Source organism: Sciurus vulgaris (genome assembly GCF_902686455.1).
Source record: "Sciurus vulgaris genome assembly, chromosome: 9".
NCBI lineage: Eukaryota > Metazoa > Chordata > Mammalia > Rodentia > Sciuridae > Sciurus > Sciurus vulgaris.
Window position 1 is genome coordinate 85,175,042 of NC_136469.1, and position 72,089 is coordinate 85,247,130.

At 37.5% G+C, this 72,089-nt stretch overlaps 1 protein-coding gene across 1 annotated transcript; it reads left to right on the forward strand.

Annotated features, from left to right (window-relative positions):
- The first annotated feature begins 5,577 nt into the window (after positions 1 to 5,577).
- BTC (betacellulin) lies at positions 5,578 to 55,820 on the forward strand. Its single transcript, XM_079153096.1, has 6 exons — positions 5,578 to 5,912; positions 29,759 to 29,857; positions 46,490 to 46,607; positions 51,306 to 51,452; positions 52,958 to 53,068; positions 54,363 to 55,820. The coding sequence occupies exons 1-5, from the start codon at positions 5,849 to 5,851 to the stop codon at positions 53,064 to 53,066; spliced, it is 537 nt and encodes a 178-aa protein (XP_079009222.1). The 5' UTR covers positions 5,578 to 5,848; the 3' UTR covers positions 53,067 to 53,068; positions 54,363 to 55,820.
- Positions 55,821 to 72,089: the final 16,269 nt, after the last annotated feature.

A 72,089-nucleotide genomic window follows, 5' to 3' on the forward strand; every position in this document is an offset into this window, starting at 1 on the left:
AATCAATGGGAGATAGGCTTGGAAGGCATTTCAGAGATCTTCAAGGCTGTCCCTCCCATCATGGGTGGGAAAATTAAGTGGGTAAAATGGTTTCAGGGCATATATCTGGGGCACCCTCCATGGATTCATTGCCCAGGGTAATCCCAAGTCTCTCCTTCCCCAATTCTGACACAGTGCTCCTGACTGCTCCAGCTATAGCTCAAGCAGTCTCAGGTGAGGCTCAGCCTCCTACTCTGTAATGCAGCATCTGCATCTGCACGGTGTTAGTTCTGCAGGTCCAAAGAATGCAAGAGCTGTGGGGCATGCCTTCCTCCACCTAGACTTCAAAGGATGTTACAGGATATTATAGATGGTCTGGGGGCACACTCAGAAACTTTTCACAGGGATGGAACCATTACAGAAAGCTCAATGCCTGGGGGACCATGAAAATGGGACTGCCCCTGAGACCCCAGAACTGTAGAGCTAACCACAAGAAATGATAGTCTGGGAGAATCACAGATGCAAGCGTCCAACCTGGGACAGTTGATACAGAGCTGTCTGAATCCCTGGGGTCCAACCCTTATACAAATATGCACAGATACAGGAAACAGACTCAAAGAGCATTGTTCTGCTTTAAAACTTAATGTTGTTTTCCATGTTGGGTATTAGACTTACTTGGGGTATGTTACTCTTTTCTTCTTGTCTATTTCTCTCTTTCAAAATGGGAATATCTGTCCTATTCCTGTCCCTCTAGTGCATTTTGGAAGTTGACCCATGTTGATTTCACTGGCTCATAACTGAAGGGATTGGGTCTAAGATGAATCTTGCCCTGTTTTGGTTTTCATCACTGTGACAAAAAGAACTGACAAAAACAACGTAGAGGAGGAAAAGTTTATTTGGGGCTTTTGGTTTCAGAGGTCTCAGTCCATGGACAGCTGACTCCATATCTCTGGACCTGAGGTGAGGCAGAACATCATGGTGGAAGTGTGTGACAGAAGAAAGCAGCTCAGAATATGGTGCCAGGAAGCAGAAAGAGCTATACTCACCAAGGACAAAATATATATTTGAAAGGCATGCCTCCAGTGATCTATCTCCTTCAGCCACACCCTATTTGCCTACGATTACCACCAAATTAATCTATCAGTGGATTGATCCACTGATTAGGATAAAACTTTTACAATCTAATCATTTCACATTTAAACTCTGTTGCATTTGTCTTACACATTAGCTTTTGGGGAACACCACATATTCAAACTATAACATGACTTGAGTATCAAATCTGGTTTAGATGAGACTCTGGACTTTGGACTTTTGAGTTGCTGCTGGACTGTTAAGACTTTAGATCTACTGAGAGAGAATGAATGTATTTTTCATGTGAGATTGACATGAATTTTGGCACCAGGGGCAAAATAATATGGTTTGGATGTGATCAACAAAAAGTTCATGTGTTGGAGAATTAACTCCCAAATTTATGTGTTAATTTGGAGGTGGGGCCTTTGGGGAGGTAATTGGTATTAGATGAGGACATGCGGGGAGGACTCTGATGATGGCATTTGTGGTTTTATAAGAAGAGGATGATATACCTGAACTAGCACACTTACTCTGTCTTTCCACATTACACCCACCCTCTACCAGTTTATGGTGCAGACAGTAAGACCCTCATCAGGTGCCTCCAAAGCTATGAGCCAAATAAACCTCTGTTCTTTATAAATCATCCAGTCTGTGGTATTTACTTATGATATTCAGCAACAGAAAATGGACCAAAACATTGTTCAATAAATTATTGTATCCTGGGTTGTACACTATCTTGATCTCCAAAGGACCTTGAGGAAGGAAGAATGGAAAGGTTAGAGGAGAAGGTCAGAGGGGTCTAAGGAGTCACAAATAGTGCCCAAATTCATAGAGTTTTAGCTTTCTCAATATAGTTGCTTTCTCAATATAGTCTTACTATGTGCTATTTCTTTCCCTTCACCTCAGCTATTGGTAATTGAGGGTTAGTAAGGAAACCAGTTAATCTTGGTTTTTCTATGTACCCTGTAAATTTTAATAATATAACAACAGTAGTTCACTGAAGAATTTCTAATATGTCATATTTTTGCCTTGGAGATATCTATCCATATGAGTCATAAAGATTGGGCAATTCATTACTATAATTTTATAGATGAGGAAACTGAGGCTCATAGAAATGAGTAATTTGTGATTCAACCATTCATTGACACAGAACCAATGTGAACAGACTGAAAAGACTCCTGAACCAATTGTGTATAATATGCCACCTATGTTGTCCCACCCAGCAGAGTGTCTACACTGCTGGGAATCTAGGTCCAGGTAGGAGGGTATGAAGCTACTGTAGCAAGTGTATTAGGGAGGATGTTTGGGGCCTTGATATAGTCCAGCATGTAAATTATGTTGCTTAGGTTCTTTCTTCATTGGCATACAATTTAAGCATGTACAAAAGCCCAGGTTTATTTTTTAGATCAGAAGCTTATTTTTGAAGTTTGTATGAGTATGGTAAAAAATCATAATGGTTAACTGGAACCATCAGACATACTATCACAGAGAAAATGATGTTTGAGATTATATTAACCTGTATTAAGTTGCCATTTTAAAAAGATAGGAAGTCAAACAGATTAAAGTATACATGTAAAAAAGTATATTCCAAATATAACTGAAGAGGAAGGTACCATGAAGTGGGCAAGAGAGAGAAAGAGAGAGGAAAAAAGACAAAACAATAACCCCTCTGCTCCAGAAAATAAGATTTTTAAAGTAGATTCAAGTGAATATAGATGTTGAATACTGCTTTTTCACTGGTATTTCAATGCCTTCATTAGAATTTAAAAAAAAATTTAAAATTTTATTTGTTCTAATTAGTTGTACATGATAGTAGAAAGCATTTATACAATTTGGTCATACATAAATAGAGTATAATCTCATTTTTCTGATTATACATATTACAGGATCACATCTGTCATATAGTGATACGTGAGGTCATAATGTCTATTTCACTCTAGAATTTTTAAAGTTCTCCATATGTACTATACTTTTGATTTGTAACTATGTAATAATATGCTTTAAATGATATTTATCATTACTTTAACCTTATGTTTTTTAAAAGTCATCATTTTCATTCACTCACTCTTATTGAATTAAGTAATGTCAAGAAGTAGTAGGCAACCTTTGTATACTACTGAACTTTTGTCCTATAGTCATAATATGGAGAATATGTTGACCTAGAATGAATGTATTCCAAAAACTTCCTTTCTATTACCCTGTGTGTGTGTGTCTGTTTATGTGTTGTGCTCCACAAAAAATTATCAGCTTATTTTGTTCTATCCAGAAGAGGGGGAGGAATGTTCTTGCTGGAGGCTGCTCTGTGTGGGAAGAGAACAAGGCTGATGCTTAAGGGCGCTCTGATGGAATCTACTTGAACCTCATACCAGAATGGGTAGGGCTGGTTATACCTGCCTAATGCTGGCACAGGAAAGTCACCATTCCAGCAATTTCCAGCTTGGGGATACCATGGATACAAGTTCTGCCTGATGACTCTGGTGTAACTTTGATCTATTCTCCTTTTGGAAGTCCAGTTTATAATCTAAAACATTAAGACTTAGCTTTGCCACATGAATGTGGATCCAGAAAGGTCAAATCTGACCTTCAGCCTTTCCAAAGTTAATGGTTGGATTTGAGAATTACCTTCTCCTATAAGCAAGGGAAGACAGAAGATGGGGAAGGAAGAGGAGAAGGGGAAAGAGAAGAAGAAGAGGAGAAGAAGAGGAGGAAGAAGGAAAGAAAGAAAGAAAAGCAGAAAGGAAGAAAGGGAAGGGGGAGGGGGAGAAGAATAAGAAAGAGAAGGAGAGAAAAGGAAAAGAAATACAGGAAAGGAAAAGTCTTTTGACCTTGAAGAGTTTGGATCTATGGTACTAGGAAACTTTGAAGGATGTGTTTGGGAGTGCTTATTTTATTTCTGGCAGTAAATAAAACCCTCAGGGAAGGTTATTAATTTATCTGGCCTATTTAGTATATTAAATTACACTATTTCATACTCTAGTGGCTTGAAAAAGTTAATTTGCCATTTGAATGGTGTGAATGATGAATGTTTACATCAGGTACTGGCACTTTACAATATTCAACAAACATTTAGTACTTTTTGCTTAGGTGTGCTTTACTTTTTGGTTAGTATCTCTGGGAAAGAACTGAGGACTATAACACTCTGTAGGGGATAACAGGAGACTTTTTGACTAGGGTACCAATTTCAGAATGAGAGATGCCCTAACAAAGAGCCCTGATAGAGGTAGAGAGAATATCAGAAACAAATAGGAAGGGTGGGAGTGTTGAAAGGGAGAAAAATGATCCCCAAATACCTTGGTTTCCTATGTTTCTGTTCTTTTTATCTAGGGCACAGTGACCTTCTGGCCCCCATGTATTCCTCTTGTGTTTCTTCGAACCCCATGCCAGCCCTCTCTACCAGTGTTTTATGAGCTATCATGTGGGGCTAGAATGGAATTTGGAAAATTAAGAGCTGATTTTTATTCCTCTGATATCTTGGTTGCCTTGAGCAACCAAGATATCAGAATTGGTTTTCAAATGAAATGTCACTTATGGAGTAAAACTGTCTAATAATTTGCCTAATTTAAACAATGATTGGAGAGAAAGCAGCAGACACTTGATTTGCATTTCATACATAAAACAATGTTTATCAGATGTTTGGAGGCAATAGATATACAACTTCTGAACTGACAGGGCATGGTTATTCCTTTTGCAATAGGAACATAGAACATAGCACAGAAACACCTTTACCCTTTGGTTATTTTTGAAGGCAAACAATTTAATAATGAAGAAAATTGGATTCTCCTTTCTGTCTTTGAAAGCTGTATTCCAGAATTATTGAAAGCTGTGTTCCAGAATTATTTGGTGCACGACCACCAGATTCTACCTTTTCTTCTAACGAGGTGTGATAAAGTAGGGATAGGGCTTGACGAGCCAGAAGCAAAAATCATTCTACTCATTTTCATAGATCCAACCAAAAATTAAGAGAATAATAGAGTAAATAAATAAAATTTAAAAATGCAAAAAAATGAACAAATGAATGAAGGGATAAATAAAATACAAATGAAATTTCTAAAGTAGATTTTGATTAGCCAAAATGACAATAAATTATTGAAGACAATGCTTGCTGAAACCTAAGACACTAGCTTTAGGACTTTGATAGACAATCAGGACTCTTGAAATTGCTTGCATATGTAATGGAGAGGCTTGTTAATTGTCAAATGCCTGAGGTTTTACTCAGTGATCCTTGGCTCTGGTCTCCCCATGACACTAGCAACTGAAATGAGGGAAGTTAGAGTTCCATAACACGTTTGAGTCTCCATCAGAGGGTTTGAGGGCTGCGCACAGGCGGTCAGCGCCTTACACCCCTCCACGTGGTCTCTCACATCTCCCTACCTACATTGTTTACTCCTCCAGGGGAGGGAAATGAACAGTCAGGTGCGACCCAGCAGGGGGAGTGGGTGAGCTGGCCTGAGGGCCGCCGAGTGTCCTTGGGTGTGGGTATGGGTGTGGGGCAATTTGGGTGGGAGCATCGTGGACGCTACCACCACCAAGTTCTGCGCCTTTTTGGTGGGGTGTGTGCAGGAGTGAGGATAAATAGGAGGCTCCCTCCTCTCCCGACAGTCACAGAGCCGGCCGGCCTTCCTCCCTGGGTGTTTCCTTGCCCTGTAGCCAGGGTGCCAGCCAGAGGAGTAGTTTCGTTTCCTCCTGCCTCCAGGATTAGTTTCCAAGCACCCACTTGGGCGCCCGGGTCCTGGGAAGGGGGCGAAGAAGGAGGAGGGAGACTCGTCTAGGGGCTGCCCGGCCCCGCAGAGCGGGGTTGATGGACCGGGCCGCCCCGGGCAGCGGCGCCAGCTCCCTGCCACTGCTCCTGGCCCTTACCCTGGGTAAGTGGCCACGCCGGGCACTGGAGTCCAGGAGGAAAGACCGGGGCTGGAGTTGCGGGGAGGGCGAACCCTGAATCGCGCAGGCATCTGGGCACGAGGGCGCTCTCGGGCTGGCAGTCACGGGTTAGAGAACTTTAATGACTGGGTTGAGGATTCGGCAATTGGGCACTTAGGGTTGCACCTGTTGGAGGCTGTCCCTAGGCGTGGAGGGAGGCCCGAAGACGGAAGGGATCCCGCGGGCCGCGCTGCTGGTGGTGCTACGCTCAGGTCACCAACTGGAGCAATGCTTAGAACAGGGCCCTGCGGCGCCGGGGTGGGGGGTGCCCTAGGGACTCCGGGGACGCAGTGCCCGCGAGTGCGGAGCGGTGGGAGGAAGTCTCACTAAAGAAGGAGAATGGGCGTCTGGACCCAGAAGGGTACCCGCAGGAGACCCAAGAAGGAAATTCAGTGACCTAGGATGCTGGCGGGTAACGTGGAGCAACGTGGTGGAGAACAATTTCTCTGTCTCTGTGCCTCCCCCAACCGTGTGTGTGTGTGTGTGTGTGTGTGTGTGTGTGTGTGTGTGTGTGTGTGTGTGTGTGTGTGTGTGTGTGTGTGTGTGTGTGTGGCCCTGTGAGAAAGAAAGGGGACGTGTGTGTGTGTGTGTGTGTGTGGCCCTGTGTGTGTGTGTGTGTGTGTGTGTGTGTGGCCCTGTGAGAAAGAAAGGGGACGTGTGTGTGTGTGTGTGTGTGTGTGTGGCCCTGTGAGAAAGAAAGGGGACGGCTCCTGGAGAAACTGGTCATGATCTAAGAATTAATTAATCTGCCTATTTTTGCCGGGGCAGCTGGAAGGAGCTAGGAAAGAAAAGACACCTTCTGGGACCTGACTCTCCTGTTGCTGATAGGGAAGAAAGGAAAGGGAAATGACATATTTTATTGAGGAAACTTTCGATGAAATACACAAACACTTCGCTTGTAATCTGCTATTTCCTATTTTAAGGCGAAATTGCCGGAGGGAAAACTTTTCTTCATTTGGAAAAAAAGTTGTTACTTTAAAGCCCACTGAATATAAATCACCTGGGTGAGGGAAGAGGACAGGTGGGAGGAACAGGTGCCTGGAACCCTCTGGAACCATCCCTGCTGCCTTAGAAGTCAGTGCCTAGAGGGAGAGCTGGAACTTCAAATGGCTGGAAGCAAGGCTGTCCTGGCCTCTAGAGTAGAAGAGGAGGACATCATTTAGGTGGAAAGAGTCTACCTCCCGGAAACGATTCCCTTGCATTGTGGTTATTTTGGGTGCAGAAGGGAAGAGACCCTAGTGATATTTTCTAGTCTTCGTGGAGTGTATGGACATCTGGGGTGGGGCATGGGGAGAAGTTCCCATATTCACCCCTGGAAAGGGACACCACATGTGAAAAAAAAAAAAAAAAAAGGTGGAATTTTTTCTTACGGAGGAGAAAGAGATGGAATCTAAGTGAAAGTTTTCATTTTGCATTGTCCTTGGAGTGAGAAGGGTGGCTAAAAGGGGGCCATGAACTTGGTTGGAGGTGGATCAGACATAGGTTCATGGTTTGAGAGAAGGGATGGAATTAATAAACCCTGCAGAGGGAGAAGTGTGTATTAATGTAGTGCAGAGTGATGTGGAGCATCAAGAAAAGTGATGCACCTGAGATTTAGGATATTGGCTAGTATCACTGGGATGTAGCTGGCACTGTCCTCCTCTGCCTTGTCTGCACAGTCCAACAGTCTAGGTACTCACTCAGTATCTGCTATAGTTAGTAAGATGCTAAAGTATGTAGGAATGGGGATGAGAAGAGTATTAGAGAGATTCCTAAGCCACAGTTCTTGCCCTAAAAAGAACACTGGGGAATGCAAGGCTGCCAATACAAAACATTTAGAGAAAAACTTATGAAATCAAAGAAGGGAGAGCTCTGTAGTGAGAGATGGAGTAGTGGGGAGAAACTGTTCAGCGACCTGATTAGGTAATGGGTAGGATTTCAAATGGCAGAGAAGGAAGTGGGAAATAGATAAGGGATAAAGCATTTAATAGAGGTTGGTAATGGGATTGAGAATGCTCTACTAGAAAAACAAGCAACAGCTTGTCAGACAGTAAAATTTATAAAATGAAGACAGATTATGAAGAATTGAAAAAAGCTTAAAATATTTGGACACAAATATGGAGTTAAATGCTCTCCATCAGAAGTCTTGGATGAAGGAGATATATGGTGTGAACAATGATTTAGGAGATGAATCTGGCAGTGGGTGCACTGTTGGAAGAGAGGAGAAAGACTGCAGTCAGAGGGTTTGATGGTTTTATAAGCATGATCCAGACACGAGCTAATTAGAGCCCAAATTAGGGTGCTGGGCCATCAGAAATGCCAGGGTAGAAATAACTGTTCAGTGTTGATGGACATTCTCCCCATTTTACTGTCACACGGTGCTTTGACCTTTTTCTCAAAACTTGTCAAAACAGTCAGACTTTTTACACTCAGAGTAACCTAACCGTACAATCACCTTGCTGAATAATTGACTTAGGAAATTGAATTCTGCCCGTAGATCCCCTAAGAACTCTCTTTTTTTGCAAAATGCCAAAAGATGTAATTTGTTGGCATCACTGTTTCCATTAAGTGTTCCTATTTATATCATATACACTTTACTTTTAAGTCCCATTCCTAATTTAAGACACATGTTATTTTATTTACTGTTTGAAAAGAATGTGAGAAATGTGTATTTGGGGTGGGGGCAATGGAAAGACCAGAGAGCGGGCGTTGAGCAAACATGAGACCTGGATCTTGCTCTGCTGTTCTGTGACTGAGATATCTGTAAGTCACAACTTTTCTGGCATTGTTTTCTTCATTTGTAAAATGAAGGGGTTTCATCAGATGATGATACACTTTCTTCTGTCATATGCTTTAAAAAAAATAAAATAACGTGACAAATTATAGATGACTTATATGTATTATAAGTGTAGATGCTCCTTGAATACACCTGGGACTTAGCAGATGGATCTAGGCAAGGGAGTTTTTATTCTAACACATGCAAATTATATACTATTCCCTTTGGGAAATTTAATGAACAGAAAAATAAGGTTGGAGATAGAAAAGAGTCATACCATAGGAAAACTGAATTAATATGGTACATATAAATTTAAATTAACATAGATATAGATTTCTATTTATATATAAAATTATGAATATACTTACATATGTGAATCTGTATATATTTTTATAGGTAATTAATATTCTTTATACATATTATTGGTTTTATTTTACTAAAGCTAAAGGCATTTTCATAGAAATCTCAAACAACTTAATTTTTCAAAAATAGAATTTCTGGAAAGCGCTTCTGTTTCTCAACTGTATGCTCTTATTTGTTAACAAATCCAGTTATTAATAGGACACTAATTCCATTGATTCAGAGGGTACTACTGAAGAAGAGATATTGAATACTATGTTTTTAGCTTTGTTATTGTATAGAAGAAATAATCCCATTAAGATTATTTTCATCCTAAGCATTATGGGTGATGGGAAGTAGTCTTAATTTGTGCTAGTTATGATTCTTTAAATGACGAAGATGCCAATCCATAACTTCTTCCTTGCCAAAAGAAGGGAACACCCTGTAGTGACTTCATTCTGAGCCATATTTGCATTTGCTGGCTTTTTAAAGACATGCCATGAAAATTGGAGTCTGGTTTCAGTAACTCTTACATTTTGCCAGTTTCAGTAAGGGCAGTTTCTGACTTCCCAGTGATCTGTGTTTTTAAAGTTAGTGTTAATGTTAGATAATTTGAATCTCAAATTATTACAAAACATCCTATCCAAACAATGATTGGGATTACCTTCCCAGGTCAGTTGATAAAACACTTTGAATTAAGAGGATACTTAAAGGATAGAACTAATTGTAATAATCTTATATTAAAGTCTATAGTAAACATTAAGTTAGCATAAGATGTGTCTGGTCTTATTATCATATCTTCATAGCAATGGGTTTCTCTTCATCTGAAAGGGCTTTAGAGGGTGGAAGTGCGATAATGTTTGTACTGCACCTTTTATCATTCATTCAACAGATATTTTTTATCTGTTATAAGCAAAGGCTCTCTCTCTTTGTCTTGAATACATTTGCATAAAAAGTCATCTTCCAATTTAGGGTATTTAGTCTTCAAAAAGAAATTGCTATGGTTTGACTTGCAATGTTCCCAAAAGGCTCATGTGCTTAAAAGCTTCATCCCCAATGCAGCAATTTCCAGAGGTAAATCTTTTAGGAAATGATGGGACAATGAGGGTTGTAATCTCATCAGTGGATTAATTTATTGATGAATTACTAATTTGAATGGATTATTCAAAGGTAGTCCCTAGTCAAAGGAAAAGGTCCCTGGGGGCTCGCCCTGGAAATATTTATCTTGTTCCTGGTCTCTTCCTCTCTGTCTCTGTTAATACTCCTGGCTGTCATGAGCTGAGCAGCTTTCCTCTTCCATGAACTTCCTCCAAGATGTTCTGCCTCACCTCGGGACCAAAGCAATGAAGCCAGAGGGTCATGGACTGAAATAATGAGCCAAAGTAAACTTTTCCTCCTTATGTTGTTTATGTCAGGTATTATGGTCACAGAGATTAAAAAAAACTAACACCTGGGAAAAAAGGCAAGAACCTTTTTTGTAATATTATAAGTTTTGACTTATACCTCTAAGATTTGCAAGTCAGACACTGGTCTGGAAAGTATTTAATACCACCATTCATTTACACAAGTTAAAATTATTCTAAAGTTACCCATTTAGGCAAGTGCTGAATCTTCAAATGGAGTAGTCCCCAACATCCTTTAAATGAGCAACTGTCCATGTTTCTTATGGAATGCACAACCAAGTTGTGGAGTGCTAAAGTTCTACAGTGATTAAACATCACACAGTGAGTTGATTTCCTCATTCTTTCATACTGTCCCCACAGCTAAACTCACCCTGTATGTAATAATAACAGTCATGCTTTTAGTGTTTGCAATATACCAGGTGTTGAGCCTTTAAGGCTTTCTCAGTCTGGGGTTCACGAGATTTTTAAACCATATACTTATTTTGAGTGAGTCTTAGTTGTCCCAAGGAGGATACATAGCTAATCTTAGTCTAGATGCACAGGAAAGAAGTTAAATCATCAGATACAATGAATGCTTTAGAACATTCAGAATTAATTCTCTCTCAGAGAGCTGGGTAGAGGAAGGTCAGATTTTCTCTAACACTCACTACATCTCTAGAAGGTAGATGCTATTACCAAAGACCCAACTTTACAGATGTGGAAACTAACACTCTGAGAAATTAAGTGATTTTCTAAAATATATCATAATGCTGGAACTCAAATTCTGTTCTATATGATTTTAAGCTTTGAATTCTCAGCCCTGCCCTCTGCTACCTTGAAGTTTAATGCACATATTAGTGCTTCTTAAGCTAAGATCCCAGTTTATACTAGACCTGCAAAGAATTCATAGGCTAGTTGGTCAGGAATAGTCTCAAGTCAAATTTAAGGGGAAAGCAATCTGATTAAAATAGGTGTTCTTTTTACAGATAAATATGCTAACATTCACAGGCAAATTTGTGTCTTAACAAAACAGGAATCTCAGTAGCTCAAATGAATCAGTAATTGTGAGCATATAAAGGAAGAGGAGAGACTGTTTTGGATGGTTGGGGAGAGATAGGGTATTTAATCTTAACTCAATCAATTAAGCCATTGCCTACTTTGATTATCAGCAAAGTTAAGTAACCATGAAATACTTTCCTTCATTCCTTACATTATTTTCCGGAAGATATAGGGTATATTATAGGCTAGTCATTATTTATAAAAGGGGATGTCAGGTATGACAACATTCATATTCGGTCTTGTTTCAAAGTGCTAAGTTAGCTATATAACAGAAAGAATTATTAACATAACATTTTCCTCTTTGCGAAAAAGGCATGCATTCGTTCATTTGTTTGGACATATTTACTTTGGAGAGATTTTATAAAGAGTATCTGGCAGATAGTAAAAGCACAAAACATGTTAGTTAAATGAATGAATGAATGAATTCAAGTGGCTGTTGGTGAATGTGCCCATCCATTTAAAAGGCAGCAAATAAAACATTTCTATTATGCATTGGCCAAACACTGGCCCATGGTTCAGAGATGTTGTAGAAAGCCATGTTTCTTCATCTCTTGTTACATGGACCTTCCTGCTGGCAGTGCTAGTGATCCATTCACAAAAGGACTTTTTTTTTTTTTTTGCAAGAAGTAAGATTATTTCTTCCATTTCTTACATTCCATATGCTACATACCTCTCACATGTTTGGTTCAAGGGCATACTTTGTTGGCAAAAATGCAGGCTTTTAAAATGAGTGTTTGGGGGTTGAGGATACAGCTCAGTGTTTAACATATGAAAGGTCCTGAGTTCAATCCGAGACCCAATAATTACTTCATTAAAATAAATAAATAAGACAAAATAAGTATTTAAGTGAAGAAGAGAAGGACAGTGGACTCAGGGTACTTTTCAATGGTTTGTTAAAAATGTTCTATGAATTCTGTGAGATGTCAGGTGATTTTCTCTCTTGCTTGATTAGGACTTTTTAGACACATGTTTTTCATTAGTGGTGAGTAATCAAGTTGTTATATTCATAGATTTATGTTTAGTATTAAATAGAAAAGAACTTTTGGTGGTTCCTGTAGAAGTTGAGTTAGATATGCTTTGGAGACCAACTTGATGTGTGATTTTTCAGTGTTGAATTTCTAACTTATTTTACGTTGTATATTAAGTTTTCATATCCATCAATTGTCTGGGTTTCCTCATGGTTAGATGTAAGCACATGCCATACAAATCCTTGTTCTCTACTCTTTGGAGTGAGCTGCATGGTCCAGGCCTCTCTAGACTAGGAAATGACCACTTGCCTTTGCCCTCTAGTGCAGAAAGCTCAATAGCAAGGCCAGGAAAATGCCATCAGAGCTGAATGAATCACTTTTAGGAGATCTGCACCTGTCTTGTTCGTGACCACCTTCCTATTGCAGTGTCACTTGGGTTCTGGCATCTCCTAGGAAGACTGACACAGGATGTTGCTCTTCACTTAGATATGTACTTGAACTTCACTATGAAATCCCAACATTACATTCTGGGGGACATTTAGAATTGAAAAAAAAATGTTTTAACCCTATTATCTCACTTGATCTGAATAACAAAAATAATAGCACAGCTGTTATGTACTGTGTGGGCTAGGCATTGTTCTAAGATCTTAATAGTCCATTTCATTCACATAATAATGATATTATGCAAGATGGATAAAGTTGTCCACAGGAACTAAATATCATTATTATTCCTATTCATATAGGAAGATATGAGGCAAGGGGGTTATGTAAATAGTACAAGGTTCTGGCTTGATGATTATTAACTCTAAGTGCGAGATGAGTGCCTGGATCATAATAGATAAACATTCATTGCTGAATATGGTAGATAGGGAGAGATTGGCCACTAAAATTCAGGGATATTACATTGTATTTAAGTGGAAAACCCAACACTGGAAACCAGTTCTCTGACTTATTTAAAAGCCATTTTAAGTACATCCTAGCTGTTGCCTACACCCTTTTCTTTCCTACTGCCCACTGTATATCTGGGGCTTCCCTGGCTCTGGTTCTCTCATATATTTGGACCCCTGGCTCTTCATTCCACCTAAGAAATACTCCCTGCTCATGACCCTGACCTGGGACACCCTGTTGATAATATTTACTTGGTATTGAGCAGACCAGGTATTTTACTTCATTCTGACCCGTCACTCTGGGTAGCCAACTCTGACTGTGTTCTTAGATAAACCTGAACTTGTGTGGCAACTACTGCGCCTTCCTGATCTGCTTCACCATCACAACACCTGGGGAATGCTCCTGTGGGCAGATGGAGCAGGGTGATATTAGTTTATATTCTTCTGGAATGTATATAATGCCTGTTACTGAGAATGGGTAAAAGGAGCCTATCCAGAGGCAGGGCAGCATGATAGTTAAGAGGTAGACTCTAAGCTAGACCATGGACATTTGTCAGTGCAGGGACTTGCCAGCTATGAAATCTTGGGTAAGTAACTTAAACCGTCTAGACCTCAGTTCCTCCACCTATGAAAGCCGACAATAATAAAACCAAGGCTATTATGTGGATTAAATGTATTACTGTATAAAGCATTTAAAATGTGCCTGGAACAGAGCAAGCTTCAGATAACCAAGGACTATTATAGTAGAAAACAAGAAAGTGCAGTAGAAATCATTAATTATGATAAATATTTTAAATTTTTTGATATTTTGATTATGGGCTTTTCCTCAATGTAATCTGAGTCTACTCATGGGTGGACAAAGTTTCTCTTACTTTATGTCTAGAATTTCTACTCCTACTAGTTATGAAATAGGAAATAGATAAAAATTCTCGAGTCTCATTTTAACTGGTTTTGTTAAAAAGGAACAGATATGAAAAATAAAACTACAAAATTAAAATGCATATCTATTTTCTAAAAATTAATATCTTTATAGATTCTTCATCACTTGAAAATTTTGATCCTAATTTTATGCAACAAAGAGTTTTATGCTACTTTCCTGACATGAATATTGAACACAAAAGTCAGATTATAGTGGCAGAGTAAAATGAAATATTTAAAAGGTGATTTTAATATTTGAGGTAATCCCATCAAAGTGGGGTTGTCTCATTTATTTTATAGAAATAATTACCTCAATTAAAAAGAAATGAAACCAATGTTTGGAAAGAATGGATGATGATGCAATGTAAAAATCAGAAAAATGTAAAATATATTATTTTAGATATTTTTTGGGACAAAATGATTTTTCAAATTTTTAAGAGCAAACTGCCATGTGTCAATATTAAATTGTTTCACAATATTGACTTGTAACATGGAGATAGTTACTTAACCTTTCTATGCCTCATTCTCTTACCTATAGAATAATAATAATGGTAAATGTCATCTAGAGACTTAGAATTGTCTTGAGGGTAAAATGAGATAATGCAGGAAAAGATTTCAGTACCACAATTGGCAATTAAATACTCAGCATAATATTAATATTTTTGAACTTGTGAATATTAAATTTTGAATATGCATATAATGTTTAAATTATTTCATAGGTAGGATCCAAAAAGAAGAAATAGAAATGCTGTATTCATTAAGCCAATTGGAGTATTAGAGTTTGTACTTTGATCAAAGAAAAATATTCACTGCCAGAGGCAAGCAAAGATAAAATAGCAGGAATCTGCTTCCCATGACCATATTTTCAGAATTGCTTTGAACCTTCTGTTAGAATAGCAGCTCCATCATGGCAGGGGTGTTGTCTGTTCTGTTTAGTTACATCTCAGTACCCAGAGCACTGCCCACATATAGCAGACACTCAATAACTATTAGTTGAATGAATAAATCTGAGTGGGAATAGTGCAGGAAGTCCTCCTAGACAAGTAGCTTCTCATAGTGTACCACAAAGAGCTTGATGTACTTTTTGCAGTTTACACACATACACACACACACAACATCCTAGCTTCAATAACCAAACAACTGAGAACTCATAACCTTCTCCCACATCTCTGTATTCCGTCGTTTATGTCTTCAGATTAGTTAATGATGACTTATTTTTGTTAGATAGTTCTTTACCAAGATGGCAGCTGAATGTGGGTTGCCCAGTAGACCAGATAGAATAAGATTTGTTCATGAAATTTAAGTGTTGACTACCAGCATCATGAAAACATTAACTCATCCAAAAATGTGACTTTCTTGATCATGGCGTAGTAGAGTTGGGCATAGTATTATTGTTATTTCTAAAACATGGAAAAAATCTAAATATTTTTATTCTCTAAGTTTTTAATTTTAAAGTGTACATAACACTATTTTGAAGTATGTCTAAAACAGTAAAGAAGTAATCAAAATAGTCTAATTATAAACCATTGTCTTTCTAAAAAAAGAATTGGTCTTACACTGGGTAAAAATATTCATCACAAAAGAAACATTGTAGAATGTTTCAATCCTTAGCAAAGTTTAAATTATATAGCACAAATTAAATATGATCTCATAGAAGGAAAATTTATTAAGGGCTGGGGTGATTGGGAAAATTCACTAATAAAGTAGTGACTTGAGTTAATTCTTCCATGTTAGTAGTGGAAGAAAACATGGGAGAAGGATTAGAAGGTGGAAAAATTAATAGTTATTATTCTGGTGTTGCAGAAAGTGAGGAAATCCAAAAGCCTAGAACAAAGAATCACCTTTTTGTGGTGCTAAGGGAAATACTGACAGATAAGGACAAGGTTCCCAAAATAAAGGCATTTGTAAGGATCCTAAATTCTTGATACAATTGGTGCCAACTCTAGGATATCCTTGGAATCAGAGTCAATGATTTGGTAATAAATTCATACTTTCCATGATGAATTAAGACTTTATCTTGAAATATTCTATGGTTTATTGCCTGAGAAATTTGTTCAAATATTGTGGAAATATCCAGACTACCTTTGACTTTATTCTCTGTAATGTAGAGAAAAGCTGACCCCATCTTTTGCCTAATGTCCAGATGCCTCATGGTCCTTTTTTCTAGTCCCTAACCATGCATTTTCAAGGCTTTCTAAGATCCAGAGCAGGATGTAGCTCTGGATCTATCTTAGAATAGAATAGAGCCTATAAAAGAGACAAACTCTTTTTGTCATTTTTAGTGACAAAAATAAAAATGATTAAAATTTGTAATGATTAAAACAGTAATAACCAATTAAGAGAACTGACTCATGGCCAAACAACATTTAGAGGAAACCAGAACAGAAGGCACTTATTTCTTACCCCCCACCCCAAACTCTACCATATTCTGTGCAAGCTCCATTCTATAACATTAGGTACACATTTTTGTCACTCGCTCATATCAGAGACCCTCCTTGGGAATGGAATATTAATAATAATGGGTAGTTATTTTGATATTTTCAAGTAAAATTGCTTTTGAGACAAATACCTTATAACTTTTGGAAATATGGAAGTTGACTTCAAGTGGAAGCCAAATGTGTTAATTTTCCCAAGGAATATAAAAAGTAGAGATTATCATGGCTCTTCCCAGATCTATGGTTTAATATGACCCTAGGACTATACATTTTAAAATGAAGAAGAAACAAATTTTCTTATGGAATAATTATACATACTTTATGTAGATACTCCTCCCTCTAGGAGATGGAGCTTAGTTTCTTGACCCATTTGATTATAGGTTGTAGTTAGAGTCCTGCTTTCAAAGTATGGAGGATGATGTCACAAATAACATAGTTTCTTTTTTTTTTAAAGTCTAAATAATATTCCTTTGTATGCATACATTTCTTTATTCATATGTGTGTTGATGGACATTTACCTTGTCTCTACCTTTGCTATTATAAATAAAAGCTGCAATGAACATAGGAGATCCTGATCTCAGCAGTACTTATACTGTACTTATAGGAAGACCCTCAAATAGTCAAACTCAGAGAAGCAGAGGACAGAATGGTGATTTTACAAGACTGAGGAGAAAGGAAAGTAATGAAATATTGGTGAAAGGATATAAAGATTCAGTTATGAAAGAGGAATAAATTTTAGAGATCTACTATATTGCCTATGCTTGATAATATTTCATTTTAGATTTAAAATTTTGCTTAGGAAGTAGATCTTATGTTAAATGTTCTTACACACACACACACACACATACACACACACACATAGACACAAACACACACACAAAATAATGAGAGGGGAAATATGGTAATGTTAGAGTGGAGAAATCTTTCAATCACTACTTTAATCAAGTGATCAAGGTTAACATCACCAATGATGTTGTGAAGATATCATGTATCCCCTCCCTTATATAATGAGAATATTTCATCATGGTATTCTTTCTAAAAATCCATAATCCCAGTCCAATTATTAGAAATACATCAAGCAAACTAAAAGGACAATCTATGAAATACCTGAATAGTAGTCATCAAATATCAACGAGGTCATGAAAATCAAGGAAAAACTAAGAAATTGTCAAAGACCAGAGAAGATTAAAGGCTTTGACACAGAAAAAGGAGATTAGTGGAAAAACTGGTGAAATTAGAATAAAGTCTTGAGTTTAGTAAATAGTAATGTACCCATGTTATTTTCTTAGTTTTGATAAATGTACCACAGTGATGTAAGTTGATAACATTAGAGGAAGTTGAAAATGAGTAGATAGGAATGCTATGTATTTGCATTTTTTATGAATATGAAATTACTCTGAGATAAAAAAATATTCATTTCCAAAAAAGACTCTAGGGGAAATTCTAATTACTAGCCAGTTTGAATAATCACCTGTTTAGAAAGTAGAGCTATAAATATAAATGAATTGGTCAGTTTATTATAATTTCTGGACCTGGCACAGTTCCTGGAACACAATAAATCCTCAGTAAATATTTATTCAAATATTAATTCCCTGGGCATTTTGTTTAACATTGTAAAAAAGAAGATCAATTACAAGCATTGAGGCAGAAGGTAGTATGAGTGTGGCCAGGGGCTGGGCAGAGTCGTCTATGGGGAGTGAATGTTTGATGTGTGTGGTTTTCACCTTCCAAATTGAAAATCATTCTGGAGACAGATGGTAGTGATGGTTGCACTACCGTGTGAATGTACTTAACAGCACTGAACTGTAGACTTTAAAATTGATAAGATAGTAAATTTTCTATTATGTTTATTTTTCCAAAACTTTAAAAATTGGGAGAAAGGAAGCCTGAAGTGAAGTATTGGTAGCACTTGTATTTATGGTGTGGGAGTCAGAAAGACCTGGCAGAGATGAGTGAAAGGGAACTCAGGAAACCAAGAGTGGGGCAGATTTTGGATGGAAAGTTTGGAAGGGTCAACCATATTGAATACTGCAGATGTGGAGGAGACTGAGGCTCAAGAAGACGTTGCTGGTGAGTGGGTTATGAAGAAATCACTGGTGCCCTTGAAAGATAAGGGACGAGAGACTGGTGATAACTGAAGAAACCAAACACACACACATGTAACAGAAAGGAAAGAGAGTTTAGGGTGGTGGGTGGAAAAGATAAATTTTAGTTAATGAGATCCAACTATATACATTTGAAAAGTTGTTTCAATAAATATTTCTCTGTATAATTCAGAGAGCACAACTTGTGTTAATCAACAAAAGTTCCAGGAAAACAGGCAGCTCTCACATTAATTTGGGAGGAAGTTTTTCCCAAATGAAAATTTGAAGGCAATAGGCTCAGCTGCCTTCCCATGAGATATAGTGAGCTTTCCATGCCTGGTCTTTATGCGGATTATGTAGAGGGAATTCCTAGGTGAGGCAGGAGGTAGACAAAATGACTTTTAATTTTGTTATGTCTTCAGGAATGTAGCATGATATTATTGCACTTCGAGATGTTTTGGAAGTTGGACAATAGAGTTTCAATAAAACTGTTGGTAGACTTCACTGAAAGAACAGAATAAGCAGGATCCTTGGAAATATAGAAGGCAAATAATGAAGAGATTTGAAAAAAAAAAGTGACTTGATTGTTTCTCCTACCAGTCCTCATCTTGGAATATAGTATAGATTGCATCCCCCAGTCTTGATTTTTACCTTGAAGACACTGCATACTTTATATTTTACCATCCATTTGGATAATACTTATCAACAGGATCTTATCATGAAGGAAAAATAATACAATTATAATTAATAAATTACGTTGACAAAAATTTCAGATATTTTAATATCAGAAGATAAATATTTCTAACATTGTCATCCAGTGGTAGAATACTTTTGTGAGAAAAATCTCTAGTCATTTTTTAGGTAAATGACAAACATTCTGTAATGGGGGATAAGAAGAGTGAGTAATTTTGATCTAAATGTGAGATGAGACCACATGCACAATAATAAACTTCACTTCCTGTTTGACTTTGCAGAAACCCAACAAAAGAGAGGTGCCTTGTTCTTTCTCATTGGTTTCTATCCAACAGTAGTCACCACTATTAAGTACTTATTGAGTGGTTTTCTAGCCTAGTCAGATTCTTAATTGGGAATCTGTCTTTCAGATGTGGTGAGCAGGCTTATGAAGCTTCAACTGGAAATATGTGCTGTGACTCTTTCTTAATGAGTCTTATTTTTGTAGGTCACACAAGAAAATCAATTGAATTATTTCACAGTCACACCATAGACATCAAGAAGGCCTTCTTAATTCTTCCTTGTATAATTCTTTGCTCCAGCTGGATATCTTTGCTTATTGTCTCTCAAGCATACCAAGATCATTTCAATGGCAATGCCTTTGGTCCAGTTCAGTTTCCTACTTTTTGATGGAAGTTTTCTTTATGATTTCTCCAGCTTAACACATTGCTTCTCTTGAAATTCCAGTAGAATTTATTTTCTATGCATCTGTCACTTAAAATATACTGTCTAGTATTCTTTATATTTTTGTCTTTGCAAATAGTTTTATTGATTAATGGATTAATGTTAAATTGGGTTGGGTTACTCTAATTCAATTAAAGGGCATAAATTCTGGGGCCTTTTCAGGTTGGGTAAGCAACCATCCTGAAACCCTGTCTTTTTTTCTTTACCATTATTAAAGTTTGATGACTGTTTCCTCATGGGTCAGAGACTGTGTTATCACAGGATCCAGAGGCCAACTCCACAATTCCTTCTCACTTTGCACATGGATAATCCCCCTTAAAAACAAATCATCCTCTTTCCTTGGTTCCTTTGCCTCCTCTCTTTGAACTATTGTGAAAATTCAGTGAGCTCAGAGCTTTTTATTTAAAGTGCTACAATGTCTAACTTGTCTAGTCTTACCATAAAGAAATGGGAATCAAAGTCAGTTATCGGTTCTGATAAAATGATGATTTCCAAGAAACTAATTCTAGGTTATTATGGGATTCCCATTCAATTTAGTCATTCTCGTCTTGCATTTAATAATGGTAATGCTAGAACAAAAAAAATTAGGTTGATTAACTGATAAAGGCATGCTTGCAGTGTTGACAGTTTTCAGATGTCCAAGTTAGTTCATATGTAACAGATTGCTAAATTATTTCCCTGTCTGGATTTAAAAACACAAGATTGTAGAGTAATTTTTTAAGTTGAATAACAGTGTTATCTATCATTCTTAACCTCTATTAAACATCAGGGCATTGTTTTTTTCCATTTGGGGTAGAGTTTAATGTTGGAAAACAGAGTTTGAAATTTTCTTTTCTCCTTTTGAATGAACAGAAAACTATTTTGCCAAGACAAATTATTTTTTTCACTGCCTTTTTCTCTCCTACCCCAGGTGGCCCTGATAATTCCAAAAGCTGTCTTTTAGTATGATAGAACAGGAAATTCTCTGGGTGATGTGACTTGAGAGAACTTGGAAAATCCCTCTTTGTCCTGGAACTTTTTTCTGATGCCCCAATTCCACATTGTATTGGGACACAAAAAATGTGGCCTTCGACTTCTCCTTAGCCTGTTGGTCAGCCCTCTGCCCACACCCTATGGGCCCTGGATAAAGCACCACATCCCAAGGCATGAGTTCTGGCCTCCCATTCACCAAAGAGACAGAATTAAGGAAGCTGGCATCCTGAGGGATTGATTTTGTCTAGTGAGAAATTCTTGACGATAGTGACTGGATTGGGTGCATTTCTCCTTTTTTCTGTAACTATTCAAGACGAAGTTCCTTTTTAAACCCATTTATGTGACCCATACATGAATGAACAACAGGCCATCTGGGCACATTTCAGTGTCACTGTGGCTCACTTTGGAGTTGTGCCTGGCATGAGAAGTCCGTACATTTTATTGCTTTGCCCCTCTCTTTGCTTCATTTTCTTTTCTCTTTTTTTTTTTTTTCTCAAGCCCTGAGATTGTACCTCTCAAATACAGTGAAAACCTATTCATCTATGTCTCAGTCTCTACTTCCCAAAAGGCCCAGGTTGAGACACTCTAGATGCTAGAATAGTTCTTTTGAGTGGAGTAATTTCTCTCCTTGTGACTCTGCTTTAAATACATTAAAAAAGGAAAAGGTCTTAAAGAATAATGTTTGCTTCTAGCACTATTAGAGCAGAATGAGGATATTGGTTTATCAGAGGGCAAAGAACAACAAAATGGTATAAAAGGAAATAACAAACAAGAACACTGATGTCAAACTTCAGCCACTTCACTTTTTAAATTTTTTTTTAGTCTCAGCCAACCACAAGCCACAAATAATTAAATATCATTTCCACACCCTATTTTCTTTTCCCAGTTCCACATTACATGTGTCCTCTTTTGGGACTTGGAAAATACTGCCATGGAGTGTGTACACTTGGGATTGTTTTCCTTTTGACAATGAGTATGCAATGGGAAATCTCCAAATGCTTATAATTTTTCATCCTAGCATCGATTTTAAATTCAAAAATTCAATTAACTATTTTTTGGAAATGAGATGACTTAATAATCCACTTGGTTGTTAGGTAGTATGGTCTCAGGTCTGACTTTATCAACTATATTTATATCATTGAATCACTTAACCAACCAACTGCATCACCAAGCCCAAATGACATGAATGGCTTGCTGAATCACAGACAGAACTGTACTGAGAATACAAAGAGCCACACATGGATTATTTCCATTAATCAGCTGAGAAATTTTAACCTCTTTATAAACCACTAGGGAGAAACAGCTTGTGGAGAGACCAAAATACAGTTTTGTCTCATTCAGTACATTCATATATTCATAAAAGCACACTGCAGAAATGTAGTGGGGTATATATATATGTGTGCACAAACATTTAGCTTTTGTAGTTTATGTCACAACCATATACACAAGTCAAACTTTACTCTAAATGTAGATATTTGTCAATATTTATTTATGAGTGAGGACCTAGTTTTTACCAGAATAATTATAATTCCCCTTCTTTTACTTCCTCAGCAAAATATTACCTATGAAGGTCAAAAATTCTTAATTTCCTTCCCCTGCTTGCCTGTCTTTAGGCACATAGTTAAATCTTTACCACTTCCATGTGGGTATGATGGGCCTCAGTTTACAGAAGGAAACTCTGAAACTCTGGAGGATTTAATAACCATCAAAATCATAAATCTAACAATTAAAATGCATACCTAAGATTCAAATCCAGCTCTGTTGAACTCCAAAGCTGTTCATTTCCTGTTCCTCACCTCCACTTCCTTTTAATATAAATGAAATTCTAGGGATTTGACTGTGTAATATTCTTTCAACTTCTGTTTGAACTAATAGATTGATTAATTCTCCTTTGGGCTCCTTTGGTCTACAACTGACTTTTCCAATAGATCCTGGGGTGTGATTCAAATAGTGAAATTGATATGGTGACAAGAAATCATTGGATTTGGTATACATGAGTAGAAGTTTTTAATGTACCTAAGATGTCCTAAATCATGAAAATAGAAATGAATGCACATTTTTTGATCCTGTTACACTTATTTTTAAAATACAAAATGTACTTGGCTTTAAACATGGAAAATTCAGCTCAGGGATGAGGCAAATACAACGTACATGACTGTTTAAGTTGGTCACATATGATCTTTTTAAATAGTTGACCCAGCTGGTGCACTACTTACCTCAGCATTAGCAGTGGCTTTGAGACTGCATGTCATGTGCCTTGTCAGGCTGCCCTGTTTGAATGCTTGTATTGTTCCCACTGACTTCATGCCCCATGCTGACTGACGGGGATAATACTTTTAATACACTCTGTAATTTTTAACTTGAAAATCTCACAGTGCATAAAAGTAAATGGAGCTTTGACTCACTGGAGTAGAGGTGGATTTCTTTCTCATTTTTCTTTAATTTTACGAGTGGAGTTGATATTTTAAAACTAGTCCTAGAAATAAGGACTCAACTTGTAGTCACTTAGCCAGCATAGCTAATAATATTATTTTGTCTAATCTTAGTTTTATTGCTTTAATACATTTGAGAAATTCTGCAGACCATGGGAAGCAGGGAGGTATGGATGAAAGCAGAGAAGTATAAAATCATTGGCTCAGGTGAAAACCAAACATGAAAAAAGCACAGCAACAAAGAAGACAAATCGATACATTATTTACCAGCAGAACAAGAAATTTAAAAGCTTCATTTTATGATAAGCAGAATAAATCCTAATATTTAAAGTGACAGCATGAAGGGCTGATGCACTCTGGGGCTACCTTACTGCATGTGTGTGGCTGAGAGCTCCACTTCATTCTGTCTTTGCTGGACCACGTGGGAGGCACTTTATTTCAGAGCAGCATTTAAGGAGGATGGAGGAGCTTTTGAGGGGTCTTGGTGATGTCCAGCAAAATACAGCTGAAGAACCACCATGTTTAACCTGAAGAAGGGAAATCCATTTATGGAAACTTGATAGCTGTCTTCTAATAAATGAGGGTCTGTTATGGGAAAGAGAGGTCAGACTTATTTTAGGTGATTTCAAACAGGAAAACCCTAGCTCAACATACAGAAACACTGACAGAGCTTTGGAAATAGGTGCTTAATATATTTTTGAAAGAATGAGTGGGTGTGATTGAAAGCATGGACAAATGATCTCCCTGAAGTGGCATGCTGTGGAAGTGACTGAAGTCTCTTTATTGAAATTTAAATGTGGAATTGATGAATTCTTCCACGGAGGTGAATTTCTAGGGAGGTGAGAGTTGGTTTGTGGGATATTTGAAAATTCCTAGTCTTACTAATGCTGAAGTTGAATATAATTTGTGACTCTCTTTATTAGAAATCTTGTATTTTCCATAGAAAAGCACATTTTCCCTAGAACACAATTTATGTTTTCCCTGATAAAGATAATAATATTAATAAAGCATGGTCTTTTAAAAAATTCTTGTTTCATTGATTTTCATAAACCAGATTATGGGATGGGCAAGGAACCTGTGATCTTAGGTTTTCTTTAGGAAAAAAGGTCAAGATAGTTTGTTGAGTACTTCAAAGTCATATAGTAGATTAATAATTATTGAGTCTGGTTGATGATCTTTCTATAAGATAGTGGTATTTTTTCCTAAAAAATTTTTTTAAAATTTATTTATTTATTTATTTTTATTGTAAACAAATGGGGTACAACTTGTTTCTCTGGTTGTACATTCAAGCATTTGAAGTCTGCACAATTGATTCAGAATAAAGGGATATAGCTATTTCTCTTCTGTACCACTGACTTCTTGTCAAGTATCTCTCACATTAGAAAACAAAACTAAAACTCTTTCTTGGGTACATGTTGACTAATCTCTATCTCTCTTTAAGTCCAATGTATTTGAATGATAGTCTACAATTATTTACACATTCTTCATGCTACTGAGATTTCTCTAGCAATGTATTACTAGCGCAAATCTAGTGCATGCTTTTCATTTCTTATATTTAATTCTTTGTCAATTTATATTTTGTTCAATTTCTTCTGAAGAAGTTCTTTTCTTAGCTCTGTGTCTTCTTCTCAGTCTCTGAAGGTCCTTCTCTTTCTGCCACCCTATCTTATTGATCTTCTTCAGGATTCTGTCCTTAATTAGCTTACTCTTTTCACAGTGCTCTTTCTGAGAGATCCATTCCCATAGAATTTAGTACCCGGGGAATGAATCTCCAGGACTCCCAAATACAGAACCTGTAGTTATGACTTCATTCCAGAGTTATGGATCTACATATCCATATATTGACCCCTGAATGACCTACAGATATCTCAAATTTCATGTCCCAAACTGGATTGCTCTCCAGGTCCAAACTTCCTATATAGTGGAATCTGCTAACCAATAAACCAGTTACTTAAGTTGCAAACTCTGGGTCATCTCAGACTTCTTTATCATCAATTCCCACCAAGTGTTTCAGCTTTTACTTTGTGAGTCTCATATTCATTTATTCTTCTCCATAACCAACGCTACCATCTTGGTTTAGGTATGCCTGAATCATCAAATATTGACATTAAATAATTTTTTTTCAGATTGGAAAGTAAAGGATGATTATGTCTTTTGCTTCAAACTTTTCACAGGCCACATCTTAGCTGCATCATAGAATTCAAACTACCATGGTTTTTTGTTACCCACTTTCTTCTCAACCTCCTCTTCCTTCACAATCCCCATCCTGAAAACAAACCTCACAAGTCACATTATTTCATGCCATGTCTTTTAACAAGTTGTCCTTTTTGTTTAGGATGCCCTAATTAAATAAAAATTTATTCATTATCTTTAAAAATTAGTTTTAGTATTAATAAAGAAGTAAATAGATTTCTAAAAAACCAAAAGCAGCAGATCTTTGTACCATACCTTCTTATCTTTCCACCTCCCCAGAGGCAGTACCTGTTGACTCTTTTAGGAGTTTCTTCTGGTATTCACCTCCATATTACTTTGCTTTTGATGTTGCTTCTTGACTTGTGAGATTTAGATGTTTGCCACTGAGTTCTTTCTTTTTCATAATTCCAGTACCATTAACTACAGGCCGATACTCAAGAACTGCCACAGCACAGGACTGACTGATTACTCCCAGTTTCCCCAGGTGGTGTACGTGGGCTAGCAATTGGCCCTAATTTAATGATAATCTTTTGTTTGATTATCAATATTGGCATTATTATAACTGCAGAAATATCATCCATTGCTGAAACAAATAATATACTGTGACTATTCTGCTGACATATTTTTATTTTCCACAAGCTAATAATTGATGCTTTAAAAATCATTTATTCCTCATTAAAAATTCATCATAAACCTCAATCTTTCTGTGAAGTCTATGCCACTGAGTCGAGTTGATTCTTCATCTGGTGTTACTTCTGCGTTACCTTTGTTATGCTAATTGCACTATACCTGGATGATTTGTGTGGCTATTTTACCAGAATATAATCTCCTTCAGGTCAGTGATAATGTCTTTGAACCTTCAGTGTCTTGCACCAGTGTCAAATACATAGTGCTTAATAAATATCTGTTAAGAGGATGGAACAGGAGTGCCCTTTTTTAGCAGCCTTTACTATTTGGTAGATGGGTTTGAGAGCATTTTTCTGATTTTTGCAACCCTTCTTACAGATCACAAACTCAAATGCCTGTTAGGATTCTGACTGTTAAAATAAGCGAAAGCAGTAAGCCTCACATAGTCTGTAGCACTTAAAGGAATTGCCTATTTCTTAGTCCCAGCCAGTTAGGAGGAAAGCCTTCATTGCTAGACTTCCTGCTATATTGATGGAAGCAGAAAATTTAGGTTTAATATGAACTGCCTTAACTAAATCTTGAAAAACTGGTGCAGGTCAAGAAAATGATTCTTCAGAATAGATCTAGTTCATGGCCATCAGTTTATGAACTGAAGAATGTGGGTGGGCAGTGGGAGGGACAGTGCCTATTGTTCCAGGTCCTCTGCTTCCTTTGGGTGCTGGTTTGGCTGAAGATGCCTCCTCCCCAGGGGCTCTGTCACCTCCTGACAATGATCACCTCTTTTTGCCAAGTGAAGCCAGCTTGTGGAGTGAGGCCCAGCAGAAGGGGCCTGGGCAGGGTTTCTGTGGGATCGGGGTCCCCTCTGTTAGAGGGAGGTAGAGAATAATGGTTAAATGATGAATGATAGTGAAAGGAGTTCAACTAGACTACAAATTGTATAAGATGTGCCAATTCATGTACTTTTTCTTACAAAACTTAATTTTGCAAACCCTGAGGAGTTATTGCCATGCCCAGTTTGTAGATGTTGAGATTTACCTTTCTTTTGAATTCCTTATTAGAGCAGAGTAACTGTAAAGTTAAGGTGTCCTTATTTTGCCCTATAAAGAAAATCCATGTATGGAATTTTAGAAATGAATTAAAAGTGTTTTATTGTTTGCCACTAGAAATTGCTACTGTGTTTTTTGATCTTGAAGTTTTTGTTTGTTTACAGATCAATTGACTTTTTCTTTATCCTTTATGTTCTGTATTATTTGCTGTGATTATGAAGATGAGTGATGCAGTTTCTATGTTTTGAGAAGCCCTAAGTGATTGTTTGCTTCTGTTTGTTCTAAGTGTGAAGGGAGGAACAAATGTTGGGGCAAAAAAAGGTGGAAATAATTGAGAAATTTGGTGGCCAAATTGTGAGAAAAAAAGTGAGTCATTCCTTTTTCTCTTATTGCAGCAAACAAAATGTGCTGGTAAAAACTTGGAAAGCACAATTAAGCAAAATAAAGAAAAAAAAAAAAATCCCCTCTTAACCAGGGTGAGAAACTCTGTATTTATTTACTAAATGACTATGGACACAAATTATTTTTTTACACTTTACACACAAAGAAACTATGCACACAAATCAAACTAAATGGTTATCTTATACTCTGCTTTCTTGTTTAGAGATACATTAAAATGTTCTATTGGTGTTCAAACATCATTTTTAATAATTGAAAACTTAAATTGCATAAAGATAAATCAAATGTATTTAATCAATCCTCTATTGTTAGCTATTTAGGTAATTTCTATTTTTTATGACTTATATACTATATAGAAAACTTCTAAAGCTAGCTAAATCTTTTTTATGTATTCTAAATTATTTCCTTGGGGGAAAAATATTAGCAATGTAGCGATTAGATTTAAGGATTTGTACATTTTTTGAGTTTTTTTTTTTTTAAGTTCTGTATAGTGCTACATTGTCCTCCAGGTAAGCAGTATGAGTTTATTCATCACCAGTGAATTTGAATTTCCATTTCTCTTTACTTTTTCCAACACCAAGTAGCATATCTTTCTTTTAAAAAGAACATCTTTTCTGATTTGATAAATGGAAAAAAGTCTCTATAAAGACACTTTTGAATACTCTTGACATTTGAACTTGCTGCCTACTGCTGTTTTCTGCTGTAGGACTATCATTTTGTGTTGTGAAGAATTGATTGACTGATTATCTGCCTTAGTTCTCTGCTTTAGAGCAAGTTGAGGATCAGGCATATCCTATTTACCTGTGTCCTGGATGCTCATGAATGTTTGTTGAATTGAAATGAATTGGAGAAGATGTGCTGTTAAGAAATTGTTAGCTAAATGTACAGTTTTCACTACAACCAGTGAAAGGTTGTTATATCACTTGAATAATAACAAGTAATTTTTTTGAGCACTAATTATATGCCAGCACAATTTTTAGTGCTTTGCACACTTAACACATTGCTATGGTTTAAATATAAGCTATCTCCCAAAAGCTTATGTGTGAGACAATACAAAAATGTTCAGAGGTGAAATGATTCGAGTATGAGAGTCTTAATCTAATCAGTGGATTAATACATTATTTGGACTAACTGGGTGGAATTGTAGGCTGGTAGGGTGCTGGTTGGAGGAGGCCTTTCCTGGAGGTATTCTTTGGGGTTTATATTTTATCCCTGGTGAGTGGAGCGCTCTCTCTCTCTCTCTCTCTCTCTCTCTCTCTCTCTCTCTCTCTCTCTCTCTCTCTCTCTCTTTCTCTCTCCATCCTTTTTGTCATGTCTTGAGCAATTCTTGGCCATGCCCTTCCACCATGATGTTCTGCCTCACCTTAAGCCCAGAGCTATGGAGTTAGCTAATCATGGACTGAACTTTTGAAACCATGAGCTAAAAATAAACGTTTCCACCTTTATGTTGTTCTTGTCAGGTCTTTTGGTCACAGCAGCGAAATACACACAATTAACATAATGCTGATAAACAGGTCGTTTTAATATGTACTTAAAGAAGCAGCATAATGAAGCTCGAACAATTATTAACATGCAACCAGTCTTGTTTCATCTGTCTTTTCCTCATTATTTGTACCCTCATTCCCATGTTGGGTTATTTTAAAGCAAATCTCAGACTCCTTCCTAAGATATAAGAGTTCTGGCTTGAAAATACCATCTTCAGCACTCAGCAGAAAATGGGAGACATGCTGGCCTCTGCTTCCCTGCCTGGCTGGGAGAGAGGTACAAAGCCTCAGGCTTGCTATTTTCATAAGTGGATCATGACTTGGAGATGGTATTTCACATTAAGCAAATTCTCGAGTTCTTATGCTTGCTTTTTGGTTCTTTTTTGTACTTAAAGGTCTAGTAATCCTACACTGTGTGGTGGCTGATGGAAATTCAACCAGAAGTCCTGAAACGAATGGCCCTCTCTGTGGAGACCCTGGGGAAAACTGCGCAGGTAATACTTCACTTTGTATTAAATCTTGAAAAGTTGATCTCCCAGCTTTAATCTTTTGATAACAGAAGTCATAATACTAGGTAGTTCTTTAAGCACAAAGTAATATACAAGGAATTGTACTAAGTGATTTACATGCAGTAAGTCATTCATTCCTTGAAACAGCCCTCTGAGTGAGGTAATATTTTTTATTTTATTTTAGGATAAATCTTAGAAAGGTTAAGCAAATTGCCCAAGGTCACACAACTGGTAAATGGAAAATCTGGGATTTGAACTCAGGTCTTTCTGATTTCCATTACTTCCGTTCTTAACTACATATATTGGATGTATCGACATGTACTATAACCTGTGATATCTTGCACTGGATTCATGGAAAGATAATGCATTCTGTTCAAATTAAAATTTAAAACTTTTCTATTCTATACTTTTAAAAAGAAAAAAAAAAGACAAAGGAGATACTTGAATTAGTGTTCTCAAAATTATCAGTCTACAACAGTTTTCCCTGATTAAAGGGTCAGATAATGAGTATTTTAGGCTTTGTGGGTCATCAGCCTTTGCTGAAGTACTCAACCTCAGTATTGTACCATAAAAGCAGCCATACATGCCGTGCAAATAAATAGGCTTGGCTGGGGGACAAAACTTTATTTACAGAAATAGACTGTGGGCCAGATTTGCTCCTTGGATCATCCTTTGCAAAACCCCCAGTCTAAGGTGCCATTTGTTCTGTTTAGATTGTGTGATCTGGTCTTTTATAAGGGTATTGTCTGATTTTAGAAAAAACAAACAAAAACAAAAGAGTAGGGTGGAGTAGAGAAGAGCTTCTGTGTTCCCTGGAAACTTTTCCGGACTGGGAGTATGGTGACTTGATGTGAGTGCCCCTTTCCTAGCACCCTGGGAACACTGTAGCAGAGCCAGGAACATGCTGAGCAAGTCTTCCTGATGTGAGTCATCAGCTCCAGCCCAGTCTTTCTCTTTCATCCTTCAGAGCAGTGGGTGGGCTGGAGGCTGTGCATAGGCTGTGGCATCCACTGGTGTCTTAGGTCATGCTTGTGTGAGCCTGGCCTTGTCACCCATGTAGGGAGAACAAGGCCAACTTTATATGATTGTGTGTTTTTCTTCAGTCTGACTTCAGATGTCCTCAATGAGGACATTTCCACATTTCCCTTGGGAAACTATCCATAATCTGATGATTGACAATGTTCAAAAATTTAATCCTAAATGTGTTTTTGTTTTTCTTTTGTCTTGCAGTGCTGGGAATTGAACCCAGGGCCTTGTACACGTCAGGCAAGCGCTTACCACTGAGTCACATTCCCAGTTCCTAAATGTGTTTTCTAATTTCACTTTTATTGTAGCAAGACATTCAATGAATTTTAAGATGGACAATACAGAAGAACTCTTGAATTTATTCACTTTTCCTAACTACAACTTCATATCTGTTGAATAGAAATTCTCTCTTTCCTCCCCAAACCTCTGGCAACCACCTTTCCACTCTGCTTCTGTAAATTTTGCTGTTTTAGTTACCTCATAAAAGTGGACTCAAACAATATCTGCCCTTATGTGACTGGTTTATTTCACTTAGTATAGTGTCATCCAGGTTCATTCACATTTTCATGCATTGTAGGGTTTTCTTTTAAAAGGCTAAATATCATTTCATTGTATTTATATACCCCATTTTCTTTATCTCTTTACCAGTCAGTAGACACATGGATTATATCTGGTTTCTGATTCTTGTGAATAGTGCTAATAGAGCATGGAAGTACAAATATCACTTTGAGTTTCTCATTTCAGTTCTTTGGGATTAATACCCAGAAGTGGGATTGTTAGATTATATGATCATTCTAGTTTTAATATTTTTGAGGAGCCTACATATTGCTTTCCATAGCAACTGTGCCATTTTACATTCTGACCTAGAGTTTACAAGGGTTCCAATTTCTCCACCCATTTGTTGACACTTTCTCTCTCTTTGATTGCTGAGGGGTATGAAGTGATCTTATTATGGCTTCAGTTTGCATTTCTCTGAAAGTTTATGGTGTTGAACACCTTTTCATATGCATGTCGGTCATTTGTAAGTCTTTGGAAAAAATAAGTATTCAGTTCCTTAACCCATTTTAGAAATCAGATTTTTTTGTTTTCTTGCTATTGAGTTGTAAGAGTTCCTTACATGATTTGGATATCCATTCTGCATTTTCCTTTGCTGTGAATAAATCTTTAAGTTAGTACTGTCCCGCTTGATAATTTTGGCTTTTGTTACCTGTGTTTTTGGTATTAAATTCAATAAATGATGACAGTAATTTTACAGTTTCAGACCTTATGTTTAAGTGTCCAATTCGTTCTGAGTTGACTTTTATGTATAGTGGGAGAAAAGGACCCAATTTCATTCTTTTGCATATGAATATCCAGTTTTCAAGTATCATTTATTGGAGAAACAATTCTGTTTTAATTTTGTATTCTTTGCACCTTACTGAAGAATAGTTGACCATATATGCATGGGTTTATTTCTGGGCTATTTTGTTCCATTGTATCTATGTCTATTTTTATGCCAGTACCATACTTTTATAAACAGTATATCTTTGTAATATATTTTGAAATTGGAAAGTATGATGCTGCCAGTTTTGTTCTTGCTCAGGCCACTTTTGGTTATTTGAGGTCCTTGTGATTACTGATAAATTTTATAATTGTGTTTTTGTTTTGGTAAAAAAATCATTGGAATTTTGATAGGTATTGCATTTAATCTTGGTAATATAGACATGTTAGCAACATTAAATCCTTCAGTGAATGATTGTGTAATGTCGTAGGAAGATATAGAATTTATTTGCATTGTCTTTAATATCCTTCACTGATATTTTATAGTTTTCAGTGTATAAATATTTCACTTCCTTAGCTAAATTTGTTCCTAAGTACTTTGGTTTTCTTGATACTGTTGTAAATGGGCTTGCTGTTTTAATTTTCTTTTTTAATATCTTATGGTTCTTGTATAGAAATGCATCTGGTTTTTTCACATTGGTTTTGTGTCCTATAACTTTGCTGAATTCATAAATTGGTTCTAACAGTTTTTTTGTGGTGATGTCTTTAGGGTTTGCTAAGATCGTGTCCTCACACAAAGATAATTTTACTTCTTTCTAATTTGAATGCCTTTTATTTATTTATTTTTTTCTTAATTTCTCTGGCTAGGACTTCCAGTACTTTGTTGTATAGAAGGGATCTAGTACACATTCTTACCTCATTTCTGATCTTAGAGGGATAGTTTTCAGATTTTTAACTACTGTGTATGAAGTTAGTTCTGGGCTTTATTATGTTGAAGTATTTTCTTTCTATTCATCGTTTGTTGAGAGGTTTCTTTTTCATAAATGGGTGTTGAATTTTGTCAAATGCTTTTTCTACAGCTATTGAGGTGATCATGTGGATCTATTTTTAATTCTGTTAATGTGGTGTATCACATGAATTGATTTTTCTATGTTGAACAATCCTCACATCTTGGGGATGAATCTGATTTTTCTCATGGTGCATCATCTTTATATTTTGCTATAGGGATTTATTTTTTAGTATTTTGTTGAGGAGTTTTACAACTATGTTCGTTAGGGGCATTAGCCTGTAAACTTGGTTTTCTTGTAGTGTTTTTGTTTTGGCTTTTATGTCACACAATGCTACACTTAAAAAATGAACTTGGATGCATTTTCTCTGCTTGAACTTTTGGAAATAGTTTGAAAAGATTTAGCATTAATTATTTCAATGTTTGAATTTACCAGAGAAACCATCTAATTCTGATTTTTTTCTTTTTTGGAAGGATTTTGATAAGTGATCCAATCTCCTTATTAGTTATAAGTCTGTTGACATTTTCTTCTCCATATGATTAAGTTATGGTAGGTTTTATGTTTCTAAGAATTTGTCATTTCTTCTAGGTCATTCCATTTGTTGGTGTAAAGTTTTTCATAGTCTCATGTGATGTATTTCATTTCTGTACCATCAGCTGTAATATCTTTTTTATTTCTTTTTAAGTTTTTATTTACTTGACTATTCTCCTTTTTCTCACTAAATTTTGCTAAAGATTTGTCAATTTTATTTGCCTTTTCAAAAAGTGAGCTCAATTCTTTTAATTTTTTTCTTTTGATTTTCTAGTCTTTAATTTATTCTTAATCTAATCTCTACTATTTCCTCCCTTCTACTAACTTCAAGCTTGGTTTGTTCTTTTTTTCTAGTTTCTTGACGTGTCAATTTAATAGGTTGAGATCTTACTTCTTTTTTGAATGTAAATGTTTACCATTATAAACTTCCTTATTAGCACTGCTTCTGTACACATCCTTAAATTTTAATATGTTGTGTTTATTTCAAGGTATTTTCTAATTTTCCTCTTAATTTTGTCTTTGCTCTACTACTTTTTCAGGAGTGTATTGTTTGACTTCCACATACTCGTGAATATTCCAGTTTTCCTTCTGTTACTATTGATTTCTAGTTTCATTTCATTGTGATCAGAAAAGATAATTGGTATGATTTTAATCTACTTAAATTTGTTAAAACTTTTTGGTGCTATAACATGTGATTCATCTTGAAGAATACACTTCAGAAAAATGTGTATCTGCTGCTGTTCTGTATATATCAGGTAGTTTCTTTTGGTCTATAAGGTTGTTCCAAGTCCACCATTACTATTTTGACATTCTATCTGGATGGTCTGTCTATCATTGAAAGTGGACCATTGGAGTCTTCTAATATTATAGTATTGCTATCTCCAAGAAAGTTTTCCAGATGACGTTGGACTATCCTAGATCTTTCTTTTCTTACCTGTAATTAATTCCCAGGAAAAACTGTAGAGTATGCTAGGAATCATCATCAGAACACTCACACAACTTCAGGAGTAACTGACCAGAATAGCCGGGTTCTGCTCCTGTCCCTTCTAGATGTCCTACAGTGTTTTAACATAGTGAGTCTCCTTTATCCATGGTGTAAATCTCAGGGAAAACTCCCTTTCTGGGTTCCTCAACTGCAGTACCACATGGAGCACACACAGATGAGATTCCTTTCTCCCTGTGTAGTTTTCCTCAACTTTGGTGGTCACCACAAATCCTGGTCTTCTATTGCCCCTTGTTGCCTGTCTGTGAAAATAAAGTTGTTTTGCTTGCTGTGTGAGTGTTTTGTCTACTGGACTTGTGCAAACAAACTGATAACTAATGAATAGTGAGTATTATCTATTTCTTCTTTCATGTTTGTCAATATTTGCTTCATTTAAATGTTCTTATGTTGGGTACATATATGTTTACCATAGTTTTATCATTCTGGTAAAATAAAAACTTTACCTTAGTATAATGTCTATCTTTCTCATTTGATCTCCTGTGGCATATTTTAAATTAATGCTTATTCTGTCTACTATATGTAGAGCTACCTCTGATCTCTTTTGTTTTTCATTTGTGTGAACTCTATCCATCCCTTCAATTTTGGCCTATATGTATTCTTAAATCTAAAGTGATTCACTTACAGACCATGCAAGACATATGGTTGAATCTTGTTTTTCTGTTTTTTTTTTTTTTTGTTGTTGTTGTTGTTAATTCATTCAGCCATTCTGTATCTTAGGATTGGGAAGTTTAACTTATTTACATTTAAAATAATTACTGATAGAGAAGGAATTACTATTTCTATTTTGTTAATTATTTTCTATCTTGTAGTCCTTTTCATCTCCTGCTGTTTTTGTTTATTTTCTGTTGTTTTAATTGATATGCTTTGATTATTTTCTCTTTTTCTTTTACATGTCTTCTATAGATATTTTATTTGTGTTCACCTTGGGTTTTCATAAAATATAATTAGAATAGGCTACATAAAGTTGGTAACAGCTTGACTTCAATCACATAAAAATATTATCCTTTTACTTCTCCTCATTCTACCCCTTGTGAATAATACCACAATTGATATCTCTTTAGTATTGCATAGACATTAATATATTTTATTTATAACCATTTTTATACTCCTGTCTTTTAATTTTAAAATTTTAAGTGATATATCTCACTAAGTAATAGACTGTTCTGTGTCTACATATTTTACATTTACCAATAAGTTTTATACTTTCTTATTTAGCATTCTTTGACGTCCACTTAACATTGCTTGCAAGGTAGGTTTGGTAGTGATGAAATCTCTGACTTCATCTGGGAAAGTCTATATTTTCTTAATTTTTGAAGGTCAGTTTTGCTGGGCTAGTATTCTTGGTCGGCAGATTATATTTCTTTCAGTGCTTTGACTATGTCATCTCACTCCTTTATGGCCTGTAAGATTTATTCTAAGAAATCCACTTATAGTTCAGTGCAGATTCCTTTCTATATGAAACGTCTTGCTTCCTATTATTTTCTCTTCATCTTAGATTTTCAACAATTTGATTATGTGTTCTGGTGTGAATTTCTTCAGGTTCATCTTATTTGGCATTTACTAGGCCTCCTGTGTATGGGTATTCATTTATTTCCTTAGATTTAGAAAATTTTGTTCATTTTTTATATGAATAAGCTTTCTGCCCTTTCTCTGTTTTGTTCCTCTCATACTTACATAAACTATATATTGGGCTTTTTGATGGTAATCCTTTGTTTAGATATGAGGTTCCCGCCAAAAGCTCATGTATGGGACAATGCAAGAAAGTTTAGAGGTGAAATGATTGGATTATGAGAGCCTTAACCTAATAAGTGTACTAATTCCCTGATGGGTATTAACTGGCTGGTAACTGAAGGCAGGTAGGGTGTGGCTGGGGGAGGTGGGGCATTGGAAGTGTGCCTTTGGGATATACATTTTGTCTCCAGAGAGTAGAGCTCTCTTTGCTTCCTGGTTCCATGTCCTGTGTTTCTTTTCTCCGCTCCACTCTTCTACCCTGATATTCTGTCTTACCTAGAGCCCAGAGCAATGGATCCAGCTATCTATGGACTGAGACCTCTGAAACTGTGAGTGCCAAATAAACTTTTCCTACTCTAAAAAGGTTCTTCTCAGGTCTTTTGGTCAAAGCAGCAAACAAGTTGACTAAATCATCCTTCAATCTTCTTTTTCATTCTTTTTTTGTTTTTGTTCTTTTTAAACTATTCAATTTCCAATGATTTCTTTAAGTTCACTGATACTTATTTTTTTGCTTGACATCATCTGCTTTTGAACCTCTAGTGAATTTTCAGTTCAATTATTATTCAGCTACAACATTAATGTTTGGTATTTTTAGGCATTTCTATCTCTGTTGAAATTTTTACTTTGTTCATTCATTGTTCTCTTCTCTTTGTTCAGAATTCTTATGATCATTTATTTTGAATTCTCTGTCAGGTATATTTCTTCATATCATTAGTATTGGTTTATTTTGACACTTTCTTTGTGATAATTTTTACTCTTCCTTCAGTTTTCTTGACTCTCTTTGCTGGTATTTGAATATTAAAGAAAATACCTACTGCTCTCAGTTTTCGCAGGCTGGCTTATATGAGACAAGACCCTCATCAATCAATCCAGTTAGATATTGTCAGGACCTTTCAAATTTCCATGCTAGTCATCCAACTCCTTTGTTCTTAATGACCCTTGGATTCAAGAGTATGCCAAGTCTCATCAGTGCTCTGAGACAAATTAGACCAAAGTCAGTTTCTTGACAGCTTTGAGAGGAATTGGATCTTTACACACTCTTCCTGACTTTTTCTCTCCACAGGGAGAATCTGAGAAAGGGTCTTTTTGCCCTTTCAGTCTCTGCTACTTGTGCATGGTTGTGGCTAGTTCAAACCATTGTCTCTGTTCTTACTGGTTCCCAGGCAACTAGAGTTTGTCGGTGCGCCAACAGAGGCAAGACAGAGAGAAATCATTTGGCAGCCCCCAGTTAAGAAAGGACAAGTTACACATTGGATGTGAAGTTCAACTCTTTTACTCCATGGGGAGAAGGTGGGAGCTGGTATTGTCTTCTGCTCACTCTGTGCTGAGCCAGAGAATCACTGGTGTAAACTGCTGTCTCTGATATCACAGGTCCCATGTTGGGGAGTGTATGTTCCAACACACAAGACAGAAACCAGTCTTCTGAGAAGCCCCTGTGAATGTTGTGGTATTGGATATGCAATTTGAATCTTTCCCTATCAAGGCAGAAGTTAGGATGTGGAATTGGGGGCGGGGGTGGTCAAAGTCTGATCACGTGGTACTGTACTGTGGGTAGAGACTGAGGTTAGAGGCTGTGTTGACTTTCCCTGATGGCGTCCATGTGGGTGTTTCTGCACTCATCCAGAGTACAGGGCTTTTTCAATGAAATTCTGCATTTCTCACAAAGGGAATTTGTCTGATGTTGTTGATGACTCAGTGCAGGGGAGGAGAGTGGAAGGCTTTTTATTCTGCTGTCTGGTTGACGTTACTCCTTGTTTTTTTAATTTTTGATGTATTACAAATAGATGCTGTTTTCATATTTTTCTCCAGTAACCTTTAACAAAAGAGGGGCTAAGGAAAGCCCCAAACAGCATAATCCTTAATCTTTCACAGTCATTTTGTTATTTCAGCATCTTTCTGCTTCCATCACCAGTCTTTCTTTCTTTAAAGACTGTACCATGGATGCAGCTCTTCCCTTTGTCACACTCCACGGTAATCAGGGACACATGGCCTCTTGCACAGTCCTCATCCATAGGTGTGTTCCCTATTGTATAAAAGCCAATTTCTCAGAGGGTAGAAACTATAGAATATGGTCTATATGTTTAATTTTTAAAATTCAAACACGCATTTTAGCATTACTTATATACTATTTAAGATTTTTACATTCCTCTTCCCTTCTACTGAGAAAGATCAGTAAGGAAGTAAAGTTATGTTTGTTCCCCTCATAAAATCCATACCTTTCTCTGGATTTTGCTCCAGGAATTTCCCTTGGTCACAGTTTCTCAGATGTGCTCTGGGAAAAATGCCCAAATAAGTTTTTTTAGGGTCATGTCCTGCTTTCTTCCTGAAGCTTCTGTGAAGAACCAAATTGATGAATTCCTGATTCTTTTCTCCACCATCATTTTTTGTTTCTATCCATTTCAGTCCTATTTAAGAGTTCAGGTTGGCATTTCTAAATCTTCTGTTGCCCAAGTAACAGTATGAGCACAATTAGATCTGTAGCTTGGTGGAGGACTAGAGTTTGTTCACCCCAATTTGATGTCAGAAAAACAATTTTAGACTTTTCTGTATAGGATATTGTTTTCTTGAAAATGTAATAATATATTTTACTATTTGAGAAATATTTCCAGGAGATGGAAAGAAAAAGGACTCCAGCATGACTATATTTTGGACAGTGTTGATGAATCAAATGAGAAACTAAAAATGCAGACCAAAAATAGCTAACTTTCTTTGGTTTATTCTTCTCTTCATAATAGCCCATTTTTAATGTACTCAGAAAACAGCAAAGAGCAAACAGCAAAATCCTCCCAAATGATGATTCCAAACATGAAGAAAATCAATGGGTTTGATTCTGAAAATGCTTATCGGAAAATGGGCTTCCAAATTTTTGTGTCATCAGAAGTGACATTATTTTATATTATCATTGTCCTTTCATATTACCAGGCTCATTCACGGCGTTGCCTGGAAATACCACCTAAAAGCAATACATGGACTTCGGTAGACATATTTGAGTGCTCTTTCAGGGTTGAGGCTGGGTGGGCCTGCTCTTAAGTTATAATTAACTGCCTTTAAATAAACTCTCTTCCTTTTCTTTTCCTTCCCCTCCCTTTCTCCCCCTTTCCTTTGGTCTTTGTTTCCTTCCTTATCTTATGTTCTTCCTTTTCTGCTGTGTTTATTATATTACATTTACACGTATCTAGGGTCCACACATCACACCAACAACACTCACGGAAAATGCTAGCACCATCATCTGTCAATCTTCTACTCATTACCAGGTACCTTCTACTGTTTTACATATATGAATTCACTTAATCTTATGGGATGTCTTTGTTACCCACTTTTTTAGATGAAAAAAAAATTGAGACACAGAGAGGCTAAGTAATTTGTTTAAGGTCACACAATAAACATGACTTAGGAGAGACCATCTCCTAAAGTGCTTAGAATCACGGGGGAATATAAAAATGTGAAATGTGAGGGAATTACTTTAAAAGGAAAGTTGCCTGGAAGTAAAGTCTAAATGGATAACAGGTTCTTGAAAGGATAATTAATATGGAACAGGAGCAGATCTTTTCTAACAGTTGGCTATGTGACCTTTAGCAAGTTGCTTTAACTTTCAAAGACAAGTTTGGAACCTGTAAAATGAAGAAGTGAATTGGATGATCTTTGGGAATCCTTTCTGTGTCCAAATGATTCTATGATTTAATTTTCATAATCTAAGTATTCTATTTTTAATTTGTCGTTTTGTAACCTGAGTAAGGCTGTATTCATTCTGCTAATACACGGGATCACCCGCATCTAAGCAGCAGGTCCTCTTCTAGGTGCCTAGGATGACTAGTGAAAACATGGTTGAAGATAAGGTCAGAAAGGCAGTGGACAGATGGACAGTGGGGAGGTCATACAAGGCCTTGCCAGGGTCTCTGAGGACCTCATTTTTTAATCCAAGTCAATTTAACAGCATCACTGTGGTTTCTTGTACAGTCTAGGCAGTGAAGAGGGCTTCAGCAGAAGCAGGGAGATAAGCTAGGTGTTGCCATGGAGACTCCTTACAGCCCAGAAATGGCTTAGATCAGGGTTGAGGAGATGGTAAGGGTAATTCTGCATGTATTTTCAACACAGTTAATCAGTTCTGCTGATGAGTTGGATGTAGTATGAAAGATAAAGTTAAGATACTGCCAAAATACTTCGTCTAAATAACAGAAATAATGGTAATTATTTACTGAGTTAATGGAAGGCCATTTTTAAGGGAAAAATCAAGGATTGTATTTTTGGAAGGCTTAAGTTGAAATGCTAGTCGGAATCTAACTGGAGATGTTAGTTATATTGTTGGCATTGAGGGAAGATACTTGGGATGGAAACTACTTTTGGGAATCATTATCCTAAAGATGTGTTTACAGAAAGGAGACAATGAAACCATTCAGGGAGTGAATGTGGAGATAGGAGATGAGTAAACATTGAGCTCCAGTGCACTGTAAAATTGTAGAGATTGAAGGAGATGAGGAAGAACCAGCTAGAAAACCAGCAAAGGAGCCAACGTATACATTAGAATGAATAATGTACAATCTTGACATACAAAAAGAAATGCAAGCTTTCTTTCTGTCCCTGATCTTCATTGGCTCCCAGCCTTGAGTAATTTTAAATGCATGCAAATATGCATTTAAACACTTCAACACTTCAACACTTTCTGTTACTGTAACAAATACCCAATATAATTAACTTGTTAATGAAAAAGGTTAATTTTGGCTCCCAATTTTGGAGTTTCCGTCAATGGGTTGGCTCCATTGACTTTGGGTCTGTGGCAAGGCTGTGCATCATGACTGGAGTGTGTCAGGGAAGATGCTGCTCACCTCGTGGTGACCTGGAACCAAAGAGAAAGGAAGAGACCAGTGTCTCAGAACCCCTTTGGGAGCATGCCTCTAATGTCCTAAGACCTCCCACAAGTTCTACCTCCTAAACATCTATCTCCTAAGGGCCAGGGGCTGGAGACCAAGCTTTTATCACCTAGGCCTTTGGGAGACACTTATCCAAACCACAGCAACACTGACTTCTTTTTCTTTAAAATGTGCAGCTCTAAGCAGAAGTGCACTCCTGTAATGGTGGACACAGCCACCCTGGTTAAAAGACAACTTGCTAATCTGCCTGCATTGCTGCTGTCCCTGACCCACACATTCCCAGCAGTTCAGAAAGGGGGAATGAGTAAATCTGTGAGATGTGACGTCTTCTTTTACTTTGCTAGAGCAAATGCCAGTAGATATAAGACAAATGGGAATCCTATATTATAATAAATTTTCAAATTTCGTTTTTCTTCAAGGACACCATGAATTCCCCTTCTCCAAACTCACAGAGTTCATTGGCAAGATAAGAAGGAAAATTAACTTAAAAGATTTAAAACTTTCTGCCTCACCTTTTGGCTTAAGCAGGTTGTACAATGAGGAAAACTCTATTGGGAAGATGCCTAGAAGCCAAGGAGTATAATATCAAAGCCTTTGGCTCTACTTCATAGGCTCAGAGGAAATTTTTCTAAACTCTTTCATTCTCTTTTGTGTACTTCTTCCTTTTGTAGGTCACATACCTGTATGGGAGGATGGATTAGTAGTTATTTGTTTTCCTTCCCCTCTCTCCTTATGAACACCTGTGGGACTTCTATTTCAAAATTTAGCACCCCCTTTTATGTCTCTTACTTAGAATTTTAACTATGTATCTAAATAAGGAGATAGAAATACTATGAAAATATAACCAGTGTAATAAGTATTAAAAAAGTGTTGTAATAATAATGGTAGTATTAATTGCCATTAGAATTCATTCAGAGTAGCATTGTCAATATTAATGTCATTTACAGAATCAACAGATTTGTAACAAGCACTGTGTCTCAGTATTAAGTGAAAGTTTTATGAAAAAATAGACCTAATGAATCCATTCCCAAGAGTTTTAGTCACAAAAGCATCACAAAGCTTCTTTCTTCTTAAGAATTAGAATCATACACAGAAGGACAAAGGAACCATACTATGCTTAATTAAAGAATCCTTCAAATTGAAGAAAATTCCATATTAGAAATAAATCACTTGGGTGTGTCAATCTTCCTCCCTATTGGCTTAGCCCAAAGGGATCTATTACTTCTCATCCAGCAATTCATAGGACCCAAGGAAGATGATCACTTCTTATCTAACTGCTCCAGTGGTCTAAGAAACATGTCTTTGCTTCTGATTCTTTTTTCAAATTCTTAAAATTATATTTTTACCCACACTGACCTGCAGTAATCCTAATGGTTGTTTTACTGAATTTGCTTTAGAATCTTTGGAGAATATTGTCCCATGAAGAGATTGCAATCCAGTAGTACCCTTCAGGTTGTGTTGTGGACTGGCCCACCAGTAGATATAAATTTTCAAAGAAATTTTGGAGCATCATCTCACCCCCCGGGGGGAATGCTTCAGTTTAGGGAATATGTGTTAGAAATGGCAAGGTAGGAGGAAAAAAGATCAATTTCATTTCACCATCCCAGGGTCACAAGAGTTTTCAAGAATAAAAATGACACCTGGGACAAATCATTATTTTGTCATAGAAGTAATTATTCCTTCTTTTCAATGAACAAGTCTGGCATGGAAGGCCTGGTTTTGCCCTTCTCTGTCTCTATCATCAGGTTTCATGATAAGCAGAAAACATTTGGCTTCACAGTTGTTCAATTTTCAGATAGCACGACCTTGGTGTATTCTGATGAGAAGCAACTGGAATTTTAGGTGCAGTTCTCAAGGGAGAATGATGATCAACTTTCTCATTTCCAGGAGAGGAAAAAGGATCCCTTTGGGTTTGTTTTGTTTTGTTTTAGATGCAGTATTTGTGATTTGTTTTTCTTTCGGGTTAGAAAGTTCCATAGAGAAATCACTGGACATTTTCTGCCTGGTGACATGGAAAGGTTTTAAATTCAAATAATGCTGGGAATACTTCAGAGCATGCTTCTTTGGCAAAGGAGGGAGTTCTGTGAGTGATCAAAACAAGACCTGGCAACCATTTCGCTGGCATGGATTTGTGCTGCTTGGATGGGCCGAGACTGATCAAATCACTGCATCCAGCAGCTGCGGGTTAATTTGCTTTTGGAATTATACTCCGTGTGGTGTTTATTAAAAAATTGGGTGTATTTAAAGGGGCACAGCAACTAGTGGAATTTGTAAAGTTTAGGTTACAGAGCCAAATGGCTTATATTTAAAGGCAAGTATGCCTTGCAAATCAAGGAAGGCTTTCTGCAGCAGGCCAGACCTGTCAGTAAGTCTTGCTGCTTCTTGAATTCATTTCTCTGCCCTCCATTGCCATGGTCCAGGCCCACATCACACTTGTCTGCCTAGCTCAGGTGTGCCCTGGTGTTCCCCTGCCATCTTTCTGCTCTCATGCAGTCTTCACTGTCCTATCTAATGCATCCATGGAACACTTCACAGTTTATTCTTTCATAGAGGATTTAATTTCACTCACGAGAACCATCTTCAGCTCTCTCTTGCCTTTATTCATTTCAACCCCTGACACTCAGTTCTCTAGATCTGTTCACAGCTGTTCTGGGTTCCTCCCCTTCAGGACCCTTCCATTTCAATTAGCTCTGTCTTCTACCCGCTGCATTCAACCTGTGTATTCTTGATTCTGTGATTTTCGTTGCTCTTGACATTCTTCTTAATTAAATTGATTGCTTACTGTCTCCTAAAGTTTACATTGTCCAGAAATTTTTCCTTGATTAGGAAAGCAAATACTTACACAAGATATCTCTTAAGACTACCAAGATTTTCAATGTTACAGATTCACCTCGTTTTCTGGGGATTTAATGTTTTAGGAATTCCACTAGGAACTTCCATATCTGTATCTATATCTACATTTGGAATATACATATATATTTGGAATATATATGCTAAGAGATACTGTGCATATATACAAACTTGTATATATATATATATATATTTCTATATATACAGCTCTTTAAAGCAGCAGTTTTCTTCTTCAATTTATAGATGAGGACACTGAACTCAGATATCTTAATTAGCTTGCCCAGACTCATTATAGCTAGTGAAAGGCAGAATTGAGAAATAAGCACTAATTTTCTTCTAGTTAATCCAGTGTTCTTTTCATCATTTTCAGTGTGCTACAACTTTTTATGCAATTATAATGGTGGTTTTTGGTTGATTGCATTGTTTTTAATTTCCTGTATTGCATCAATTAAGATGGTTAGGTAGGACATTCTTTATTTTCCAGTGCCTCTTACAGGGTTAGAAAACATTTAACCAATTAAAGTTGACTTACCAAGTTATTTGACAAAATAACTTATTTTCCTTTGACACACTGTGCAGTTATTTCTAGAATTTTCAATCCTTCTGATAAGAGTCCCATTGACTAATGTTCATGGGAGCAAATATCTGGCATGCTCAGCAGTTGGGTGGTAACCAAGTCAACAAACAAAACCAGGTCAGCCAGTTCTTCAGCAATATTCTGCCATCCCCTGAAACTCTGGACAGTGTTTCTGTATCTGTGTGTTCCCCATCCACAGATTCAGTCAACTGTGGATTAAAAATATTCCCCATAAATTGCTTCTGTATTTGACCATGCACACGTTTTCTTGTCATTATTCCCTAACAATGAACTAAAACAACTATTTACATAGCATTTATAATAGATTAGATATTATAAATAATCTAGAGATATTTTTAAATATATGAGGAGACATTGCATATGCATTTCATATAATGGGTTTAAGCATCCTTAGATTTTGGTATCTGCCAGGAGTCCTGGAACCAAAACCTTTTGGATACAAAGGGATGACTGTACTGTATTTAGACATCATAAAAATTTTCAAAATATATATAATCCAAAGTCATTTGAAATTCTTATTTCTGGTGGCCCTGTATAATTGTATGTGCTGATTTCACAATATTAAGAAGTCTGGTAATCATTGCTATTAAATAAAAGAATTATTAAATGTCATTGGGATGCCAGGTGCCTTATCAAACCTAGTGTGAAATGCCCTTCTGAAGTGAAACCCAAATGGGCTTCAGATGTCTGACTCCTGCAAGCTGTTGGTCATACCATGAACTTGGAAAGTTTGACCCGGATTGGCACTGGCTTCTGAGTTATTTTTCTCTGGGTGTGAGCAACAGTCAATTGCAGACCAACAGATGAAACAGTAAGTTATTTCTATACTTTTTCTCTGGACGGTCAATATGTTTTGAAACTTGACCTGTGGGGAATAGGGAAATTGTTACATATCACTATCCATAGATGAAATATCAGGCAATCAAGACTCTAAAAGAGTGGGAAGTAGGTCAGTGCAGGATTGAAATCCAAGACAGGAAACTTCTAGTGTTTTCCTCCTCCTCCAGCGCGAGAGAAAGCCTCCATGGGCCCAGTGAGTGCCACAGACTCCCACTGAGGCAAGCTGGACATCTGGATGCACCAGGCTGGGAGTAGAGGTCAGACACCTGCTGAGCAACTGTTTTGACAGATTGCCAGCTATAGGGTAGCAGTGGAGAGCATGGGCCTTGGCTGTGTCGCATTCCTACCACTCTCAACTGTGATCTTGGAAGGTGACTTAATCTTCTGTGTTTTGCTTTGATCACCTATAAGTTGGGATTTGCATGGTACTCACCTTACATGACTGTTGTGACTGTTAAATGAGATGATATAGGAAAAGTAAATAGAACAGCATCAGTAAATGCTGTTTTCAGTTAAAAAAGCAAAGAACAAAAAACAAAAACCCAGCTCAGCAGCAACAAAAACAAAACAAAAACAGAAACCAACCAACCAACTCCTTTTTGTAGTGAGGTTCTCATAACATTCACAAGAAGAAAGCCTTCTCTCTTATTATATCTCTGTTTTACCCATGGAAGATACCAACATTTCTGAGAGACAGGTGGGACTCAAATCTCAATTACAATGTGAAACACTCCGACCACAATCCCTATTGCCCAATTCCTCGTGCCATCTGGGGGTCCTAAAATTCTGACTTTTATCCTAGTGTGGAGAGAACAAATGAAATTGGAATGTATTCTCCAGAAAAATCATCAGTGAGATAAGAATAAAATTCAATCTACAAATGAACTTTTTCTTTTTTTCCAGCTACTACCACACAGTCGAGGCGGAAAGGCCACTTCTCTCGGTGCCCCAAGCAGTACAAGCATTACTGCATCAAAGGGAGATGCCGCTTCGTGGTGGCCGAGCAGACACCCTCCTGTGTGTAAGTGAAGCACCAAAACCATCAAGCAAAGGGGTGCAGAGCAGGCTGCACCTGGGGTGCCGAAAGGGCTGCTCAGCCTGGGGCTTGACAGGGCGGAAAGTCTGAGCTAACCATGCCATCTGTCCAGACAGTTCCGCCTGGTCCTGCCCTCAGCCACTTGTTTAGGGCCCGGTCGGCAGCCACTTACGGAGAAACTGACACACACTTTCCTCCTGAAATATGAGTGTGTGAGAGCACAGATCCACTTCCAGCCTGGGCAGTGTCCTCTGCTTCCTTGCGCAAGCAAAACCGATTCTGTCCAGTGTTCGGATGCTTTTCAGCTGGAATAATCTCCTGGGGGTTCAAATGGAAACAAATTCTTCTGGCATGCTTTAGGTGGTTTGTAGTTAATGTAAATATGAAGGAATTCCTGCCAAATTAAAAGCTCCATTTGCAGGTGTCAGTTAAGTGTGAAGAAGTCAGTCTTATTTATAAATAAGAGATCAGCAAAGCCCTCTTAGTACAATTGGGGACTGGGAGAGGAACTCTCTTTCCAACTTTTGGTAGATTTCAGAGTCAAGTTTAATTTTGCTCAGGCACATGCAACAGTTTTTGCATCTTTTAAATATTCCTTTTCTTCTAAAGAGCTGTCCCTCTAAAGTGCTGTCTGGGACATTTTCTTTATAGAAGAAGAGCAAAGTGATCTTTTATAATTTTGACCCAAAGTTCACAGAGTGTTTATGTTATTTTTCATAGTTTCTCCAGTATTCAGTTTTTGTTTTTTTTTCCATAAGAATCTCAGAAGAGTGATTCTGATTTTGTGGGGAATTTAAAGGTCATAGATGTCTTCAAAATTTAATTATAATTATCTTCAATTTATTAAAGAATATGCATAGATAATATGTACAGGGATAAAAATCGTTAATGCAAAATATCAAGAAAAGTGTGTGTGGATGGCTAAGAAGGGTAGAGCTGATTCTTTGAAATTCCATTTTATTATTTACCTGCTTGGAGGCATATTGTCAATGTCCCAGTGTCAACGTCCTTTAACCCAGTACATTTTTCTAACTTGCCTCTATGTCTGCAGATTTATTGTTTTTTAATGCTGCTTTCTTCTAAAATGAAAACCACAGTGTGTAATTCACTTGACTAAAATCAACACACAGCTTGTCCCACTCACTTTGAGGTTAAAACATATTTCCTTGATTCTGTGGCTCCTCTGATTCTGACTTAACTTTCTAGCTATACCTCTCACCATATTCCCAAATATTCCCATAAAGTCCTACATACCTATTCATAGTCTATTATACAAGGTCCTCACGTAGGCTTTAGAGCTATTCCTACTGATGGTTCAAATGCCATCTCCTTCTGGACCCGGCCCCTCACTGACTTCCTCCTTCCCAGGCACACAGCCCTGTGTCAAGTGGATGCCCCTCCTCTGCCATCTGGTCACACTTCAATGGAGTGCTTATCCAGTAGAACATAGCTGTCAGTTTCTTTGAATGACCACTCTGTGGTTGTGAATTCCTAGAGGGCGGGGCTTGTGGCTTATTCAGTTTTGTATTCCAGTGGTAAGCATGGAACCTAAAATTTAATAGGTACGCAAAAAGTAACTGATGAAGGAATGAATAAGTGTCTCTACCTTAGCCCATCTCTTCTATACCAAATTTCAAAACCAAGGCCTCAATCAGAACCAGAAGATCTTAGCAGCAGAACAATACAGAACCAAGGGGAGGCAGAAGAAGAAGAACATGGGGGTTAAGATACAGATTTTATAGTCAAATGGACCTAAGATAAGATTTTGTTTTCATTATAAGCAGTGTAAACAGTTGGGTCAATTACCTGTCCTGAACCTCAGTTTTATTATTAAAAGAATAAAAATACCTTCCTTTCAAGCATTGAAGGTTAAACCAAATAATAAAGGTAAAATAATAAATGCATATGGTTCCTAACACTTCAGAGTAAATGTTCTGCAATCATTGAGGGGAGTGGGCAGATGTCCTACCTAGGACTGACCTTTCATGGCTCGGTGTAGCATGAATTTAGACAAAACTGCCTACCATTGGTGATAACATCATCTAGGGAAGCCAAAAATATCTCCGTTTTGCTTGTGACCATACAAGTTTATGGACTCTAGTTTATATGCACAAAAAACCAAGTTGTATTTCAAATACTTTTGAATTTAGTGTTCCCCATATTTTCTTAGAATGTGTATAATTTGCTTCCAGATATATAATTTTCATTTATTAATACAGCACAATTTACACACTGCTGAGATCATAAACTTGGGAACCAGACTGTCTGTGTTAGAGAATCTCAGTCCCACTCACTTAAGGACTGTGCACCTTGGTCTTCACCCGTAAAAGGGGATTGATAATGACCTTACCTTTTAGGTTGTTATAATGATAGAGTTAGTACTTATAAATCTCTTGGAACGGTGTTTGGTGATTATTTCAGAATGGTGACTCCCTAAGTCTGGTTTTGCAGTCCCTCTAGAGTTGTGGAATATTTAAAGATTATTCCCAGTTTTCCATTTTATTTTATAGGAAGTTTATTTGATAAATTTTATTTATCATTTAATAAACACTAAGATCTTTCTCCCTTGGTGTCTTCCTCTCCCATGTGGGAAATAGACTTGCTAAAACCATCAGCTGATAAGTCACTAGTTTGCTGAAGACTGACATGATATGAGAACCATTATAATTATGTGGTTTGACCTTCTAATATGGCTTCATTGGCTTACAATGTACAGAAGTTCATCGAGAAATTCAGTTCAAGCACGGTTCAACCACTGAATCCAGAGCTGTAATTAGAAAAACATTGTAATAGAGCAGCCAGTCATTGTTGGACCTTTTATAGGCAGAGTTATTGTTTATAAATGCCATATTTTGTAAATTTGTTAAAGAAATCTATAGTCTAACTGGAAGAGCTATTTATATGTTTGTAAGATTTAATTACATTCTTTAAACTTTATAAAACTTGCTCCCACATGTAAATGAAAATGATTTTCCCCTATTGTTTGAATTCAATGTGCTACATATTTTTGATATTTCAAGATATTCCTGCTCTCTCTCTCTTCTTCACTCTTCCTTGCTTTCTCTCTCTCTCTCTCTTTCTCCTTCTGCGGGCAGACACTGCCTGTTCAAAGAAAAAAAAAAAAGATATTCCTAAGTGCTCTCCCTGGATTTGAATCTTGGAATAAATTCATCTACCTATCTTGCAGGAGGCAATTCTCTCCCACTTCCTCCAGGTCCTTCAGCAATAGGTGGCATTAGATGTTTTCCTCCTTTGCTTGCATGGCAGTTTAACTTTCAATCAGTGATTGTTTCTGGGCTTGTGGTTTTGTTTGTTTGTGTTTTGAAACATTGTCTCAGCTACAATATTGGCATTAAGGGATCTCCTTACTTGAGATACACAGGCTTTGCAGGAATTAACTGTCTCAGTTCTTGTCAAGCATATGCTATAGAATAGCCTGGCAATAAATCCTTTCTTAAGGAAAAATTAAGTTGCACAGAAATCTTTTGAAGGTGCAGAAGTTAATCTTTTGACATTTAAGTAATTCAGTATATTGCTAATATTTCTTTGTGTTCAAATGCACCTGAGGAGAATAAAGGGAAAAAATATTTATTAATGGAAAGTTACTGATGTTACAAGATAAATTTGGTTCAAAGTTCCTTAGACAAATTTCTACATACTTTTTAAGTTTCTGCCACAAGTCAGAGAATTCTTTTTGTAGTCCACAAATCACTGAGCTATTGCTCGCCTAGTGTTACTCAGTCAAGTCCCAGCTTGGTCAACAGATTCGTAACTGTAACCTCAGACTTAGTGCATTTGCTGAGTTGAACTGTATATGAAGACGATATTGATAAGAGATTTGAGAGACTGAAGGGGGACAGCCCCATTTAGAGATCTAGTTAACTCTAGTTATTCCATTTTTTGAGGGCCATGAAATAAAAAGAGGCCACTTGGAGGGGAGGGGATGACAAACAGATCTGGAACTGTGGCCACAGAGAACTAGATGAAGGAACAGAATAGGACAAGGTATGTCGTGTTTGGGGGAGGGGAGAAGAAATTGGGGAGGTGGCGAATACAGAGTAATAGAAGAATATTCTCTAGTTTATACCTCTCAAGTAGCAGCTCTAAAACTGAAGGATAGGAGAGAGAGGGAGTGAGATGGGAAGATTCTGTAGAAGTTGTATTTATGGAACTTTCTATTTTTGGATTCTGGGGTATGAGCTTTCACATGCATTACCGTGTTTGATTATATGAAGCAATGTAATTTTAAAATCATTTTTAAGAGTTCCTTGGCTCACTGGAACTATTCATATTACCCTTGAATAAAATGGGAAATCCTGGGGATTTTTTTAATTCCTTGTCATGAGGTTTATAAGCACTGTGATTACTGTGGAGGAACTTTTATCACCCCCTCTCTTCAAGCTCAGAGATTAAAATTTCAAAACAAATTCTGATCACTTATCATTATCCTTACTTCTGTATGGGAGACATGTTAATAATGTTCAAGTGACAGGGTTTCAGTAAGTAAAGAAGGTGAAATTACTCATGAGCACAATGGAAGACAACTTTTTATTCTTATTTTTAAAAAGAACTATGTTACTTATTAATTTCAAGTAATGAAAACAATGTTAATTTCTGCAAAGAAGAAGTGGACATTCCCGTCTTGCATTTTTACCTGGTCACCCTCTTGTGTTATCTTCACAGCTGTGATGAAGGCTATGCTGGGGCAAGGTGTGAGAGAGTTGACTTGTTTTACCTGAGAGGAGACAGAGGACAGATTTTGGTGATTTGTTTGATAGCAGTTATGGTCATTTTTATCATTTTGGTCATTGGTGTCTGCACATGCTGTCAGTAAGTATTTTTAAGTTCAATTTTAAGAAATCATGTCTTGCTCTTTGTTTTCTTTCCATTTCTTCTTTTTTTCCTTCTCGATCATCTTCTCTTTCCCTTTGGCTGCAATTGAAATAAATCTACTTTTTGAGGTTCGCCATCATTGATACTGAAGTATTTATTTATATTAAAACACATAACACAATTTTTATCATTTTACTGGAAACAAGCATTATAATTTTAAACAAAATTTGTTTTAAAATTTTTAGATTGGCCACATTAAAATGACTCATTTTATGTGCAAATAATTATTACACTCTTTTCCCTGCATTTCACTTTTCATTTTAAGTCACAACTTTGAGAGTCAAGAACCAGCATGTTTTTCTTTGATACACAGTGGCTTGATGCAATCTTTTTTTTTTTGTACTGGAAATTGATTGAACCGAAGGGTGCTCTACCACTGAGCTATATTCCCAGCCCTTTAAAATTTTTGTTTTGAGACAGGATCTCCCTAAATTGCCCAGGTGGCCTTGAATTTGCAATCCTCCTGCCCCTGTCTTCAGAGTCACTGGGATTTTAGGTATGTGTGCCACAATTGTACCTGGCAATGGTTTTTTTTTTTTTTTTCTTTTTTTTTTCTTTTTAATCACAGCAACACTAACCTGTAGGATGGTAAGAAGGTGTTCTATTTAAGTGCTGTCTTCTTGTCTTGAGGAGCTAGTCAGTTTCCTAAACTATTTCATCTACTTCTGTGTTGTGGTCCCCATCAAGAGTGTGTGTCTCATGATTCCCGTCCTCACTACGTTCTTGGGAGGAAAACAGTAGCATAGACAGAGTCTTTGACTTTTTTTCCCATTCTGTCATTATGTGTCTTTGAGACTTCAGGCAAATTTCTTAACATCTATAAACTTTAATTTTCTCTAAAACAAAAGTATTAAGTCAGTATATCTATAGAATTCCTTCTATTATAAAATTGAAAAAAATATTTTTGAGCTCATAAACTTTATGATAGGAAGAAATAATTGTAAAGCCAAGTTTGGGGCAGAGAAAGAGTTTTGCAGACCTTGGAAATGGACGTTATATGAATTTTGAACTGCACTTTCAGGAAACTAGATTGTCTAGAAGATTAATTAATGTATCCAGAGTCTACAGTCACTCTCTTGGTTTTCTTTATATCTGTTCCAAGTTTCTACTGTTTCTTCTCTTCACACTACGTAATGTCCAGTGTTCTACTTTGTAAAGTGACCCCTCCTGAAAAGTTTTCTTGTGCTAACTATTCTCCATCAACAACAATGAGCCATATTCTTCCTGTTTAGATAGCTGTACCCAACCTACCCTGTTACCTATTGAAGCTATCAGTGGAGTTAGAAAAAGAGATGGTTTAAAAGAGTACCCAACATATTTATAAAAAAACAACTGACACATTTTTAACAGTCTAGAAATAAAATCACACGCTCTTATTGAATAATTTTATATTCACATGTACTAATAGGCCCATATTAATTTCTAACATGTTATTTTCTAAGTCCTCTTCGGAAACATCGTAAAAGGAAGAAGAAGGAAGAAGAAATGGAAGCTCTGGGTAAAGATATAACTCCTATAAATGAAGACATTCAAGAGACTAATATTGCTTAAGAGTAAGTAGATAGGAAACTATTCAGGTGATCCTTAAGTGGTGAGATGGGGCTTAATTATGTCTAATAATCAATGGTTGGAATTTGATTATGTTTAAAAACATCTAAAAGTAATTTGATTCTGTCCCCTTAAAACCTGAAGTCAAATAAAATACTCTGTCATATCTTTCTTCTGAATGTTACCACTCAAAGAGAGAGGCATTCTAATTCTGCATGGTGGTAGTGATTATTTCATATTTTTTTCTTCCTAATTTTTGGGCATAAGGAAGAGGTATTTTTAATTTATATTTACTAACCATTTACCATATGCCATTGCTGTCCCAAACTCTTTAAATGAATCAGTCAGGATTTCAACAGGAATCATAAAACAATTTGGATGATCCCAGGAAATTTTGTAGAGGGGACAGTGAGGGCAGGTTTAAAGCAACCCACAAGGAGTGTGGAGGCTTCCTGAGTCTGGCAATGGCAGGGAGCTATTGCCCTTCCTATGACTGGTGAGGCTGGGGTAAGAATTCCCTAGCACACAGAGGCTTGCTGGAGAATCCACACAGCAGGAGCTGTAGTTATACAGCCAATGCTGGGACCTTAACAATGGAAGAAGAAACAGCAAATAAAATACCCAAGACTTCTTCCTGCCTTCAGATCTGCCACTGATGAGTTCTACTACTTAAACCCAAGCAGAATCCAGAGAGCAGTGGAGACCCCTGATGCAATCTGTAGTGACCAGCCTCCTGGATACGTAGCAAGACAGAAAGGCTGGTAGGGGACCCACAGAACAGAACTAGCAAAATCTGGCAAGATAGTTTTAGTGTGATAACATCAAACCCAACTCAAACCAGCTTAAAACGGAGGCCATGTATTGGCTCACTTGAATGGCAGCCCAGAGGAAGGTGGACTTCACACTTGGTTAATCAGAGACTCACACTTAGGAAACAGATTGTTTTTTTCCTTCTGCACACTGCTCAGAGTTGACTTCATACCTGGCCACTTCTTCTAGATCCCAGGAAAGACCAGCAGCAATTTGGCCACAGGGTTCCTCATTCACATTTAGCTTGAGAGAGCAGTGTCTTTCCATGGCCCTCCCAGTTGTACAAAGAATCTCCTTTTTCTGAACATCCCAGAGGATTAATAGGATGCAATAGATGCTTGTTGAGAAATTATAATGTTCTACTAAATTATTACAAGGACCACCCTAGTGAATTCAATGCACAAATGCTACCTCTGTATTTGTTGTTATCGTCATTATTACACAGTGTTTGTTTTTTAATGGTTGCTCTTATTTTCTTCATTTTCACAGGCTGACAGCTGGTGGCAAGTTACAAAAAGCCTTACTCCTTTGAAAATGGGCAGAATGTGTCTCAGGAAAACAGCTAGTAGAAATGAATTTTAAATACTGTATTTACGTTTTATTTGTATCTTTAGTTTGTGTTGTTTATTATTGTATTTTCTCCTTTTAAAAGTTTTTATTTTATTTTGTAGGAATTGGAATTTCTTTTAGATGTGTACTACTATATATCACTCTTATGCACACATTAAAAGGAAATATGTGTGAAATAGACTGGTTATGGCATTCCTAAAACTTCTTCTCATTCAGAATTTGACTCTTCCAAAAGTCCAAAATTCAAAATTCAGAATTTTTATTGATGCACTGTCATTTATATTCAACTTTCCCCATGCAATGTTGTTCTTTGTGCCATTAATATTGATGCAGCATTTTTAAATCTCTCAGTTGGCATTTTATTAAATACAAAGAACCCAATCAATAAATGGGCTAAGGAACTGGGTAGACACTTCACAGAAGAAGATATACAGGTGATCAACAAATATATGAAAAGAGCTCATCATCTCTAGTAATTAGAGAAATGCAAATTAAAACCACCCTAAGATTTCATCTTACTCCAATTAGAATGGCTATTATCAAGAACACAAGCAATAATAAGTGTTGGTGAAGATGTGAGGACGAAGACACACTCGTACATTGCTGGTAAAGTTGCAAATTGGTGCAACCACTCTGGAAAGCTGTATGCAGATTCCTTGGAACGGATCCACCATTTGACCCAGCTATCCCACTCCTTGGTTTATACCCAAAAGACTTAAAATCAGTATACTACAGTAAAGCAGCCACATCAATGTTTATAGCTGCTCAATTCACAATAACTAGATTGTGGAACCAAACTAGATGCCCTTCAATTGAGGAATGGATAAAGAAACTGTGGTATATATACACAATGGAACATCACTCAGCCATAAAGAAGAATAAAATTATGACATGTGCTGATAAATGAATGGAGTTAGAGAATATCATGCTAAGTGAAAGAAGCCAAGCCCAAAAATCCAAAGGCCGAATATTTTCTCTGATAAGTGGAGGATGATAGATAATGAGTGGGGTATGGGGGCAGCCAAGAGGAGAATGGAAGAACTTTGGATTGTGTAAAGGGAAATGGGGAGGGAAAGGATGGGGCAAGGAAAGGTAGTGGACTGAGACAGACATCATTACCCTATGTACATGTATGATTACATGAATGGTGTGAATCTACATTGTGTACAACCATAGAAATGAAAAGTTGAACCCCATTTGTGTACAATGAATCAAAAGGCAGTCTGTAAAACTAAAAATAAACTAAAAAATAAACTAAACATAATGACTAAAAAAAATGTTAACAGCTGGAAAAAAAAAAAAGAGGAGATTCAAAGCTTCATATATTAAGCAAGGTATATTACGTATTACTTTGCTCTAAAATTGGCATCTGTGCAATAGCCACCAGGTTGAAATGATTACTAAGTACTTAAGAAGAATTTGAGCACCTATATCTAAACAAAATTTTAAATAGACCCAGTAGTTTTTAATAATAATAATTTTATTATAGTCTAGTAATTGGGGAAAAAAAGCACCCAAGTGGATAATAACAATAAGAGAGGAATTTCAATAAACTTTCACTGAAGTTTTGTCACCTGGATTATTAATCAAGTGAAAAAGTGGGAAGGAGTTTAGATCTTAGGGACTGAATTAATAAAGCTACTATTTTCATATACTTATCGTGTGCTAAGAATTTCAAATATATTATTTAATTTAATCCTTTCAGCACTCTATGAGACACATAAGATCCTTATTTTCCAGATATGGAAAGAGGCCCAAAGAAGTTAAGTAATTTATTCTAGATTTAGAGAGTTAGAAATTGGTAGAGCTGGAATTAGAAGCTTTACCCAAATGTGAAGATGGTGCTCTTAATGATCATTTTCATCACTCTGCATTGGTGCAACCTCACTCACTGAGAGAAGATTTCACATTGAACTGTGTTTTCTTTGATTCTGAGATGTCAAGGCCCTTTTCCTGCAGGAACACAGAACACCGCCTCCCAGCCGGTGTTGCTGTTACCATCATGCTTTCTGTGGAGGTGACTTTTACTGTTTCTTTGCTCCTTTATAAAGTGTCAGTGACATGAATAAATTCTTACGTTACTAAAACAAACAGATTTGCTCCATAGCTAGAATAATGAATAGAGGTGGAAAAGTAAGTGCCCAACATTCTTTAAACCCTGGATAAGTGTTTATGCTCAATAAAGTACAAAGCACTGGAAGAAGCTATTAATATCAGTGACAGCACTGCAGACCCAAGGAAGACACTGGTAGTAAACACACCCTCATTTCTTGTCCTTCTAAACAACAACATCTGTGAATGCTTTCAGGTGAATTTTGGTGCATGATCACAGCATCCACAGCATCCATTACATGAACCATCTTGCAAATGCACCTTCAACTCCATGATCTATTTACTAAAGACTGCATTAAACCCCAAATAGTAAACATTGAGCCAATATTCCATAGAACATGGAACTTCCTACATTAATTAGGAGAATCACTTTCAAAAACCAATGAAAGATGTCCCCAAATATCTGCACTTTGTGCCTGTCAGCCTTTCTTTCCAGAGTTTTTTAAAATTTTACTTTACAATGTAAATCCCAAAGCCAAGGTGAAGCAGAGAATTCAGGCCAAAACTGAAATTGTATATCTCTTTCTCATGTTTTCAGTGAGGCTAGGGTAGTGACTGTGTATTACTAAGTTTACCTATCAATAAGAGCCATGTCAAACAACTGACAATGGTCAGGATTGATTTTTTCCTTCTGACTTCATGGTTGTCCTTGACACATGATTATTTCCAATTGTCTTTTGTTATATGTGCTACATTTTCAAAAGTCTCCAAGGGGGTCATTCACACCCTCCCTCTTCCCCAGTCTTCTTTGATACTAAAAGAGCTTGAGAAAAATGCCCATTATAGAATTAAAAACACAAGACAAATGTTTGTTCTTTACTGAACCAAGGTTGTCTGACCCATAAATCTTTAAGCCAACTCAGGCTTGGAATTCCATTTTGATACTGAAAATTTAAAGATGTGTTTAGAAATTCTGTTGTCAAGAAAGAATTTCAAGGACTTTCCTGTCTTTTCAAAATGTGTTTTACAATTATTTTTGCATATATTAAATGACTTTGTTTATGTAAACTGTTAACACTATCATGTAATAAAAAACATTTATTTTTAAAACAAAGCAAACATTTTTACTTGGGAATTTTCTATTGGTAGCATGGATTAGTAATAGAAATAAATTTGAACACTATTGCTTTAAAAACTTTATACTTTATAGAAAATATTAATTAATACATTTATATAGTGAAGGTGGACACTGGGTTTTCTTTAGAAGTGAGCTTCATTTGAAGTGTGGTGGGCACCCATGGGATGTTTGTCCAACTCCCTGACCCTGTCTTTGAACTCCACCTCTGGTTGTATTTGGTCAGTCTGCGGTGAGCACTCAATCAAGTCAGGACAATTCCCATGGGAGATGGGAACTTGGTCTCAGTCTTCTTTGGGTTCTGGAAGTAAAAAGGTGTGCATTTTGAAGCTTTGACAGTTAAGTTTTGCTTCATCTGAACCAAAAAGATAAAGGAAACTGGTCATCAAAGAGAAGCTTCAAGCAAACTGTCAATAAAGAACAGAGATGAGATATAATTTTCCTGACAGAGTTAGAGTCCTGATTATACATACCATGGAATTTTAGCTTCACTCCTATCCGTGGGCTCCATAAGGAATGTTAGTATCTCTGTAATAAATTCCTCATTTGCCTTAAGCTAGTTCTATTTAGGTTTCAGTAACCTGACCAACTCAGGAGTTCCTAAGACTGCAGAGACGAGTTCTTTAATGCAGTAATTATATCCTCTGTGAAACAGAATTTTGAATCATCATTTTTAAAGAGTACCTGTTCATATATTAAGAATATTTCTAGCCAAAACATTGTAGTTTTCTCCATCCAGACATTCAGAAGAGTATGGAGAAGGAGCGGGAGTTTAGTGAGCATTGATCCGGCACCATTGTATTATAGGGATGCCACCCACTGTGAGGAATGCTGAAGAGGAATCAGACATGAGCTTTTAAGAAACTTAAAACTGGTTGAAGGTGTTTGATATGCACTGATAATTTCAATATAAACATTGTGCTATAGTGGTTTATTTTTAGTGTCCACTTGACTGGATTAAGGAATTCCTAGAAACTTGACAAAGCATTATTTTGTCCAAAGGAAATTAGCTTGTGAGTCTGAGTGGATAGTTGGGTGTTCAGTCAGCACCATTCACTTGGCCAGGGGCCCAGAGAAAGCAAAATCAGAAGGTGAATTGGTCTCTGCTCTGAGAGAGGGGAGAGGGATATAGACATTTTTTTTTTTTTTTTCCTGTTGCCTTGGATGTCAGAACTCCAGGCCTTATAACCTCTGGACTCCAGTGGCCTTCAGGCTTCAGCCTCAGACTGAGAGACACACCATTGGTTTCTCTGGTTCTGAGGACTTTGCCTTGGGTTGAACCATGCTACTCCAGGATCTTCAGCCTGCAAGTGGCTTGCTGTGAACTCTTCAGGCACACTAACTGGCTGAGGCAATTCCCCTAATAAATACCCTCTCATATATCTGTGGACATACCCTACAAATTCTGTGTCTCTGGAGAACCCTGACTAATAATGGTGCTCTGAGAGAAGCTGGAGGCATTCTGAGGACAGCGGCATGCTGTGACCAATTTGGAGGAAATTACATCTAAGTTGATGATTGGCTCTGAGAAATCACCGTCTCTGCCCCAAATCCTGGGTAACTTCAAATACTTCTTGCATTCTTATTAAATTCTACAGAATTCCTCTGAAAGCTCTAGCAGTAGAGGGACCAGTGGATGAAGAGCAGTAATCAAGTGCTTCACTCCTTGTTCCAGGCTTCCCTAGGCATGGGAGGGGAGAGTAAGGGGGCGCGTGAGTTGCAAGGTGAGGTGCTCCTGGTTTGAATGGTGTCATATGATCAAGGGATGGTCTGTGTTAGAAAACAGATTTTCATTTCCTTCCTACTGTAAATTATTTAGGCCTTTCACACTTTATACCCCATTTCTTTGACCATGATGTAATATAGATTAAAATTCTGGGTTAAATAACTGCTGTTCAGATAAGACCCACTTTGTGCAAAATTTTATGAAGGAAATCAAGGACATACTTCAGCATCCATCAATTCAAGATCAAACTATGACTCAAAAAGTCTTTCCTATTATATTCTGCATATCATTGTTAAGATAGCCTAAACTTTTTGGGGCACTGATATCATTTCATCCATTCATCCAAAATTATTTCTTAAGTCCATGTGCCTTAGGGGCCCAGACTATACCAATTAACATTAAACAGTTAAAAATAAAACAAACAGCTCCAACCTTATAAAGTTTATCTTTTGGTGGACCTAATCTTTCATGGCACAAATTTAAAACAAGACTTATCCAAGAAGTTCTATTACCCAAAGGACATGGATATAGACTTTTAACCTGAGGAATTATCCTGAAGCATGAAACTCAAGATGAGCTCTCACAACAGAATATGGTAGAATTTGCATATTTCCCTTGATCTGGAATAATTTACATATTTTAATAATGACTAGTAAGAGAAGAAAAATACAGTCATGTTTCTTTGATACAAAAATCTCTGTTTACATTTTTTTTTATATGCTTGATGAATATTGGCACTGCCATTGGGCATCTGCCCTTCTTCAATGAATCCTCTATGCTTTGAAGCATTTTTTTCTGCAAAGGAACCTGTTTGCATGTGATCATCTTTGGCAATCAAGCGTTGATGTCAGAACATGATGTGCAAATAGTTCACTCTTGCTTATTTGCTAGTGTTACTGGGTCCCAGGAATGTGTATCATAATAACATCTAGCTGGCACTTCTATAAGCTCCACATTTTTCTCCAGAACCTGTCATCTCTTGGGGGTTGAAGTAGTCTGAAATTCTTTATTAGGAAACCATATATACCACATAATTTCAAAAACTGTATCAGTGATTATTTTCAAAAGGAAAATTATTAAGGTTGTTTCTGGAAATTTCAAAATGTGGATTTCGAGGTATGTTTAATCAACAATTCTATCAGTATTCTGAAAAGACATGTTCACCAAATATGATTTTAAAGGGCTTTCCTTCCATGCTTTTTTATTCTCACTGAAGTTTAAATTACAAAGAAAAATAGAATAAATATGCCACAGACGTACTTCAAGAAGCTTGTTTTCTTCATCTTTTCTCTTTACTTTATGTAAAAAGTGTCAAAGAAACAAAAGTCTTCACAAACTGGGCATAGTAGTGCATGTCTATAATCCCAGTAACTCAGGAGGCTGAGGCAGGGGGATCACAAATTCAGGGTCATTCTCAGCAACTTAGCAAAGTCCTAAGCAACTTAGTGAGAACTTGTCTCAAAATAAAACATGAAAATGACTGGAGATGTGGCTCAGTAGTTAAGTGCCCTGTGGTTCAATCCCCAGTACCCCCCACCAAATCTTCACAGATACAGAACTCTTTACTGTTGTTTTAATTACAAGGGTAATTACTCTTGTAAGATGTGTGTAAACTATATTGAGAGTCTGTGATTCAAGCCGAACAGAGATGTTCAGTGTTCTGGGTTATAGTAAGGATGGAGAGAAGAACTTGTGTCTCATTTGCTCTTGAAAAACATTTTTCAAAATACTACAATGTGAAGACTTATTAAAATAAACCTATGTTAAGCATATTCTTTTTAAACACCCTATAAACATTCTGTTTACTCAAAGAATCAGAACTAGTCATTAAAAACATCATTTACATAATGTTTTGTGTCTGGTTAATTAGTTTTTATATGTTTATTCCTAAAGTAAAGATAATTAATCCCAGTGGCTCTGGAAACTGAGGCATGAGGATTGCAAGTTCAAAGCCAGTTTCAGCTATTTAGTGAAGTCCTAACAAATTAGTGAGACCCTGTCTTAAAATTAAAAAAAAAAAAAAGGGCTGGGGATGTGGCTCAGTGGCTAACCGCCCCTGGTTTCAATCTCTAGTACCAAAAAGCAAAACAAAACAAAAGGATAATCCATTCTTGTATACTGTCTCCCACTCCTCTGCCTTCTAATGATAGCTGGACTTCAAAATATCTGAGCTCTTAACCAAACCAGTTTTCCTGATCATAACATAAATGTCACGGGATTGGAGGGAGCTTACATCTGAACTATAACAATGCAAATGTTATGAGCATAGCATATTCAGACAGATCTGGGCTTCAATCCCAGGTATGCTCCTTAACTGTGAGGCCCTGGGAAATTACTTAACTCTACTAATATTCTCATCTACACAGTTTAAATAATAAATAGGGTGAGCTTAGAGGATTAAATGCGATTATACCAGTAAATTGCTTGACCTGGCACCTGGAATATTTTAAGTACTCTCTAAGTACACGTCCAATTAATGTTAGATATCATCACTAAGATCAGTGATAATAGGGAGTGATGGTGCTACTGTTAATGATACTCTTTAATCACTTATGGAAAACAATGAATTCTCCCTTTGAAGTTGAGTCATTGCACTGATACAGTGGAAAGTCTTGTGTTTATAAGCTTTCATGATCTCTATGGAAAGGAATGTCTTTCTATTTCTATTGGAACACGTCACCTTTAGGTGAGGAATTCCAGCTCTGTGCTCCATTTTTCTCTCTACACCCTTCCTTTCTCTCTTCCCTACTCCTTCCTTAAGCACACCCAATGAAAAAAATTTAAAAAAAAATTATAATCCCATTGAAAATAACCAAAGATCCAATCATGTTTAAAATTTTGTTGAGGCCAAGGTAAGTTAGGTACTTTTGACATCTGTTCAATATCAAGGGTAGTTTTAAAAATAACTTAGGCAGAGGACTGGGCATAATCTCTTATATTTATTATTCACAGGGGACCTGCACAGTAGAAATGATCATGTCATTTGATTATAACTAGATGATAAACCTGAGGCTCAGGCTGCTTAAATAAGGGACTTCAACTGGTTAGGAAGTGGTAACTATTACTGGTAAAGAAGGTACCTAAGATGTTGCTCTTATGTAATGTTTTTATAAATAATAATGACTGAACGAGTGTCCATTTTATCATTCAAATGGAATGCATGCTTTCAGATGAAATGTATTCTGCCCACTAGGTTGAAATATTCTCTAGAATCCTATGGCAGGGTGGGAATATGTCATCAATTTCATCCCACATTGAGTATACCATAAACCATGGACATTATGTTAGTTGATATTGAAGATCACAATTAATTGTCTATAGCACTGGGCCAAGCCATATTGCAGCTTGAGGCAAAAGGAAGAATGTGTGTTTCTATATACACTCCTTGAAATATCCTCCCATATTTGAACCAAGTAGAAAAAACTAATAAAAAGTTCTATAATCAAAGAGCATGATTATATGGAAAACCTTGCATTGACCACTCTGTTCACACACCTTTGTCAACCCTCACAAACCTGCCCTGCTGAGACCTGATGGTCACAGACCAGGAAACTGCAGGCTAATTGCAAATAGACTATTCCCACTGCATAAAAATGCAAAAGTCATCCCAGCCTCTCTTTATGTGTAACTTTGATATTCTATTCATCACGGATTTTTGCATGAAGTTTGATTGTTTATTTTGGTTCCTGAGGTTTTCGGTGTCCCCTTAAATTGGGGGCCAGAGCAAGTGAGTGGCTCATTCTTGTCACTCTTATCCCAAAGACAGAACAGGAGTCTAAAATTAGTGGACTTTCTAAGCAATTTTTTATAAACCAGCAGAATCTCCACTAGAACCAAAGGAGTTTTGCATTTTCACAATCCTCACCAATATTGTAGAGCTTTAATTCAAAGACCTTTGAATTGAGTTTTAATATGAACTCCATTCCTTGCTAGTGATATGATTTCTGGTAAACTGCATAGATTCGTGCAGCTTTGGTTTCTTAATCTGTAAACTCAATATAATAATACCCGCCCATGCACTGGTGGTGAACTCAGTAAAGCCCCTGGCCAGGCCTGGCTTCATGGGTGTTCAATAGGCCACACACAGGGCCTGGGACTTTGAATTGTCCCACACTTGATTTTCTTATTTTTTGAACAAGGTACCCAGAATTTTCACCTAGCACTAGACAACACAAATTATGTAGCTGGTCCTGAGCATGGCAGAGTTCTCGAGGCACTCAGTAGCACTCAGGAAGCACTAGTGAAACCAGCTGTATTGCAGTTGGCTTGTGGATGCAATGTTCACAGAGTGTTTGCCTGGTGCTTAGCACATGTGGATGTGAGGGTTTAAAGAAAGCACTACATTTGTTATGGTTCTTGCCTTCTACTAAGGGAAACCAGGATGGAATAGAAAAAGATCATGGAGAGAAGTCAGGAAGTTAACAGACTGATGTTGACTGTGAATGCAATTCTATTTCAGAGAAGCAAGACTTCTTCCTTCCTTTTGAATTTTCTACCCTGGGAGACAACACCTTATCCACAAAAGAGTTCCTCAGGACTCAGAACTGTATCACTGTGCACTAGAGTTGGATCTTCTCTGCTGAGGCCAGGAGGAGTGCTCTAAGGAAGTCTCTCCCATATCACCTCCACTCTCCCGGCATGGGCAGCCAGGAGTGGCCTTCCCCAGGCTTCCAGTTTTGGCCCAACCTTCTGACACCCATCAATGAGCCTGGATGGGGTCTGGGAGCTTCAGAGGGGTCACATTTCACCAGGTTTTGGTCCCTTTTTGCCTGACCTTCTTCCTGCCAATCAGCAGATGATGTTGTTTCTTCTTTTTCCATATTCTGCACACACAACATTCATTTCTTGCATTTTTTAAGGCAAAAAAAAATGGAATAGAATTAAGATGCAAAGTTTGCTTATGATTTCATCAGTTTGATCTCATTCCTCTGACAACTTACTGTCTTTAGTGGTCAAAGAAAACCTGATGACCTGGTTTCTGCCCCAAAGTTCCAAGGTGTAGGAACACAAAAACCTGGCTATTGTTGTGCGTGCTGTAGATTCATACCATTTGTGTAATCATACATGTACATAGGGTAATGATGTCTGTTTCGTTCCATAGAAATGAAAATATGTAACCCATCTGTATACAATGAATTAAAATGCAGTCTGCAAATAAACAAGAAACAAAAACAAAAACAAAAAAAAAACCTGCCTACACCTGGGAGGGAAGAGGAACACATGTCTGTTAGCTTTAGTAGCAATATGTGCCCAATATTGGCTAATGCATTAGTGCAGTTTTTCGTTTGTTTTGTTTTGTTTTGTTTTCCACAGTGGGCCACTCTATGGAATCCTCAACAAATTATCCTTCTAAGTAAAATGAGGCAGGGGATATTAAGTATTTATTTAGGGTTGCCTGGCTTGCAGTTTTCATGTTTCCTGATTTTTTTGTGTGTCTTTAACTTCTTCTGGGGAGAATTAAGCTGGAATCAAATTTACCCTTTCTCTGTTGCAGCCCTGCTGTGCAGAGATGCTTTGAGCAACCCCAGAGCCTACCTGTAGGAGGTGTCTGGTCAGATTATGACTAAGACATGAAGACTGTCTTTCTCTTCCTGTTCCAGATGCTCTGCACCCACTTTTCCATATAGCAAGTGTGTGTTCTTCACCTATGGGATGGACCTATTTCATTCAGAGATTGATTTCATCTCTGAATGAAATAGGTCCTATTTCATCTACTTCCAACTGTTCCAGGTAAGAACGGGGAGGGAGAAAGTGAGCCCACAGGGTCATCCCAGGCCTACAGAGGGATTCAGTTCCCTGACTGCCTCTCTGCTTCCCCCTCCAAGCCTTCTTCCTTTAACCATCACATCCTGCTCCTTGACTCTTTCCTAGTCCACACTCAGCCTCCTCAGGTCCTTCTGGTATCTTGAGGTAGAGCAGCCTCACCTACTTTATGCCCCTGTCTTTTCACAAAAGGGGTGGGATTTGTCTTGGTTTCCTTCCTACTCCCTCCTAGGCAAGGTGGAGAACCAGAAGGTTTCACCTTCCCATTAAGCATCTAATCAAGCAAACATTGTCCCTGAAAAGATTCATTCTCTGCCATGCCCCCCGGAGAGAAATCTGTGTCTCTTGCATCAGTGAGTTTTAAAAATCTAGTTCATGAAAACTAGTAGCTTGGCGTTATTACGCTGGGCAAGAATTTATGCCTCCCTCCACCCCTATTGCCTTAGGTTGTATCACAAAGAATTCTGTCTGTAATAAAGATCACCCCACGAGAAGGCGGGGGGTGGGGATCTTAACTTCATATCACTACAAGGGTTTAGATAAAGCTAGTCCCAGGAGGGAAGAGGAACTGAATCTTGTGGATTGCTAAGAGCTCTGTGGGATGGATGGGAAATTGATAGGTGAGAGAGCAAGGTGAAAAATTCCATTTTAAGAGAACGACCCATATAAACAAAATCATGTGAGTTTGTAAATGTGCTGTACAGATCAGGGCTTCCAGATAAAAATCAAACCTGGTTAAATTTTAATTTCAGGTGAACAGTAAATGATATGGTAGTGTAAGAATGTTCCTCATAGTGCCGTTTCGCCGGGCATCTTGTAGTTTTATTTGCTAAACTGACGATTCTCACATGGAATAGCGGAGCATGAGTTGTAAAGAGGAACATGCTTAAAATGAGGCTGTCAGATTGGATGAACAAGAAGAGAGTGCACCTGATACGTCATGCTAAGATCTTATACTTTACTAGATGGGAGAGATAAGAGGTTTTGAGCAGAAAAGTGACACAATGAGTTGTAAAATTTAGGAAGATGATTCTGCAGGGATTGTGAAGAGTAAACTAGAAAGTTGAGAGGTGAGCAGCAGGAGAAATGATAGGAGCTGGAAGGTAAAAAAAATGTAAAGACTGTAATACAGTCAAGACATTTTGGAGAGGGATAACTAATTTTATGATCTGCTGAATTTGGGGATGGGAGAGAGGCAAGAGTTACAAAGAATGATATCTCCCCATGGGTGACCCAGGGAACCTTGCTGGGATGAATTGAGATGTGAATTGGAGGAGGATGAGCTGGCCAGGGATGGAGGCTTCGGTGAAGTCATAAAGATAATGACTTTGGTTTCAAAACATAGGAGTTGAGCACTCTGGGAACATCCTTATAGAGAGACCCAGCAAGTAATTTGGTGTGGAGTACAGCAATTCCTCATCCTTGGTTTCACTTTTCATGATTTCTGTTACCCTCTGTCAACCATAGTCCAAATAGTAAATGGAAAACTACAGAAATCGACAATATATACATATACAATTGCTCACTGTTCTGCATGGTGTGAGGAAATCTCACCCTGTTCCCACCCCTACCAGCCCAGGTGTGAGTCATCTCTTTGTCCCCTACATTCACATCGTGTACACTGCTTGCCCCTTAGTCTTAGCAGCAATCTGGGTCATCAGATTGGAAGTTGTAGTTTCATTGTGCTTCTGTTCCAGTAACACTTACTTTACTTAACAATAGCTCAAAATTGCAAAAGTAGTGAAAATGACAATTTGGGCATGTCAAAGAGAAGCTCTAATATGCTTTCCTTCAGTGAAAAGGTCAAAGTTTTTGATATAGAAAGAAGGGGAAAAGATCAAGATTGTATGCTGAGGTTCCTAAGATCTATAGTAAGAAGAAATCTGCTTGTGAAATTGTGAATGAACAAGACATTTACATTAGATTTGATATTGTGCCTCAAACTGCAAAAGTTTCAGCACAGTGCTTATAAGTGTTAAGATGGAAAAGGCATTAAATTTGTATAAACATAAATAGAATAAAAATAGGATATATATGGCTTGATATTATCCACAGTTTTAGGCATTCTCTGGAGATCTTGAAACAAAGTTCCCCTCTGATAAAAAGGAACTAGCAAAAAAAAGAAAATAATAATAATAACCCAATCAATGAATGGGCAAAGGAACTGAATAGGCACTTCACAGAAGAAGAAATACAAATGGTTGAAAAATATATGAAAAAAAAAAGTTCAACATCAGCTGGAGAAGTGAAAATGAAAACTACATTGAGATTCCATCTCACTCCAGTCAGAATGGCAATTATCAAGAATACATGTAACAACAAATGTCGGTGTGAATGTTGGGGAAAAGGTTCATTCATATATCATTCATGGGACTGCAAATTGGTACAACCACTCTGGAAAGCAATGTGGAGATTCCTCAGAAAACTTGGAATGGAACTACCATTTGACCCAGTTATCCCTCTCCCCTGTTTATACCCAAAGGACTTAAATTGAGCATACTACAGTGACACAGCCACATCAATGTTTATAGCAGCTCAATTCACAGTAGCCAAGCTATGGAAACAAACTAGGTGCCCTTCAACAGATGAATGTATAAAGGAAATGTAGTATATATACACAATGGGATATTACTCAACCTTAAGAAGAATGAAATTATATAATTTGCCTGTAAATGAATGGAACTTGAGAATATCATGCTAAGTGAAATAAGCCAATCCCAAAAAACCAAAGACTGAATGTTCTCTCTGATATGTGGATGCTAACCCACAACAAGGGAGGGTGGAGAGCTGAAGAATAGGAGTTCACTGGATTAGACAAACGGAAATAAAGGGAAAGGATGGAGAATGGGCATGGTAAAGACAGTAGAATGAATTGAACATACTTTCCTATGCTCATTTATAAATATGAGACCAGTGTAACTCCACATCATGTACGACCACAAGAATTGGATTCTATTAATTAGAATAAATTATACTACATGTATGTATAATATGTCAAAATATATTCTGCTGTCATGTATACCTAAAAAGAACAAATTAAAAATAAACAAATTTTAAAAAAGAAGGAACTATCCAGGTGTGGTAATTCCAGTGGCTAGGGAGGCATGAGTTCAGAGTCAGCCTCAGCAAATTAGTGAGCCCCTAAGCAACTCAGCAAGATGCTCTCTCTAAATAAAATATTAGAAAGGGCTGGGGATGTGGCTCAGTGGTTAAGTACCCCCTGGTTTCCAAATGGGGAGGGGAAGAAGAAGGAACTACTGTATTAGAGTTGAAGTGAAGGGACCAGATACTGTAGTCATGGGAAGAGGATTTTCAGTGTCTTTATGTGCAGCAGTGATAGTATGAATGTGAGAATGGATGAATAAAGGGGTGACACTAGAAATACTTCAAAAGAAAAAAAAGCTGACGGAACTTGACGTAGGTGTAATTGGAAAAAAGGAGAAAAGGAGGAGACATAGGTACTTTTGGTGCTGTGGGCAAGGAAGACTGGGACATAGAAAGGCTTGTTCATGACAGCAAGGACAAGGTGAAGCAGAGTTGATTTGGGGGGTTCTACTGTGCATTGACTGCATTTCGGCTTGTCTAAGTTAAGACATGTCGCTAGTATGAATTATACAACAGAGTTAAAAATACAGATTTTTGTAAAGGGAGGAAATCATGTCAAGTCAATAGTATTTCTGAGGGTATGAATACAGAATAAGATCGTAACCCTCAGAGGTACTGTGAACATATTGAAAAGAATTGCAAATTTTTGTGTGTGTTGTGGTGGGAAAAAAAATTGCAACTCACATTCCAAATAGCCTCTGTAGAAAATTAATCTAAACCATTAATTTTGTCCATTACTGATCCACTTTTTTCTCTTCTGTTTATTGCCATTAAGGGAAAAACAAACTAAACATCCAAGCTGGTTTAAATTTAGCTCAATTTAGTAACATAAAGCATCCTTTCCAGAAACTTCCTGACTTGCTTGGAATACAAATCTCAGGCTCTCAGAGTCCCCCTTTCCTACTGTTCCTCTCACCAAGGTGGTGTGCAGGGGCTGAGCAAAGGGGCTCAGGACTCCATGGGTGTCTGGATTGTTCTGGCAGGACATCCATTGTTGTTTACAGGCACAGCCCCTGGCCCTTTGACTACCATGTGGTTCTATTTTCCTTGTACACTGTACTCAGAGGCAGGTGAACTTACGGTCCTATCTCTTGACTCAGGCAGGCATGATCTCAGGGAGCAGTGAGCATCTTGTCCCTGTTGACTTGATTTCTGCTGTCTTGCTGGCCTCTATCTCAGCCTCCATCTCGCCTCTGGTCATCACATCCCTTGCACCCTGCCATGGCAGGCTGCATGACAGGGTATCTAGTTTTCAACGCAGCACTGTACCACACAGGAATGAATGTGTGCAGGAGAACTAAGATTCCTGGTTGGTAGTCGCTGACTATTATGGCCTAAGAAAACTGGCATGGGATTTTATACTCAATGAGGCAAAAAAAGAAAATTAAAAATGCAAAATTAATCTCTACCTAATACATGCTCATGTGGATTTTCCTGACTTGAGGGTTTATTGGCATCTCAAAGTGACTAGTTATTCCCTTAAGTGTTCAGAACTTCCATAGAGATAAAGGTAGAAAAGTTCAAATATAGCCTTGGAGAGAGTGCCCAATTGAGGAGAAAAAGGGCCAGCCTTGGAACAGAGACAAAGTCTGGAAATGAGAAGAGAACAAAGGAAGAGCAATGTAAGGAAACCAAAGCACAAGAGGAAGGAGATAAGCCAGAGGGGGTGACCTGTGGGGGCATTGGACACAAGGATGAAACTAAGGAGAAGTGGAAGAATTCACCCAGTCAGAAGCTATGATGGATTCTGCAGAAGATTTAGAAAGTTGCAGATTTTCATTCAACTGCATACAGTCCCACTTGGAGTAAAGCTTGTAAGAGTCAGATCTTAACAGATGATTTAAAGTATATCCACAAGTATATACTTATTACAGTAATATAACAGAGAACTCAGCAGAGAAGCAGGATTTGGCAGTGACAGGGGTTTTAGTGGGATGGCATAGTGGAAATTATTTAAGATCTGAATGCACTATGATGTTTTGTGCATGTTTGGCTGGAAAGCCTGAATGGGACCCCTGACCCATCAAGGTGACTAGGTTTACAAGTTTAGGACAGACTTGTTATAAAAATCTCTGGCTTTCTTAACTAAACAGGGACCTCTTTGCACAATTATGGCAAATAATTTGGTATGTGATGGTCCCCATGAAGTCTACAAAAGAAGATTGATTAGCAAGAATTCATCAGTATCTATCCAGCAGTCAAAGGGCAGGATCCCAGCCTTTCCAGGAACTCTACCTGAGTGAGAAGTATTTTCTGTTAAAACTGTAACAATTCTGTTTTAGTCAGCCTTTTCACTGCTGTGACTAAAAGGATCCGACCAGAACAATTATAAAGGAGGAAAGGTTTATTTGAGGGCTCACAGTTTCAGAGGTCTTAGTCCATAGAAGGCTGGCTTCATTCCTCGGGGCTCAAGGTGAGGCTGAACTTCACGGCAGGAGAGGATGGCAGAGGGAAGCCACTCACATCACAATGATCAGGAAGCAAGAGAGAGAGACTCCCCTCACCAGGAACAAAATATATACCCCATAACCATGCCCCCAATGAACCTCTTCCTCCAGCACATCCCACCTGCTTCCAGTTACCACTCAGTTAATCCCATCAGAGATTAAGTCACTGATCAGGTTAAGGTTAAAACCCAATAGTTTCTCCCCCAAACCTTCTCAAATTTTCTCACATGTGAACTTTTGGGGGACACCACATCCAAACCATAGCAATTACATTTTCTTCATTCCTCTCTGCATTGCAAGACAGAAACCAGGAGTCCAATTTTCTAGAATCCTTTCCTCTTTTTCTTCTAGATTAGAATATTCTAATCCACATAAAATTTGGAAGGTGGGAGGGAAGAGAAGATCTACTGGGGCCATTGGAAATCAATGTCTGTACAGGTGGCAACCTTAAAATTTGTATTTGTTCCCAGGTGTGTGCCTGAAGTGCTTCTAATTGTAGCTTTCATGACCTTTGATTCCTAGTCTTCCAATGGCTGCTTAAGCCCCTAATGCCCTTCAGTAAAAACTCTTCTACATGGAGAACGAGGGAGATTCCATTTCCCCCGTGGAAACCTGAGTGAGACATTGGCAGGGTGATCCCCCCAAAACTATCAGCTTCCTTTTACTTCAGTATCGATATTAATGATTGCTAATATTATTTCAAATAAATTGATGCCAAGAAACAGATACACTAATGTCATAATTTGCATTTTCCTAAATTTGAGATAAACATCCAGGACCAATTTTTATTTCACATCTAGTTCCAGGATGCACACAAGCTGTGGGGAAGCTGAGGCCGAGAAGCTAGAGAAGCCTGAGAGGTATGTGGGTGCGAGAGGTGCTGCTGTGGGGAACTGAGCTTAATCCCTCTTGGGTGCGTCTGATGGAGTGGAACAATTCCAGAAGGGTTCCGCTAAAGCTGTGTCAAGATGTTGTGTTTTCCACAGACACCTGCCCCTCACTGGTTGAGGGTTACCTTGAAAGGCAGGGTTAAATCCCTCCACCTGAGGGCTGTCTTGCTCACAGGTAAAGAATATCCCCTTCAATGCTGGAGAAAACCCTCAGGCAGAGACGCAAAAAATCAGAGGTAGGTGAATTTCTAGACCTGCAGAACTGATGTCCGGGTCGTGGGCATTGCCATCAGCATATGACCCCGCTGCAAGTAAGCCAGTATCTTTCCTCCACTCCTGGGCAGTGGTAGGAGTAGACATCAGAGTGCAGAAGGCTGAGCGTGGTAGAGAGAGGATGAGTCCTGACAAAATGCCCCGTGGCTATGAAGGTGAGCCCTGAAAACAGCTAGAATTCAGCTAGGATGGTCAGGGAAAACCAGCACGCCCTGTTCCTGTGTGTTCCCCTCTATCTTCTCTCTCTTCCTCCTC

Excerpts from the sequence above, each read along its gene's own strand:
- BTC (XM_079153096.1), top strand. The coding sequence starts at position 5,849 with ATGGACCGGGCCGCCCCGGGCAGCGGCGCCAGCTCCCTGCCACTGCTC. Across the intron at positions 5,913-29,758 it reads GCTCCTGGCCCTTACCCTGG|GTCTAGTAATCCTACACTGT; the intron begins GTAAGTGGCCAC and ends TTGTACTTAAAG. Across the intron at positions 46,608-51,305 it reads GAGCAGACACCCTCCTGTGT|CTGTGATGAAGGCTATGCTG; the intron begins GTAAGTGAAGCA and ends TTATCTTCACAG.